This window comes from Panthera onca, chromosome B1 (genome assembly GCF_046562875.1).
Source record: "Panthera onca isolate mPanOnc1 chromosome B1, mPanOnc1 haplotype 2, whole genome shotgun sequence".
Lineage (NCBI taxonomy): Eukaryota > Metazoa > Chordata > Mammalia > Carnivora > Felidae > Panthera > Panthera onca.
Window position 1 is genome coordinate 22,143,258 of NC_138342.1, and position 72,089 is coordinate 22,215,346.

The 72,089-nt window shown below is 38.8% G+C and overlaps 1 long non-coding RNA gene across 1 annotated transcript; it reads left to right on the forward strand.

Annotated features, from left to right (window-relative positions):
* The first annotated feature begins 26,090 nt into the window (after window positions 1–26,090).
* Window positions 26,091–34,955, forward strand: LOC132693345 (uncharacterized). Its single transcript, XR_009616742.3, has 3 exons — window positions 26,091–26,300; window positions 32,336–32,401; window positions 33,829–34,955. It is a non-coding gene; the product is annotated as an uncharacterized LOC132693345 (long non-coding RNA).
* The last annotated feature ends 37,134 nt before the right edge of the window (window positions 34,956–72,089 follow it).

Genomic DNA, 72,089 nt, shown 5'->3' on the forward strand with positions numbered 1-72,089 from the left:
TTTGGGGAGGCATTAAGTTGCCTATCACGATTGGTGTTAAAATATTTCAGAGAACCAGAAAGGGGCTGAGAGGGGAACATTAGGCATCAGTAGGGTCTCCTTCCCTCTCCGGGGGTTCCCTGAGATGTCTCTAGGAAACCTGAGGACTCTGAAGGGCGTAGCTTAAGAAAAGCAATCCTGGGGCACCTGGGTGGTACAGTTGGTTGAGCGTCCGACTTCGGCTCAGGTCACGATCTCACAGTTTGGGAGTTCAAGCCCCGCGTCAGGCTTAGAGCCTGGGGCCTGCTTCGGATTCTTTTTTTTTTTTTTTTTTTTTTTTTTAATTTTTTTTTTTTTTTAATATATGAAATTTACTGTCAAATTGGTTTCCATACAACACCCAGTGCTCATCCCAAAAGGTGCCCTCCTCAATACCCATCACCCACCCTGCCCTCCCTCCCACCCCCCATCAACCCTCAGTTTGTTCTCAGTTTTTAACAGTCTCTTATGCTTTGGCTCTCTCCCACTCTAACCTCTTTTTTTTTTTTTTTTTTCCTTCCCCTCCCCCATGGGTTTCTGTTACGTTTCTCAGGATCCACATAAGAGTGAAACCATATGGTATCTGTCTTTCTCTGTATGGCTTATTTCACTTAGCATCACACTCTCCAGTTCCATCCATGTTGCTACAAAAGGCCATATTTCATTTTTTCTCATTGCCACGTAGTATTCCATTGTGTATATAAACCACAATTTCTTTATCCATTCATCAGTTGATGGACATTTAGGCTCTTTCCATAATTTGGCTATTGTTGAGAGTGCTGCTATAAACATTGGGGTACAAGTGCCCCTATGCATCAGTACTCCTGTATCCCTTGGGTAAATTCCTAGCAGTGCTATTGCTAGGTCATAGGGTAGGTCTATTTTTAATTTTCTGAGGAACCTCCACACTGCTTTCCAGAGCGGCTGCACCAGTTTGCATTCCCACCAACAGTGCAAGAGGGTTCCCGTTTCTCCACATCCTCTCCAGCATCTATAGTCTCCTGATTTCTTCATTTTGGCCACTCTGACTGGCGTGAGGTGGTATCTGAGTGTGGTTTTGATTTGTATTTCCCTGATAAGGAGCGACGTTGAACATCTTTTCATGTGCCTGTTGGCCATCCGGATGTCTTCTTTAGAGAAGTGTCTATTCATGTTTTCTGCCCATTTCTTCACTGGGTTATTTGTTTTTCGGGTGTGGAGTTTGATGAGCTCTTTATAGATTTTGGATACTAGCCCTTTGTCCGATGTGTCATTTGCAAAGATCTTTTCCCATTCCGTTGGTTGCCTTTTAGTTTTGTTGGTTGTTTTCCTTTACTGTGCAGAAGCTTTTTATCTTCATAAGGTCCCAGTAATTCACTTTTGCTTTTAATTCCCTTGCCTTTGGGGATGTGCCGAGTAAGAGATTGCTACGGCTGAGGTCAGAGAGGTCCTGCTTCGGATTCTGTGTCTCCTTCTCTCTCTGCGCCTCCCCTGTCCATGCTCTGTCTCTCTCTATCTCTCAAAAATAAATAAATGTCAAAAAAAATTTTTTTAAAAAGAAAAGCTATCCTAATATATATGCTTAGTAAGGCCTCTACATGGAGAAATCTACTTCATTTAATATATCTTCATCGTCTTTCCAAGAGTTAATTTGCAATAATTACGTGGCCTTCCCATTCTCAAGTTTCTAACAACCCCATTCACACTTACTGCAGAAAAGAAATAAAACATGTCCTTGCTTTATTAGTGATAAAATCCCTGCTTTAATTGATTTTAAGAGAAAATGTTTGCCAGAAAGGGTAGGGGGCTTCCAATTAACTTTAGGTGCCTCAGTATTTTCCAAAATTATTCTATTAAAAAGAAAACAAGCAGGTAATTAGTGGAATTTTTTAAGGTATCTTTTTCTTCTCTGGATCTGTACAGCTCTGTCTCTTGTTGTTACGTGCCTCTCCCCTTACCCAGCATACACATTGGTCCTTGGACTAACCTTGGCATTCTTTGTGAGCGTTTCATTCTTTTTGCATTAATTTTCCTTTGAGATACTATTTGGGCTTTGACAGAACTTTGTAGGTGTTTCTGAATTAATTTAAGAAAAAAATGGCCCTGGGTTATATATTTTAACTAATATATGATAGCAGTAAAAAGTTATCTAATGGGAAATTAACCAAATGTGGAGAATTCATTTCTTCTTTCTTAAAAGGGATCTTTGTACGTCACTGTATCAGGACACCCTAGGTCACCTGCCCCATAATAATACTTAGGAAGAGATAGATTTAATAATTGTTCTCAATGGTTGTATTAGTCAGCTTGGGCTGTCGTAACAAAATACCACAGACTGGGTGGCTCAAATGACAGAAATTCATTTCTCATAATTCTAGAGGCAGAAAAGTTCAAAATCAGAGTTCCCAAAAGAATTATGAGAAATGAACTTCTTGGCTTGTAGATGGCTACCTTCTTGCTGTGTGCTCATATTGTGGAGGCACAGCCAGAGCCCTGGTGACTTTGCCTCTCCTTGCAAGGGTACTAGGACTATAGGATGAGGTCCCTACTCTTATGACCTTATTTACTTCCTTACATCACTTCCTCAATCACTTCCTTAAAGGCCCTGTTTCCAATATAGTCACGTGGAGGGCTAGTCCTTAAACAAATGAATTTTGGGAGGGCACAATTCAGTGCATCGTCTGCCTCCCGAGCATCACGGGTGTTTCTTGAGTCCTGCAAGACTTTGGCCATTTCATTATTTTAAAAGTGGTTTGCATAATTATGACAAAGGGAAGAAGCAGAAGCACGGATTTTTAAAAACTCGTGTCTTGTTCTTTGTTTAAAGGAATTAGTCACCCTTGCTCCTTTGCAGTATGCGTATTAGACAACAGGAAAGTCCTGCCTTCAAGATCCCCCAAATTAAAATAAAAAAGCCATAACTGAATGTAATCAATGTGCATCATCCAGATACCTCCATCTCAGGAAGCAGTACTCATATCACATCCACCAGGCTTGGCTATAGACGATTTTCTCCGTCCTCTTCTTCCCTAAGATGGGCAGGGTAGGGATGGTGTTCATTGCTGCTCAGGCTTATGAAATTAAAAAATAATTTACCAAGAGAGCTCCTAGAAACCAGTGAGGATGATATTGATCATCATTAATTTTACTTCTGTGTAAAAGCTCCTTTGATTGACACTTATCTTCGAGGGTTCTGAAAACGTGAGGCAGGCGAGCAGGAGACGCTCAACCACAGCCAGGCGTGACTCTTGTAAAAGGAAAGAGGGAAGGAGGGATGGTTAGGAAGGAGTCTCAGATCGCCGTGCCATTCTGCGAGTTTTGGCCAGGGTGCTGAGAATCTCCTGGCAGACTGCCCATCAGGGAAGCTGCATTGGGTGCAAATTGTCCCGCGCTAGTCCCCCCAGAGGTACTCTCAGTAATAGAGAGAAGCCCCTGGGAGAAGAACATGGTCTAGGTATAAAATTCTGTGGCATGTCTGCAGCTGTCGTAACTGGAGGCTGTCAGCTCCTCATGCTTCTCGTAGCAGGTGTACCTGAAAGGAAATCTGGGAAGCTCACCTTCACGGGCTTCTTTCATGATCTACGTTCTAAAAAGAACCAACTGATCGATTACTTGGAACATGGGAAAGAGAAAGACATATACCTGGATCTTTGGCCAGAAATCCCTGAAACAATTATATCTACGTCTGTCAATCTATCTATCTATCATCTATCTATCATCTATCTATCTATCTATCTATCTATCTATCTATCTATCTATCATCTATCTATCTAAGCTTTCTTATTTGTAAGTAGTTCTCTCTTCTCTATGGCAAGGAGGGGACTGAATGCTACGTTTGAAAGAGAAGAAAGTGGCTTTATGTCAGTCAAAAAATCTGTTTCCCAGCCTGAATTTTGCCAGTCTCCAAGGAAACTCTTATCACTACAAGGAAGTAATGGGATTCATCTGACAACTATCAAATTAAACTATTTGTATATCACTTGCATTGAGGGAATAAAAGAATTGTTTTTCGAGAAGGGTAAAATTCCTAGTCAAACTTTTGTATTTTAAAGTATCCCCTTTCTCTATTTATATGGGCCTCTAAGCTTGTCCCCAGCACTACTAAAAAACATAGCACATAAAGAGAATGGAACCAAATCTTCTTGGTGACATGATTCTCCTACTCTAAGCAAAGAAACAAACACACAAGCATCTCTGTTTTCATCCTTGCTTTTAGTTATTAGGAATAAATTGCTAAAAATTAAATTATATATATATATATATGTATGCCTATATCTATCTATCTATCTATCTATATCTATCTATCTATCTAAATGCTATATAAATAACTGAATAACAAATAAATATAATAATTAATATATAAATATAATAAATAACAAATGAATGGATAGATAAAGTTTGAGACTATGGTTTTAGTATGGGTGAAAGAAAAGAGTTGGGTAGGGAAATAATTACATTATAAATTTAAAAAATGGCACAACTCCACAATTGGAGAAATCATGGATTGACTTCGGGGGGTAATATGATTGAACAATAATCTGCACATCTCAGCCTAATACTCTGAGAAAGAGCCTAAAGAACCAGTCCCCAAAGGTGCCATGTGCCTAGTGGCTGGATGTTATAAGAAATGTAGACATCTTTCTATGTTGTGGAAAGAGCACTTACCACCAAGTCAGAAGATAAGGATTGGAGTCTGGCTCTGCCACTAATCAGCCTTATCCCTGAGCAACTCACCTCACTTCCTTAGACTCGGTTTTCTCATTCTCTTGGTGAGATTAAATGTCCCTAAATCCCCCAGCAGTCTGGAAACTCCAAGAAACTCAACTGATGAGAGTAGGCTTTTGTTGCAATGGGCTGTGGGAGAGCCCTGGAGACTACAGCTGGGACATACTATAAAGAAAGAAGCCAACTAAGGATGATGTGGACAAAGGAGAAAATTGACCTACTTGGGGAAATATTGCAAAAAGCTGCCCAGAGAATCTCAAAATGATTTTCAAATAACACCAAAGTATTCCCAGGGAGGCTTAGGGCAAGACAATGCTCTGCTATTTCAGAAAAGAAAATATATACTCTGTTCTGTGAATTTGAATACAGTCAAGGACATACATCATAAACCGGTCTTGTCAGGATAAGGTACCTTCTGAGAACCGTTCTTTTCTGGAACAAAGCTCTGTGAAGCATATGGGAGCACGTAGTACTTTGAATATTATCTCTGCTCTAATTTAAGGGTGTTTTTTTTTTTGTAGGAGTTTTAACAGAATTAAGTTCAGATACTATGAATATTACACATGGTAATGGGAGTCTTTGAAAGTCTTGTGATAAATTGTGTTTTGGATATGATGACTTTACCAGTTGATCACAAGCTTCATGTATTCGCCAGTGCAGTCAGGAAAGAAATCTTCCTGACCTACTATGTTGCTATTAGGTTCCACGACTACAAAGATGAGTAACACAGGTTCCCACAAGTATATTTGTGAAGAATGTAGGTTGAAAGAAACTGCATTTAATGAAAAAAGTAACTGGTAATTCAACGGTTTGTATCCATTCAGGAGAAGTGGAATGATAACTAGAGTTTTTGAACTCCTTGGTAGCCACATGTCCTGTCATGACAATCCCATGGAATAAAGAAAATCACTACCCTTTATATCCTTGCAAATAGTATTTTAAGTGCTTTGGAAATAACAAGCTTAACTTGATAGGGCACATGTTCGTGAAACATGATGTCAGAAGGAAGACAGAAACCATATTTCACGCCTTTACTTGTTCTATGGACATTTCCTTTCTTTTATCAAAATTTTTTAATGTTTTCATTCATTTTTGAGTGACAGAGAGAGATAGAGTGCAAGCGGGGAGGGGCAAGAGAGAGAAGGAGACACCGAATCTGAAGCAGGCTCTGAATCCTCAGCACAGAGCCTGACATGGGATTCAGCTTGAACTCACCAACCACGAGATCATGACCCGAGCTGAAGTCGGTTGCTTCACCGGCTGAGCCAACCAGGGGCCCCTGGGCATTTCCTTTCTTGATTTAAATTAGGGTCAAACCCTGTCTTGCAAATGAGTGACTTATTTATAGGATGTCAGCCTACTGGGCACAGGCTCCAGGGGTGGGGACGGGGGGGTGGGGTGGGGGGGGGTGGGGGGGGTGTTGAAGGACAGCATTGTTTTCACCTTCTGATTTAATCCTTTAAAGATTCTGCTCACAGATTTGAAGATTGGTTTTTGCAAAGGCTTCCAGGCTACTATTACTTGACCTCTTGCCGTCATCAATTTGGATCACCCCTTCTTGGAGTTCTTTTCTTCCTTGGTTCTATGACTTCTCCTGACTCCTCTTTACCTCTCTGTTTTCAATCTCTCTGGAAGATCCTTTTCCTTTGCCTCCCTCTTCCCATATGGGCATTCTTCTTTTTGTCTTCAAATCTGTATTTGTTTTCTATTGTTGCCATAACAAGTTACCACAAACTGAGTTTTGAGTATGTTGTGTTCCTTCAACGACATACATGTATTATTTTGTAGTTCTTTAGGTTAGAAGTTTGACATTGACCTCCCCAGGTGAAAATCAAGGTGCCAGCACGACTGTTTCTTTCTGAAGGCTCTAGAAAAGGATCTGTTTCCTTATTCATTCATTTTTTTGACAAGAACTTAATTTCTTGTGGTTATGTGATTGAAATCCTGCTTACTTGCTGGCTATCAGCTGGGGCACATTCCCATCTTTTAGAAGCTGCTCATATTCCATGGCTCATAGCCCCCTTTCTCTATCTTCAAAGCCAGAAATGGAAGGTTGAAACCCTCTCACACTTTGAATCACCTCTCCTTTCATTTCATCTCTCTCTGACCTTAGGAAGGAAGCTTGGAAAGTTTCTATGTTTTTTAAGGACTCATGCAATTAGATTGTGCCCACCTAGATGATCCAGAATACTCTCCCCATTTTAAGTTCCATGACCTTATTAACGCCTGCAAAGTCCCTCTTGTCATGTAAGGTGATGTATTCATAAGTTATAGAGATAAAGGCATAGACATCTTTGCAGAGCCATTATTTTGTTTACCACAAAGTCCAAAATCAAATTTGTTATCAGATTCTGTACACTATACTTTCTTCTTGCTTCCATATCAAACCTGTACTGCATATATCAAAGTCTGTTACTAATCGACAACTTCAGGCATCATCTAGATGTCTTTGCTTTGTCACATCTCCCCAAAATTTGACCAAGTCTTTTCTCTGCTAGATAACTTTCAATGGTTTCCACTATCCACAGGATGAAGTTCAAAATCTTTATTGTTTGCCTAAAGATTCTGATCTGTTTTTTTCCTGTCCATTCCTGTGACTCTCCCCCACTCCACCTCTTCCTGTTCCTGTGACTCTCCCCCACTCCACCTCTTTCTTTTCCCACATTTTCATCTATGTCATGCCAGATTTTAGTACCCTGATTTACACTTTTTCTTTCCATATGGAACATATCTCACCTTCAGCTGTTCAGTGACTGTCTTCCAGCTTAAAATGCTCTTGGAACCGACTTCTCTCTTGTCTTTGACTACGAGCTTCATGCTAATGCCCCCCCCCCCCCTCCATTGAACAGAGATTTCTGCCATAACATCTTTTCCATTCTATTGTCCTAACTTTGTGTGTATGTATATGTCTCTTGCTGTTTATCTGTAATGTCACAGAGCAGAAGGACCTGGAATTATTCAGTTTTGTATTATAATTGTCTGGGAGAGTGCCTGGGAAATATGTGATGCCCAATATATATTTTTGGAATAAATGAATAAATCAGTGGATGAATAAAAATAATTTGTCCCTTGAGGAACTACCTATTTTTCATAAAAATCAATTAAAGAGTACTTGCTTACAGTTTAGCATTTATTAAGCACTTATATCTATTTATTAGGTAAGTGGTTTACGTATGGCAAGTGGGTTATCATTTTTGTGAACTATTGGTGAGTCAACATATTTAGCTGTATTTTATTTCAAATGCCTAACACTGAGTTTTATACTCAGTATACCTTTTGGAGGCAAGGAGCTCAATAAATGGTTGTCCAATTGAATTTTTGCCCTGCTTCTCTTACAGGAAACATCGGTTGGTGTGGCTGAAATTGTGGAACACTGCAGCTCCTGTATCCTCATCATCCCGAGAATCTAGTTGCCTGGGTTTATAAGGTCCGATTCTTGGAACATGAAAACCATGGATTTTCATGGATTTAATTCCTATATTTCAGTTCTGCCTCAGGCAACAGTTGGTTATGCAGATAACTTTAGAGATTACATGTCATTGTTCTGAAACTATTTTACTGTTTGTAAAACAATGCTTTCAAGTATCTGATTTTTAAACCCTGTCACATTTTCTGCCCGCTAATAAGACTTTCTTGACCGTTACTGCGTGACTGGCATTGGGCTAGGGTCTGAGAGTCATTCGAACAAGTAACAGTCATGGTCCTTGACCTCAAGGAATAATGTAGCTCAGGGGGTTAGAACGGTTTGTTAGAAAGAGAGGTAGTTTGGTAAATAAGTTTGATGCACAGCTTAAAGCATAAAAAGAATACTTACGTTCATTCGTGGCTTTTATTCTCCTCCTACTTTCCACCTACCTGAGAAGGCAAGCTACTTGGCTTCTAGTTCTCTCTTCGTACACAGGTGTGCAATTGCTTTGTATACAATTGTTCAATCTTGAATTAGGAGGGTGGAAACGCAAATTTGCAGCAGGGGGTGAGAGATGTCAGCTGTGAGTACATGAATGAGTGTGCAGCTGAGTGGCCTGGGCTTCCAACGGAGACACTAGCTGGGATGGTAGTGAATCAGTGGTGAATCAGAGCTCTGGAGATCACCCTGGAGAACAAGAATGAGTCAAGCCTCCTCTTGCCTTTCACTACATTTGAAAGAGTTGTGGCCAAAGTGTGTTTCAGAAGCTAAAAAACAAAACAAAATGAAACCAAAGAAAAGCTTTCTTACCAGCAGCAAGGAAACCCACCCCCCCCAAACACACATACACACACACACACACACACACCCCAGAATATTCACTGTGGTTTAGAATGCAAAGGCAAAACCTGAAGCTCTGTTCTCATTGAATTGCTAAGACAAATCGAGATCTTTTTCAGCTCCGTTTTCTTAATATCGATTTTGTTGTTTATCGTGCTTGATGGAATGACTGGTCTGATTCAGTCTAGCTTGGAAGGAGTATGCTGACATCAATGGTTGGGTGGCTGACCCTGACAGGTATCCATTATACATCTTCCCCCTGAAATCAAGTTCTCAATTAAAAGAGCACTTTTTTGAACGGATGATACCCAGGTGATCTAAAAAGGATCTTAAGGAAAAAGAGTGAGATAGAGCAAAGGAAAATAAAAAAAAGACCATTAGTAGGCAGCTCAAGAGACCATCCAAGTGGAGAGGAGGAAAAAATTGCAATTTTTCTTATAATTTTTAATTCGGCAAAGGAAGCTTTATCGATGACTCTCTTCTCTTGGTGGTGTCAGAATTGGAACAGGAAAAGAGAAGGACTCAACGTGATGATGATACTGCCTCTCAGAGGGAAGGCAAACCAAGGCTTTGATCCGGGTATGTGCCTTTTCTGTTTTAAATGATCGGTGCTAGGGTTCTCTTATTGGAGCAGATAATTGAGACCTCAACTGGATTTGTGAGCTCTCTGATGGGAAACTTCATCAATTCTACAGCAGTGTCTTCGACTGGGAAAAGAGTAAAAGATTCCTCATGAACATAGTGACTTAATTATGCTTTTGGAGTGGGTGCCACATTTTCCCTGGTCATCCTTTCTTTTTGATACAGATACTTCTCGCCCCTGCAGACACATAAAGTCCTCATAACGTCCTCCCTATCTAACAGTTTGGGCGTATTGGGAAGTATTAATGGGGAGTCCCTGTTCTTCACAAAGCCAAAGCAATCATCCAGTTTTAGAGATAAGAATAGTTTCTCCCATTCAATGGCTTCTTTACCCCCATACTTTGTGCTCTGTAAGCAGGCATTGGGCCCCATCTGCCACCTGAAAAAGGTATTACTCTTCCTAACCCAAAGTACTAAGGTTACTTATGTTTCCAACACCAGTTAAAAGCTTCCAGAAAGGCAGAGAACGATGATTATTGCATTTTTCTCTGCTTGGGTTGGAGATAATGAGCCGCTCCTGCTGCCCTTTTACATGCATAATGCCTATTGATGTCAATGAGAGCCTCATGGTGTGCAAAAGCTGTTAGATCCCATGTATCATCTTGAAAATAATAAGGACAAAGGGATGCCTTTTTTTTTTAACTTGGCAAAGAGAGTATCTATGGTTCCAAGCCTCTCTAGATGGTCCCAATTAAGAAGAAATAATTTTCCTAGAGAGGTGTGGCTGCCACTGTTTCAAGGTGAGTTTTTCAGGAGGAAGGGATAGAACAGTTTCTGAGACTGTTTTAGGCTTCCAAGGTCGCTTTTCCTCAGAGACATGATTAGGAAGCATTAGCAGACGTCTCAGAGATTGATCAAAAACATATAACTTTATATATTGGAAGGGAAATGAGGAAAGTGAAAAAAAAGAGCAAAAAGCAAATTTCTTTTTCACTGGTGGGAAGCGAATGGCTTCTTTGGGAAATTACTTAACTCCTTTGAGCTTTTTGTTCCCTCTTTTGTAATGAGGGTTTGAGTCTGGATCTGTGTTTCCCAACCTTAGTTCACTGTTGGTATAGCTTGGGGAATTTGTTTTTCAGAAAAAAAGACAAGGAATAGCTTTATAGGTTCCTCTCTGGGAAATTCTGATTCAGTAGATCAGGGATAAGTCCTGGAATCTGAATTTTAACAAGTTATTTTGATAATTATGTAAATTTGGAAAACCCTTGTAGATGGTTTGAATTCTTCTTCTTCTTTTTTTTTTTTAATAGTCTTTATGTGTTAGATTATGGACTGGACTTGTCTAGTTAATGATTGGACATATTGGGGAGCTCATACTCTGAAATTATGTCTAGCTACTGATTACACTGGGCACTAACAGGGCAATTTCAGAGGTTGAGGAAAAGTCTAATCTGGCAGATGGGACATTATACTAGATGTTACAGTGGAAGGTAGCAGACACTGATTCTAGTGAGGTAATGGAGGAATCCAAAGAATTAGGCAGAGGGGGAAACGCTGGTGTATCAGCAGATATTTGATTTCACAGAGATTTCCCAATGCCTCATACGACACCAGTCACTGTCCCTACGTTATTGCTTCAAACAAGAGCCAGGAGCTACTCTTGATTCCTCTTATACTTTTGCATCTACGCGTGACCAATCCTTCACAAGTGGGACATAGCTACCCTACTTCCGACATAGAACCTGAACTCGACTGCTTCTCACCCTCTTTAGAACTGTGATCCCAATTGAAGGCCCCACGTTTCTTACGTGAACTTCTGTGGTAGCTTTCTAACTGGACTCCTTGTTTCAAATCTTGCTTTTTCACCTCTTCAACTCCTTGCTTTTTTTTGCCACACGATACAAAGGGAGCAGTATAATCTTTAAAAAAAAATAAAAACAAATTAGGCTATATCACTTCCCTATTTAAACGGTGATCAGATATTTTTCTAAATTCCTCTTCAATTCAGGTTATAGGTGGAGGGTCTATCTTCTCAGTGGATAAACTATTTGAGAAAGCTTTAGGGGAGCATCAAAGGTCGCTCAGTGACTAAATGAAACCAAGGAATAGCCCTTATTTTATTTTCTGGGTTTTAATTTTTTTTTAATTTATTTCTGAGAGAGAGAGAAAGAGAGAGAATGGGTGGGGAAGGGGTAGAGAGAGAAGACACAGAGGATCTGAAGCATGCTCCATGCCAACAGCAGTGAGTCAGGTGAGGGGGCTCAAAGTCACGAACCATGAGATCACGACCTGAGCCGAAGTCGAACGTTCAACTGACTGAGCCACCCCGGCTCCCCATATCCCTTAATTTATAAAAATAACGGTTTTATGAATTCCCTTCTGCTGTATTGTCTTTGCTGACTCATAATTAACTGAAACCTCTGCACGTAAGAAATCTTCATCTTTCTTAATCATATCAAGCGAACTCAGGAATCTAATTATGCTCACAGCTTTTCATAAATGCAGTGGGTGTTCTGCAGTTTGTTGTTAGGAAAACTTTCTCAATCAATTATGTATAGTGACTTTTCTTTTGTTGCTTTTCTAAAGTCTCTTTTCTTCATTAAACAGTGGATTAAGTGATCAATGGGAAAAGCCAGTCAGGCGGAGTGCAGGGGAAAGGCATATGGGAAGAGGAATAATAGGTGTGAGGGCAGGGACATGTGAGAAACAGTAAGACAAATTCAGGGCAGTGCAAGCCATATGGCGTCCTCTGAGTGAGCAAAGAGGACGCTACTGGAGGAACTGAGGGAAGGGAGATTGGGGATATGGACAGGTGCCAGGTCAGGAAAGGTCTTATGAGCTACCTCAAGGAGTTTCTTTTATGATATTTATGGAGAGCCGTGGGAGGTAATTTAAAGAAGTATGATGATAGCATCTGAGTGTGGAAAGCCCTTCCTGGCATCAGCGTAGTGGGAGGGACGGTGGGTGAGAGTGTGAGGCATGACAAAACGGAAAAGGTAGATTGACAAGACGTAGGGAAGATTTAGTACCAGGCAATCTTACGGACTCTACCTTCAACTTAGAAACAGAATGCGACCAATTCTTACCATGTACTGTTACCATCTTATGATAAGACATTGTCATCGCCCTCTTGGGTTACTAGGATAGGCTTCTAAGAGGTGTCCTTGCTTATGTACGTGCCTTTGCTCCTTCCATAGTTTATTGCCAACAGAGTAGCCCGAATGATGCTTTTAGAACATAAATTATATTACGTGGCTTCATTCCTCAAAATTGTCCAAGGGCTTCTCATCGTACTCAGAGTGAACATTGGTCATTGTAGCAGCTGCAAGGCCCTACCCCCAAATAATGCCGAGTGATCACAGTGACCCCCTCCGGTGAGGTCTGCACTAAACTCCCGCTGTTCTTTCAAGACGCTAGGCATGTGCCTTCCTTACGACCTTTGCAATAGCTGTTTCCTCTACCTGGAATGCTCTTCCCATAGATATCCACACACAGCTAATTCACTGATCTCTCTCTCTTTTAAAGTATTTATTTACTTATTTTGAGAGAGAGAGCAAGTGGGGGAAGGGTAGAGACAGAGAGGGAGGGAGACTATCCCAAGAAGGATCTGTGCTGTCAGGGCAGAGCCTCACTCCGGGCTCAAATCCACAAATCATGAGATCATAACCTGAGCTGAAACCAAGAGTCTGTCACTTAACTCACTGAGATATCCAGGTGCCCCTTCCCTGATCTCCTTTAACTTGACTCAGATATCACCTTTCTAAAAGGTTATACCCAACCCTGATCCCTCTTTTAAAATTGAGATTTGCTGCGACTTCTACCCTGAGCACTCTAGATCCCCCCTTACCTTGCTCTATTATTTCCCCCTAACACCACTCCAAATATACCATAATATTTACTGACCTATTATTTTGTTATCCATGTATTTCTATATTTCATTCTGTAATACGAGCTCCATGGACAGGGATCGTTTCCAGTTTTATTCACTGATACATACCGTAAGAGCCTTTGTGAGGATGGCTGACTTGAAAACAAAAAACAAAAAACAAAACTGTAGAAATGGAAATGGTGAGACTTCGTAAATTTTTTTTTTTAAGAATTCAAAGAGAAGCATTAAAGAGACAGCTATTGTTTGTAATTTCTCTCTTAGGACTTCCGACTTTTGGGAAATCCGACTGCAGTGTCAGCTGGTTGCTCTCGTAAGCAATCGGAACCCCAAGTGCTCTAGCTCCAGGCTCTTGGATTTCCTCTCTGGCTTTATCCATTTCTTTCCCACTCATCCAAACAGCGTGGCTATACCAAGAGTGATTCCCATCTAACCGTGTGATGTAGATCGGAGGGGGAAATCGTGTCTACAAGCAATAGTTATTGAACGATCATTATGTCTTGAACAAATAATCCTCACAACAATCCCATGAGATAAGTGTTAATTATTATTTTTCCCTTTATATATGGGGAGACTGAGGCACAGAGACTAAGGCACTTGTGTGGGGAATAAGCTTAGAAATCCCCCGGGCTAACACCAGTGGGTTAACAAAGCATAAAGAAGTACAAAGCCATAGGATGCTCACACCCGAGTTTGGGTAAACAAGACAAGGCAACCAAGAATGGGGGGGGGGGGTGCAAAGGCACCCAATACATAGGTCTATGAAATAACCAAGATTAGATATTCAGAGTGGAAACACCCCCCAATTTAGTACTGTAGCAGAAAGCTGCTTTCACAGGAAGGAAGGACCAAGTTAGGTAAACAGGTAAATTGGGCTATAGACACCTGCACTACAGGTAAAGCAGCCCAGAGGTGAGATGATTAACAGGACAAAAGGTGCCTTGTTAACCCTGAGGTCACGTGTCCTACCTGTCTCATCCCCCAGGCTAGCTAAGATAAACAGAGGTGGTGCCTCTTATCTGCTGTATACAACCTTCCTCCCCACTGCCCGGCATCAGGATTTTGCTTTGTATTAACCCAAACCCCCAACCCCAAATATCTTCAAGACCCCCTTTCCCTCATATCCGCAAGTGAATGTTCACAGATTCATTGTCTCTTTGTGCACGTCCATCACCATGTTCGTAAGCCTTCTGATCCTAATAAAAACGGGGCGAGGACCCTTCCTCGGGGCTCTTGTCTTTTCCCGGACATGAGCCATCTTTAGCTTTTCATCGTGTGTCCTGTTCTTTTGCTAGACAAGAGAGAACTCTTTTGGAACAGTGGTTTGGATAGTTGTTCATGAGGTAAAACTCTTAAGCATCATGAGAAAAATACTATAACTATGGACATATTTAATTTTTTATATAAATTAAGCAACTTAGTCGCAAGCAACAGAAACCAAGTCTGGTTCTTTGAAACAGAAAAGGAACTTATAAGATACAAAATATCTTCCTAAATCTTTGGGACAGGTGGAGAATCGAGCAGGGAACTTCCACAGTGAGGTTCCTCCGTGAAGTATGGCATGGAACGAGAGGACTGGCTGGGCTTTGTCACTGAACACTACTCCTAAGTGTAGGTATCCAAGCTAACATCATGAGTTCTCATGCTGAACATTAATCATTACAACGAGAACCATTATTACCCCTGCTTCCTCTGCAAGATGGATCTGTGCAAGATGGTCTCTCTTTGGGCACTCTTTTTTGCACAGACCTTGCTAAGTTGTGATCCTAACTTGAGTTTCAAAGTCAGGGCAGGTGCATCTGATGGGTGAAGTGTAGGCAATATGCTAAACGCTAGGTTCCAAAGAGACTGGGAAAGTGAGAATTTGGCATTTTCAGCTTCTACTGGTGCACATTAGTCATTCTTATATCTTCTTAGTAAGAGATCCCTTTTCTTTGTCTTTGTCTTGTGAAAGTAGGGTTTCGGAAGACAAAAGGGGAGAGTTAAAAAGTGATGAATAGCCATTAAAACCTGTGTATTAGCTTTAAAAAAATGCCTACATTTTATATATGCAATGGAAAATTACAACCTTCCATAAACATGGGTGCAGATACCTACAGCTGTTAAACTATACACGATCAGGTATTTTGTCAGTAGTAAAAGGCATTGACTAGTTTGTGGAAGAAAATCTTCAGATTTAGATTCTCCTATCCACAGACTTATTTTCTTCTATGAGTTAGGTAGTGATAATTAAGATTTCATTTCGTGAGCTGATCACCTGGGCTCAGCTCTTCAAATTCTATTTGAACTTAGTCATTGTTGTGTGTGTGTGGGAGAGGGCAGAAGGAAAAAACCTGGGGGAACAAGGGGAGGTAGCAGTGAGATGGGAGAGGAGGTGGGGAAGTCCATCTTTCTAAAGGGAAAACCATTCATTCAAATGGTTGTCCTGTGGATTCAAAGGTCATAATCGATAATGGCTGAGAACTGAATTGAATTTGAATTCACAGATTTGTTTTGTTTGGCTTTTATAAATCAACCTCCTTAAAAAAAACGGAGATTTCTCATAAAAATCTGGACTTCCGGTTTCTCAGGGAAAATCAGAACTAGATTTCTAGCTTCTCTTGAAAAAACTTACCTGGATTGTCTGCATTCAGGACTTCCCTTGAGTGCTTGTCTGGCACTAATTGGTTGGAGCTGCTTGGCTTCATCCCCATTTGGACAGGGGCCACAGTCCACTGTCCTCATTATACCTACTCTGCCCATAACTGAAGTCATTGGCCAGCCACTGCGTATCATTATGCTTTCACTGTCATTTGCCTTTTTGCAGAAACATAGTTTTCTACCTATGTCTCTATCAAAGGTTGGAAAATGTGTGCTACACTGAGTGTTTTAATAAAAATGGAAGAAAACATTTCTTTACGAAGTTAAGTGTGTTTCTACATTTTCAATAAATAAACCGTGTCTCATGCAAAAAAAAAATCAATGCAAGATGCCTATGTAAAACAAACCCTAATGAGAATTATGAAAATTACATGGCAAATGCATATGGAAATGATGCATGATAAAAAGTTTAATGATTTATACAAGGAGGTGAGGGCTAAAATTTCAGTAAAATCACTTTTTAAAGTGAATGAAATAAGTAAATTAACCAGTCCATTTCACTCACCAGCGTGACCTTTTTAGCCCCTGTGGGCACATGGATTTATTACTGGTCTTTGAAGTTGGAAACTTATTAATTCCTAGAATGTTTAACCAGATGGTTTGTTCCCAGAGTAAAAAGGCAGAGAAGGGACCTTACTTTTTTCCTCAAACTTACCCACTGATCAATTTGTGCGTTGAATTTTGTCCCCCCCGCCAAAGGATATGTTAAGGTGGTACCTGTGAATGTGACCTTATTTGAAAATATAAGTTGAACTAATCAAGTTAAGATGAGGTCATACTCCGGGCGCCTGGGTGGCTCAGTTGGTTAAACGTCAGACTTCAGCTCAAGTCATGATCTCACACTCCGTGAGTTTGAGCCCCGCCTCGGGCTCTGTGCTGACAGCTCAGAGCCTGGAGCCTGCTTCAGATTCTGTTGTCTCCCTCTCTCTCTGCCCCTCCCCTGCTCATGCTCTGTCTCTCTCTGTCTCAAAAATAAATAAAACCATTAAGGAAAAAAAAAAGACGAGGTCCTACTCAATTAGGGTGTACTATAGTCCAATATGCTAATCCAATATAATTGGTGTCTCATAAGAAGAGGAGGGACACAGAGACAGATTGGTAAGGAGGATGCTATGTGACGAAACCCAGGAGAGATCTCCATGTGCCAGTGGAGGCAGGGACTGGAATAATGGTTGTGTCAAGGATTGCCAGCCATGATCAGAAGTTGGGAGAGAAGCATGGGACAGGTCCTTAGGGTCTCTAGTAGGAATCAATCGTGCTGACATGTTGATTTCATACTTAGAGATTCCAGGACTGTGAGGCAATAACTTTCTGTTGTTTTAAGCCACTAAGTTTGTGGCAATTTGTTATGGCAGCAGTAGGAAACGGATACAATCACTTTGGGGGTATATGTGGATGGATGGTCTTAAATCATACTATTTACTCTTCTGAGTCTTCATTGTTGATGACATCAATTTATAGCCATAGACATCACGCTTCCATATCAGACTGCGATTCTTCTTTTCCTCACAGAAACTTGAAAGGTACTTTTCCTATCCATATAGAGTGTGTAGATGAGAGACATTAATTTGTGTCTTACGCCCAGGATGAACCTCTGAGTGTTCCCCACCTGTACATGCTTACATGTTACGTGCTATTTGCTAATCTGAAAGGCGGTTTTAAACTTACCTTTTACCAGCATACCGTGATAAAGAGAGGCTTTAAATTGCTTGCTGACCCTTCTGAGCAGGTTTACTTCACTCCTGAAATAGTCGCCCTGTTTCCATATATAAATGCTGCTTAGGTTCCCATGGCGTTAGCATTTCACTCCCTTGGAGAAGATAACACAGTAGGTGGCATCATGTGAAGTAAAGGAGTAGGATTATTTTCCCAGTGACAGCTTTCTTGTCACTCGGTAACACATTCTCAGATGCTGATGAACTTGATGAAATAAACAGCGATGTTTCCTTTATCTAAAAGAAAAAGGGAATACGTCTTGAAAAATGCGACTTGACTTTTTTGTTTCATGTCAGGTATCTATTCAGGAGCCAACCCATTTACCCAAGAAGAGAATTTTGCTGAGGTCTTAGCTTCAATTCTCCTTTATTTAACTTTTGAAAATGCAGACTTTCTGATAGAGAGCTAAGAAAGGATAGAGACATCAGAATTCATTAGCTAGGCTTCATTTACCCCCATGGTGTCATGTAATCATTTCTTAGATTATTTTATTATGCTTTGCAACCTGAAAAATGATTTCAGATGCCTTAAAATTTTCATGCTTTGCTTTACTTTTTGTGTATATATTATTTAAATTGTCATAAGCTGGGATCCTTTGAAGTGCGTGTGGCAGCTGAGGGGGCTGCTGCGCCCAGGGAGAAAAACTTTTCTGGCAAAATTCCTTAGAAATTGAAATAGCTTTTGAACAGATCTAGATCACGATTAATGTTTTGTGATTGTTATTTGCTATGCTGTTCTAATTCTGGCTGTTCATGTGGTCTCATAAAGGAGAGTTTCTGCTGAGTATTTGGGACCAAGCACAATTTTCTTATTTTTTTCTTTCTTGATTCTCTGATACACTCTTTAGTCAGTATGCCCCACATTTATTTATATGCAGTAAAACCTTGGTTTGCGAGCAAAATTTATTCTGGAAACATGCTTGTAGTCCAAAGCACTCGTATATTTCAAGAACCATTTCCAGAACCGTTGGCTCTTATGATTAGGATCATGTGACATTTGGGAATCACGGACTACTCGTACTGCAAGACGTCGCTCGTTTATCAAGTTACAATTTATTAGAAATGTTTGCTCATCTTGTGGAACACTCACAGAACCAGTTTCTTGCAATCCAAGGTTTTACTGTATTTAGTTCCTTATTTTTAACGATGTAATAAGTATGTGTGCACCTGCCATGCAAAACAGAAGCTAAGACCTTGAGAATGATCTATATCCAAGTGCATGGGCTACTTCTTTCCTTTTATCCTCTTGTCAACCCCTTGTTCTGACTCTTGAATTCATGCCTTGCTTTCATTTTTATTGCCCCTATAGTCATTCCTAAAACCGTTTGTCTGTTTTCATTCTTTTTAGCTTTTAAGATAAGGTATACAATGCTTCATGTAGTCACTTGAGACTTAGAATTTCACTTAATATATGACTGAGGTTCATTTAGTTTTCTGCATGCCATTGTAGTTAATACATTTCCGCTGCAATATAAGATTCTATCATTTGATTATAGCCCATTTTACTTATACAGTCTCCAATGGACAACTGGGATACTTCTAGGTTTTTGGTATCATGGGCAGTACTGCTATGGATATTCTGGAATGTATCTTCTATTGTAGCTGTGTAACAGATGCTCTTGTGTATACAATAGGAGTTTAATCGCTGAACCGCGGGCTTATGGGTATTCAATATCAGACTACGAAGTCTAACCTCTTCTAAAGTGGTTGTGCTTACTTATGCTCCTACCATTACAAAATTCGAGATGCCGAGGATCCACTCTAACCCTTGTAGTGTTCAGACATTTTAATTTTTGTGAATTGTAGCAATGTAAAGCCGTCTCATTGTGGTCTTAATTTTCATAGTTCCGATATAATGAACAGATCTTCAAGTGTATATTGGTCGCACATTTCCTATTCTGTGAGATATTTAACATTTATTTTCCCATTTTTCTATAATTTTGTTATTAGTACTAATTTATATTGTACCATACCTTCTTGACATTGACTTTGGTCCATTTTGTACAATGTAAATCACTGTGTATGTTTGTGAACTGTATTTTCAATTTCTTAAAAAAAAAAACTCGTTTTCTTTTTCAAACAAAAATTATTAATTTTAATGTAACATAATTTATCCATTAAAAGTTTTGCAGTAAACATCGTGAGAAGTTTTTCCATATCCCAAAGATTAAACAGTTGTAACTTATATTTTTTATTTTATTTTTGATATTTAAGTTCTACTTCTAATGGAATGGGTTTTTGCGTATTGTAGGGAGGGATCCAATTTCATTCTTTTCCCAAATGAATAAATCATTTCTTTTCCTGCTTTACTTATTGGCCAATTTCTGCTTTCCTCACTGATCTTACATAATATATCTGTCATACCAAAGATCATGGTTGTTTTATGTATCCATGATACCATGGTTTCATAATCAGCCTTGATATATGGTAAGATTTGCTCCTTGCTCCCCTTCAGAAGTGTCCTGGCTAGGCTTGACCCTTTATTTTCCATACGATTTTATAAAGATCCTGCTAAAGTCCCATAAAAATCATTTTGAGGAAGCTGTTTGAAATTTTATTGATCTTATAGATCAATTTTTGGAGAATTGGCATCTTTATGGTACTGTCTTCCTATCCATAAACATGGCTTATATCTCTTTTCATTTGGGTAATTTTTAATACCTTGTCATAAAGTTTTATAGTTTTCTGGGGCATTATTTTTTGGATTTATTTTTATGTACTTGATATTTATTTGATGTAAGTGGAGTCCTGTCTTTAAATATGTTTTCTAGATTGGTGCTGCTGGAGAATAGAAATGTATTTGACTTTTGTGTTAAGATTATATCCATCTACTTCGCTAACTGCTGCTATTATTTCAACATTTTTTTTCTGTGTATTTTCTGGGATTCATAGATAAATGATAATATCTACAACTACTGACAGTTTTATGTTACCCTGTCTAATTCTCGTGACAATTTTTTTTCTTGCTTAATTGTAGTAGCTAGAACAGTCAATTTATTGTTGATTAGAATTTGTGGTGAATGTGCTTCCTTGCCTTGTTCTTGATTTTAAAGCAAATGCTTTAGAATAAGGTATGTTTTTTTATAGAGACTTTTTATCAGATCAGGTGTTCCTTTCTATTCCTAATTTACTAAGAGCTTGTTGCCATGAATGGGTTTTGCATTGTATCAAGTTTCTTTATCTATTGAGACCATTATGTAATATTCTCTTTTAATCTGTTGCAATGGAAAATTACACTAATGGATTTTATAATGTAAATTATTTCTGCCCACCTGTAATAAAACCAGTTTGGTAATAGTGTATTGCTTCTCAATGCCCGATTGGATTTCTTTTTCTTTTCTTTTTGTTTTGTTTTGTGTTTCAGAAATTTTGGTTCTGTATTTATGAGTGAAATAGGCCGATAATGATTTGCTGTTTATGTATCTGCATTATATGGGGCTTATAGTTTGATTTGAGGGATTACTCGTCAATTCAAATCCAATTCTGCCTAGGAATATAGGTACAGAAATTAGTCTAGGAACATAGGTCCAGAAATTTATTGAAAGTTTGGTAGAACTTGTCCTTTAAAACCAATGGGGTTGGCTTTAAGTTTAAAGAAAGATTTTTTTTTAACATTTTTTCAATCTTTATTTCTATGTTTGAGAGAGAAAGAGACAGAAGATGAGTGGGGAAGTGGCAGAAAGATGGAAACATAGCATCTGAAGCAGGCTCCAGGCTCAAAGCTGTCAGCACAGAACCCGATGAGGGGCTCGAACTTACGGACCACGAGAGCATGACCTGAGCCAAAGTTGGCCTCTTCACCAACTGAGCCACCCAGGCGCTCCAAGAAAGCTTTTTGACCACTGTTTTGGTTTCATTATTATACAGCTAGTTACGATTTTAATTTCTTCTTGATGAATAACGTCCCCTTCCCTGCCGGAATAGCAGAGTTGACAACACTATTCTTTCATTTTTTTATTCTTTGCATTATATGTGATTATATCCCCTTCTCATTCATTACATTGCTTCTACTTCTTTCAAACAATTAATAGGGGTTAATTTCTTTTATATAATTGTGAAAAGAACCAACTTTTTAAAAAATATAAATTTCTTTTTTGTAATGTTTATTTATTTATTTATTTTGAGAGAGAGAGAAAGAAAGAAAACACAAGCGTGTGGGCAGGTGAGGAGCAGAGAGAGAGAGGGAGAGAGAGAATCCCAAGGAGCTCCATGTTATTAGAGCAGAGTCCAGTTTGGGGCTGGATCTCACGAACTGCAGTCAAGAGTTAGATGCTTAACCGACTGAGCCCCCCAGGCGCCTCTCAAAATATAAATTTCTGTTTTTCATATTTGTTATCTCTTTCCTTGTATTCTGTGGTTTAGGGTAGACCACGTAACTTCTCAGTGTGAATGCTTAACTCGTTAATTTTGAAGCTTTTGAAATTTCTCATGCAAGTATTTAAGGCTCTAGATGCCTTCAAGCAACTATATAGTTGCAACCCACATATTTTATTTAAAAAAATTTTTTTTAATGTTTATTTATTTTTGAGACAGAGAGAGACAGAGCATGAACGGGGGAGGGTCAGAGAGAGAAGGAGACACAGAATCTGAAGCAGGCTCCAGGCTCTGAGCTGTCAGCACAGAGACGGACGCGGGGCTCGAACTCACGAACTGCGAGATCATGACCTGAGCGAAGTCGGACGCTTAACTGACTGAGCCACCCAGGCGCCCCAACATCCCACATATTTTAATATGTCATGTTTGCTGTTAAACATGTCCATTTTATTTAAATGGACCATTAGTATTTAAAATGTCCATTAGTATTTCTTTTTTTTTAACCTATGAAATCGTTTAGCAGGATGTTCTTTTAAGTTTCTGCTGGAAACACCAGGAGTGCTTCTGTTTGTTTTCTGTGATGAACCTTGACAGAGACACGCTCTAAACTCCATTTCTTGATCAGTAGAAGTCGGATCTTAATATTGCACACCTTGTAGGTTTGTTTTGGGGATTCACTGAGTGAAGGCATGGGAATGAAACAGTGCTTGGCACATAATCATCTATCCAAAATATTAATTAGGATGATCGTTTCACCATGTATTTGTGAATCATCATTTTTGTCCAAAATTGGAGAATTTAGGGCTTTGTGGAGACACTTGCAGCATGTTTCATGACTACGTGCTGGGTGAATTTTATATGAGGAAGTATCGTTATTTATTTATTTAATTTATTTAACGTTATTTATCGTTATTTATTTATTTATTTAATTCTGTATGAGGAAGTATCGTTATTTGTTTATTTAGTTAGTTAATGGAAAATAAGAACTTGGAAAATTCTCTTACATGGACGTGCTATTATGTTTTTCTGTAGCTTAATACGCCTCTCGTCTAGTAAAAAAAAAACTTTTCCTCTCAGTAACACAAGGGGTAATCCAAATTTAATAGCTATATCCAAAAGAAAATGAAAGTCACACTACACCATGCCTTAAATGAGAAATAAACTATTTCTGAACAGTATGCATTTACACATTTATCTTAATTGTGTAGCTACAATCCACAATCGGTGAGCAGAAAATCAGAGAACACAATGCTGGTAGGAATTTAACATAAATGTACTTGTGGAGGTTTAAATTGCAGAGTTTCTATAATAAAACGCAAAGTCTACCCTTTCATTTTTGCAGATAGTTAATTAGTATCCTCCCTCCAGTCTGAAAATGCTCTTGGTATAAACAAGATCATATTGTGAACCAAGTGTAAATACCTTTGCACAAAAACAATGCACTTGCTTTAATGAGCTTTGTTTTCTCTATTAGGGCACAAACGATAACTTTTAAAAAATGTAAGTTATATTTTTGTGGCGACTTAGGATTTTCAAGGCATATTTCTCTCGACGATCTCATCTGGGCCTCACAACTTTTGGTGAGATAAATCTGGCGATACTATGATACCCATTTTACAGATGAAGAAACTGAGGCCCAGAGCAGCAAAGTGAGTTACTCAGGACTGGGGAGTCTATAAGCGGCAGAACTACGTCAAAACCCAGATTTCCTGGTCTCCTACTCGGTGTCCTTTTTCCCATTCCCATTCCCAATTGAACTGTCCACTCCTTCGCCAAAGGAATTTTAATCTTAATCAAAGCATCTAATTTGCTTTAGACATGCCCAGGAATTGTGTTCTTCGAGGACAGGGGCCTTTTGGTGGACAAATATATCTATTTATCTTCAGCAAGAGCACCACTGTATCTTTATCATTTGCCAATAAATGCTTTAAACTATTGAAAATTGTAATGTCTTGTTTAGAGAGATGTTTTATTTAACTCCTAGATAATAACACTTTTATGAAGACTCTAACTCAGTGGTATTAAGTGACTTGTCACACAGTCTCTGACTATTAGAGCCACGAGTTTGATTTCAAAACCAATTCCTAGGCAGTTTGATTTCAAAATCATGCTTTAGTCACTGTATTACATGATAACGAAGGAATAAAATAAGCTAAATGAACTCAGTAATTATGGTATACACATGCACTCCACAGGGCAAAATAAAATAATTTGACCTCAAAGCATTTTTTTTTAAGAATAGAACTAATTATTTCCTAAGCACTTACTTATTGCTTAATATGTTACATATATTGTTTCTAATTTCCACACCACTACTATAGAAGATGTATTATTATTATTATGATTCACATTTTATAGATGGAATAAGCATTAAGGATGGGAATAACATGCAAACATTCATAATGGCATAACATGCAAAAGGGTAACTTGTAAGTTGTTGAAATGACGTCTATTTGCTCTGAAAGCCCACATGTTTATGTTTTTTCATATGACTCAATTTATTATGAAAAGAAAAAAATAGTTACAGAATTTTTAAAAACAATGCCATTAAACTAGAAATTAGTGGTATGATCAGTCAACGTATTTACTATAGCGCTGGATGTTTTGGAGGAGGAGAAGAATAGGAATTCTTTTTTTTTTCTTTTTTAATTTTTTTATTTTTTTTAGTGTTTATTTATTTATTTATTTATTTTTTATTATATGAAATTTATTGTCAAATTGGTTTCCATACAACACCCAGTGCTCATCCCAAAAGATGCCCTCTTCAATGCCCATCACCTACCCTCCCCTCCCTCCCACCCCCCATCAACCCTCAGTTTGTTCTCAGTTTTTAAGAGTCTGTTATGCTTTGGCTCTCTCTCCCACTCTAACCCTTTTTTAATTCTTTTAAGCTTATTCATTTTTGAGAGAGAGAGAGACAGAGTATGAGCAGGGGAGGGGCAGAGAGAGAGAGGGAGACACAGAATCCATAAAAACCATTTTGAGGAAGTTGTTTGAAGTCTTATTGATTTTACAGATCAATTTTTGTAGAATTGGCATCTTTATGATACTGTCAGCACAGTATCTTTATGAGCTGTCAGCACAGAGCCCGACATGGGGCTCGAACTCACAAGCCACGAGATCATGACCTGAGCCAAAGTTGGCCGCTCAACCGACTGCGCCACCCAGGCGCCCCACAGATAAGGAATTCTACTTTCTATTCTCACCACCCAGAATTCTACCATGGATAAATCACTTCAGCTTGCTTCTTTTATTTTTCTCACCTACAAAGCAGGCATTGATTCCTGGCTTAATTAACTACTGATCATTATAGATTAACTGGGTACATTTTCAAACTGGTCATGAACAGATTAAAAAAAAAATGTATTCCCCATATCAGAAATATCAAATTATATGAATATTAGTAAGAGAAATGACTTGTGGCATAAGGAATTTAAGAAACCATGTGGCAGTTTTAAAACATGACCCCAATTTTTTGCCTTGCCCAGACTACTGACTGGTGATCTATATTTTTGTTTTCTTGAGTTTGAGTGGGCTCATGAATGCTTTGACCAATGAATTAGGGTAAGAATAATGTTATGTGACTGATGAGGTGGGATCATAAAAGACCATGAACTTCCATCTGGTTCTTCTAGAACATTCTCTCTCTGGAAGGTGCCTCTTGGGTGCTCCCTTTTGGATCCTGGTCACCACGCCATGGGAAGCCCAAGCCATAGGGAGATGGTTTTCGTGCAAGCACTCTAGGTGACAAGACAGTCTGAGCTCAGCTAAGCCTTCTAATAACCCCAGTTCCGGGACCAGATATCAACAATTAAGGCACCATGGAGATGGATCCTTTAGTCACAGTTATTAGAACTCTCAGCTGTTTGAGTCTTCCGTCCCCGGAAGACTCAATTGGAGAAGACTCCATCTCCAATGGAGACCCCAGATCCCTTGGAATGTAAGTCATCCCCACTGTGCTGTTTGAATGACCCACCCACAGAATCGGTGAGCATAATGAAATTGTTATTTTCTTCCATTACAGTTGGAGAGGGTTTTGAATGCAGAAGTAGCAAAGGGGACACGATTTGATATCAGAAGCATCATGCTGCCATAAGAAAAACTGAAGACATGTGGCTTCGAGATTCATGGTAGCGGAACCTGGAAGGTCTTGAGTTTGGTAGTGGATGACTGACAGGCCTCAAGAAGGCCATTGGTGAGGGCTTAATGAAGACCGAGCAAAATGTTATTGGAACCTGGGGGCAAGGAGACCCTTGTTACATAGCAACTTAAAAACCTCAAATATTGTCACCTATAGGAATGTAAAAAGTAGATAATATTGTCATTGAACTTCTGGATTTGCTGAGTATAGTCCCAGAAGAATGTCAAATGGGTTAGCTGGTTTCCTTTATCTGAGTGTTATAAGATAGGATATAGAGAACTGATCTAAAAAAGAAAAAAAATAATAATAAAAATGAATTATTCAATTTTCAAACAGTATCTAGAAAAATTACCAAAGATCTAAAAATTCCAGAGTATCTACCAGATATTCTGTAAGAAATAGGGGCTGCTGTAAACATAATTGATATCTCCCATAAGTTTCGCACAAACACCACCACCTTTAGAAAACAGTGTGTGTAGATATTGTGTAAGTTGTGTTTGTATTGGAGAGAGATATGTATACCTCCACAGTGTATATACATCTAAAAAAAAAAAAAAAAGTCTACTAGGATCACCATAAAAGCTATCACAGACTGGTGGCTTAAACAATAGGAATTCATTTTTTTTTTTTTTTTTGCAATTCTGGAAGCTAGAAGTTCAAGATCAAAGTGTCAGCTAAGCTAGTTTCTTCTCTTTTTCTCTCCTAGGCTTGCAGATAGCTCTTTCCTTGCTGTGTCTTCATATGGTGCCTGGTCTTTCCTCTGTGTGTGTGTCCTAATCTCCTCTTCTTCTTACAAGAATACTAGTCATATTGGGTTAGGGTGTACCCTAGGGACCTTATTTAACCTTAATTACCTCTTTAAAAATCTTATGTCCAAAAACAGTTACATTCTGAGTACTTGGGGTTAGGACTCCAATGTATGAATTTTGAGGGGAAACAATTCAGCACATAACTGAGTGTCTCTCTCTCTCTTTCTCCCTCTCCATATATTTTATATTCTATATATAATCTTATATATATATATATAATCATATATAATCTATATGTATATCATATATATAATCTTGTAACACAATAATCATATAATCATATATAATGTATATTCATATATAATAATGATTATATATTCATATATATAATATGATTGTATATAATATTATATAATCTCCAACCAGGATAGGACTAAGCAATTTAACAGGCTGACATTAGCTCCATAGACACGTTTTCCAAAATCTCTTCTTGCATTCTCTGAGACACTTGGTTTTCATTCTCAAAGAGTGATTTGAAGTCTTTGCTGAGAGTATCATTTCTAAAAGAAGAGTATCTATTTAATGATACTTCTTCAAAGTTCTACCCTTGAAGAAAGAAATGGGGAGTGGAAGGGAAATCTAGCATTCTTTCTATCTGTTATAGCTGGATATTGGACACCAAGATGCCATCTTCCCAAGCAGGTTTTGTAAAAGTTCTGTTGCGTTTTGATCCCAGGGGCATGAGATCTAGTCAACAGAGATCCTAGTTTATATATCTCAACATCCTGAAAAGCATTAAGTTCAGGGTATCTTTGGCGAAAAGAATCCAGAGTCTTCATGGAAAATATTTGTGTTGTTTTCTATTTAATTCTGAGAGAAGAAGCAGAGAAAATTCACAGAAAAAACCTGAAAAAGTTTAAAAAATATTCCTTAGAAGTGTTTATTTTTCTACTTTATGCCTAATCAAAGAGAAAGGAAAATTTGGTGTTTTCTCTACAGGAGGAAAATGTCTATACGATGTAAATATGAACTGTTTAGATGATAATGCAGTGTGCCAGCTATCAAAGCTCTTTTTATATTAGCTGAGCATGTTGCAGAATCTCTTGAAGAAGTAGAATTATCTTGTGGAGCAAACCAAGACTTTGTCAGTCTGAAGAATATGTCATACTCTTGCATGGAACACATTAAGGACAATGAACCACATCAGTGGCAAAGGTTAAAATAATCAAATCCATGTCCAAGTCCAAGGGCAAATCCAAGCCCACAAGGGCAAACATTCTCTCTGGATCTCTGGACATTTTCTCTCAGGCTATGGGCTGGGTCTCCACGGCCCGCTGGAAATGAATTCTATTTTATCTATTAATATTGAGGGACAAGCAAGCTTAGAGGGTTCTTGGCGACATTGGCATATCTGGTTCTCTTGTTGAGAACCACGGGCAGGTTATCTTGGGGTTTCACTTGCAGTAGTTTCGGAATCTGCTCGTAGGTTCTAGTCTTCTTTCCTCTACTTCCGAAGGCAGAAACATAAGCAAAGTAATAGACCTAACTCATGTCAGTTTGCTCTCTCACCTGTCTCTGTGAGCACTTTGCACACGAGGTGGCCTGCATGGTTTGTAAAGCTGGCTTAGTTTTTCTCTAGATGCTCTATACTTCCTTGAAGAGACCTTTTCTGATCATCTACCGTTAACCTGAAAGTTCATCTGGCCCTTTCTTCTCTGTGTAAGCATTTTCTCTCCCCTTGCCTTATTATAATATGCAGTTACTTTTTTTTCCCCCAGTCTGTGATTTTACCTATTTACCCAACTGCACTAGAAGCTCCATGAATGTTTAGGACCATGGCTTTTTTGTTGAGCTTTATAGTCCCAGAGAAATATTAAATGTTCAATAGATATGTGCTGAAGAATGAAGGATTACGAGAAAACAGTTGCCATGTAGGTTTCTTTTGTGGTTGTATTATTCTCATGAACCACATTTAGTCCTTACCAAAGATTCTTGGAATGCAGAAGTCATCATATTCACCTCTCGATGTCAGGGGGAGCTTACTAGATAAATCTCAAGTTCTCTAATCAAAAACAACTTTGCCTTCTCTTGTGTTAACATGATTTTACTTTTGTAGTTTTCTTAGACACTAGCAAGTTAATTTAGGTAGATTTTCTAAGGTTTGTCTTATTACAGTTAAGGAGGAACCTTTAGGGGGCTGTTTGATTATAAATAAAGCATAAAGTAAATGAGATGCATATTTCTTGACCATGTTGAAGAAAGTATATGGATTTGGGGCTTACACAGTACTTTTTCTAAAAACAAATGTTGTAAAACAAAACAAAACTTTGAGCTAATGTAGACAACTGCATTAAAGAACTCCAAAAGGAACTTTTAAGAAGGAGCAGGGTTTAAGCTTGGTAAATTAGATGTCTCAGCGTATCTGAATCATAAATTTAGGTTATTGGCTTCATTTTCATGAATTTATTTGTTGGGTTTGTTCTGAATTGCATGCACAAATTGTGATTGCAGAATTCTAAAACTTGGCTTCCTCTAATCATAGAAGCTATTGATTATGGTAACACAAAGAGGTTTACAGTCGAATTCACAATTAATTCAAGAAGAAATTGTTCGTTTGCATTGCGAACATAAGCAAGAAAGTTTTGGTGATACTGAGTCTATTCCACATCATTCGCAAATATCAATTTAATGTGACTCACAGACCAATCACTGAAAAGTAAAATAATAAAGCTATTGGAAGAAGACATATCTTCCTAATCCTGGGAATCGTGAAAATTACTAAAAACAAAAGAGCATTAATAATGAAAGTTTAAAGATGAGAAAGTGGTCTTCTGTTTATCAAAATATATCATTAAGGAAGGTAAAAGACAAGTTTCAGACTGGGAGGAAATATTTTCAAAATATTTATCTGACAAAGGACTGATATCTGGAATACATAAAGATATTCTACTAATTAAATAAGAAAAATACAGAGAATTCAACATGAAACGTGGCAAAGATCTTGAAGAGGTACCTATAATCATATGTAAAAGTGTTCAATATTATTGCCCATCAGGGAAATGGAAGTGAAAACCATGATTGGGAACCACTGCACAACCAACAGGATGGTAAAATTAAGAAGACTGTCAATTACAAATGTTGTCAAGGATGCAGAGAAATGGAAATTCGCATATAATGTTGATTGGATGGTTAATTATTTTAACTTTTGGAAAACGTTTTGGTGGTATGCACTAAAACTAGAGACAATACCAGTCCCATGATTCATCATTTCTACTCCTAGGTATGCACAAGAGAAATGAGTACACGTGTCCGTGAAAGACATGTACAGGAATCTTCATGGCAACTCAATTATTACAGAGTAAATAGACACATTTCATTATATTCATATTAAGAAGACTCCACAATACTAAAAAGTAACAAACTTGGTAAGTGCAACCGTATGGATAAACCCCAGAAAGAGAATTTGAATGAAAGAAAACAGACATAAAAAGGTTCATAATGTACAATTCTGTTTCTATGAGGTTCAAGATCAGGGAATTCTAATCGAAGTCACAATATCGCCTTCCTTGCTGGGAGAGGCAGGTATTAAGCGGAAGGAGACTCAACAGAATCTTTTGGAGCAATGGCAATGTTTTAACATTGATCTGGGGGGTGATTACATGAGTGTATCCAAATATAAACAATGTATTATGCTGTATGCTTAAGCTTAGTGAATTTTACCATATGCAAATTGTAATTCAATATAATGTGTTAACTATACGTTTTTATTACCTATATTCTTGATGATCTGACATCTGAGCCCTCACTGACTTGGAGAGGCTGCCTCAATTCTTGGGGATGGCAAATGAATGCCCCAGCATTACTTTCATATGCAGACCAACCAAGAGTCTATATTCTGAACGACCTCTTCCAGATGGCTTTTGCTCTGCAGGAGGCAATATTTCTCTGCCCTCATTATCCCAAGGCCAGGCAGCAGACAACTAGAGATAGCTGCTGTGCACCAGAAGAGCTATACCCAGAAATGATTCAAACGAACTGATCCCACGCCTGCTTCCCTGCTGTGCGAAAACTTTCCCGTGGGACCGCAATAAGGGCTTCCACAGATACTTTCCCTTCATTCCTTCTGTCTCCTGTTCTTCTTCTTGTGGCCCTGTGTGGCATGGCCTGCTCCCTTCTCTGGGGCACTGTGACTAACAAGCTGTGTTTTCAATGGTAAGTTTCTCTTGATATGTTGGCCTCACCGTGCCTGAAAATAATAAAACCCACATGTTAAAACGCGACAAAGCAAGTAGACTTTTAACGCCGAGATGCTTTTATGGACCATTCTTTTGAACAGCTGCAAGTAAGACACAGTTAATTCCATAGTTTGAATCGGGTAGGAAGACTTAAATGAATAATCGATCAATTTGTTAGTCATGAATAAGAACTCTTAGACTCAGAACATGCGACTACCAGGAGAGTAGGAGAGTAATAGTGGATGGTGAGATCAAATGACACAAAAATGAGCAGAAAAAAATTTAAAATGCCTCTGTAAATGTATTATTTACTTATTTTACAATTTTTATTTATTTTGAGGTGGGGGGGCAGGGTCAGAGAGAGGGAGACAGAATCTTAAACAGGCTCTGTGCTGTCGGCGCAGAGTCTGATGTGGGGCTAGAACCCATGAACCATGAGATCATGACGCGAGTAGAAATCAACAGTCAGACGCTTAACCTACTGAGACACCCAGGTACCCCTCCTTATTTATTTTTTAAGTAGGCTCCATATTGGGTGTGGAGCCCAACATGGGGCTTGAACTCACAACCCTGAGATCAATAACTGAGCTGAGATCAAGAGCTGGATGCTTGACCAACTGAGCCCCCTGGGTGTCTCTCAGTGTATCATTTATAATGCTGTATATTTGACACAACATCTCCAGGTAATCATAGATATAGAATCACACCGCATCATTAGAACTATTTATATACTGCAACCAACGGAAGAGGCAATTCAAGTAGAAAGAAAGAAAGAAAGAAAGAGAAAGAAAGAAAGATGAAGGAAGGAAGGAAGATGAAGGAAGGAAGGAAGAGAAAGGCAAGGCAAGGCAGAAAAGGAAAGAACAGAGGAAGGAAGGAAATTTTCTTGCTGACACAACGGAGCCAACATCAGGGATTCAAAGTCCTGAAATAACATGGGCAGCATTGCGGAATACTAGAATGTCAATTAAATCATTTACCAAGAGAAGAAGGAAGAGGCTTGAGAGGGTGGGATTAAGGGTTGAAGAACTCATTTGAAATAACATAATGTACATTACAAAGTTGTGCTTGGGCTATCTCTTTCTCTTTTTTTCTATCTCTTCAGATGTTATTACTTCTTATTGAAGAATCTGGAATGTGAATCAGAAAATCTCACAATAGTCTTTTAAAGGTATTTAATGATTCATGATTAATGATTATATTAGTATATATAGTATAGTATAGTATATATAGTATAGTATAGTATAGTATAGTATAGTATACTATTAGTATATGTAGTATTATCATAGTAAATACATATATCAACAAACTCCCTTTGGACCATAGATAAAATTGTGGTCTTATTTGTTTTTGACGAGCTATCTTAAAATGCTTGAGGGTTCTGTAAGTTTCTCATACATATTTCTCCAGACATGTATCCTTCTGTATTCTTTCCATGATTACTGGGGTTTATCCATTTAGTTTTTTTTTTTTTTTTTAACGTTTATTTATTTTTGAGACAGAGAGAGACAGAGCATGAACAGGGAGGGGCAGAGAGAGAGGGAGACACAGAATCTGAAACAGGCTCCAGGCTCTGAGCTGTCAGCACAGAGCCCGACGCGGGGCTCGAACTCACAGACCGCGAGATCATGACCTGAGCCGAAGTTGGCCGCTTAACCGACTGAGCCACCCAGGCGCCCCTGGGGTTTATCCATTTAAAGATCAGGAGACACTGCAGCTGACAGTTGGATATAGATGCGGATTGACTATCAATTCCGCAAAAGACCACCGGCAAACCTTGTTCTTCAAACAAAGCTAGGCCGATTAAACCTACTATGAGATAGAGCATGACTTCGGTAGTCTTGGTAGCGTCTCGGGAAGGAGAGGCCAGGCGTAGACTTTGGTAGGAGTTTGGTAGGAGTACTTCAAGGCAGGTCTTTCAAAGCACATATCTTACTGGGATTGGGTCAAGTTCTTGATATAGTATGTTCGCTTTGGTGGGCACAGCGAAGCAAGCATCTTGCAGGGAGTTTTGATAAATAAACAGATGTTTGATAAGTGAGCTGTTTGGCTAAACGAACAACCCATTGTTCCCACAGCAGGGCTGCTTGTTTAGATGAGCAAACTATTCATTCAAATGTTTTGGCTTTTAGAAAAGTCCTGGCACCAATGGTAATGTTATTTATTGGTTTACAGTCTTATCTTCCTGGCCAGGAATCTCCTGGAACAAAGAGGAATGCCATGTTGACACAAGTGGCTTCAGATCTCCATCCCAACAGTTAAAGCTGTGTGGATGAAGGTGGTCTCAGCTCTCAAAATTGAGTGTAGGGGACGAACAATGCCATTTTGTTTTAAGGAGCCTGAAAATATTGGGATGGTATGTGGTTTTAAGAGGGAACGACCAGAAAGGAAATCCATTTTGAAGATGTTTCAGGTATATGTGAAGATTTAAAACTAATCTAGAACTTCTTCCATTATGAGATGTGGTTTTCATCCAAGTGTATATATTGTAACTGTGCTTTATTTTGTGAAATCCAGGACCTCCATTGTCTCAGGATATTAGGAATGAAAGCCTTTCATATCCCCATTTATTTTTTATTTTTAACTTTTCTTTTTCAGAGAACAAGGGAGTGAGTGAGTCGGGAGGAGCAGAGAGAGGGAGACAGAGGATCTCTAGCAGGCTCTACACCCAGCACAGAGCCCTACTCAGGACTTGATCTCACGACTGCGAGATCATGACCTAAGCCCAAATCAAGATCTGACCACTTAACTGAGCCACCCAGGTGCCCCTCCACCATTTCAATGTATGACCCTGTGGGGAGTCATTGTTTGTCACTTGTATTCTGGCTTCTTAGGTCAATCATTTACATGGCTCTGTTTTTTTTTGTTTGTTTGCTTGCTGTTTATTTGCTCTGGCTCTATCTTCACTCCACATGTATAATAGTTGATAAGCATAGCCCATCCTGCCTTTAAAACAATAGGCTTTATGATCCTAGGATGTCATCATGGGCTGACAGGGCCCTCAATAGTCGTTCCTCCTTCCAGCATTCATAGCAGTTCAGTGACCATTGGCCTTCATTCCTGTGTTAACTACTAGACATAAGAGAAAATTCTGGAGATTGGACAGAAGAGAATAAATGGTCTCTACCTTCCATAACAACGTGTTCATAACATATGCCCCTCGGTATAAAAGAATCGAGCTGAGTTGTGTGTCAGGAATAAAGGGTGAACAGTTTTCGAGTCACCGAAGGGTGACTGTTGCAGATAGGGACAGACACCTTCCATTCATGAAGGTTTAAAACGTTTAAAGGTGATAGGTGGGTAAACCTGGAGGCTGCATGAAAGGAAATACTGGGCCAATCTTGGCCATCCCTAGATTCTCTGGGTTGTCTTGGCGATTTCCCACCCTGATACATGATACTTGCAGTAAAGGAAATTTTCAACTTTTAATGTCTGTGGGCTCTTCTCCTGGGCTCCCAGGGAAGCTATACTCTTATCAAGATCAGAATGACTTCACCAAACTTCAAAGCATGGGCTCTATTTCTTCACCGAGCACCCACTATACATCTGCCTTGTTAGCAAATAACCTAAAGGAAACATTTCAAATAAAGAGAATATTCTGAAGCCTGCAACCTTACAGATGCAAAAAGCAGAAGATAAAGTTTGTAATTGTATGAAATGTCCTTGGCCAGATGATTTTGAATGCTTGATGTAACAAAAAAACGTGGATAATCCTGTATTAAGCATTCCTTCTCTGGAGCACTCTTTGTGAAGATTGTATTTGGGGAGCTGTCCCCACTTAAATAAAACTCTCCCTCTATCTTTCTTTCTTTTTTTCTTTCTCTTTATTTCTCTCTCTCTCTCTTTTAGAAATTTAAAAATGTTTGCTCGCTTTGTGTTCACACTTAGGTGACATCATTTATATTGCTGGCTAGGACCTAACTTTTCTTGGGCGGGGCTGGTTAGAGACTCACTACAGGAAGTTAGGAATTATTCAAGCGAATGTTTTGAATGATGTGTTTTGAATGAGGTGTGACCAGAGGAATAATCATGATATTTTCCAGCTAGACAGTGAACCCCTCGTCTAGGAAGTCTGCTCACAGAAGAAAGTGTGCAGAAAGAGTTACAACTTGTATTGACAGCTCTTTCTAGATTGATGACAATAAGTATTCCATGCCTTGGAGAAGAAACTGGAATTTCAAGCTGTACTTTGGAAGACATCTTCTTCAGCTGGGTCCAAGTTTCATTCCACTCTGATCTGCTCCCTCACTCAAAGGTATTATGGCTAGTTTCAACTTTGATCTTTCCTGCTTGAAATAGAACATGCTACTTTTCTTATGTCCTTTACAGGAATATTCCACAATATATCTGACTTCTATCATGGTTTTATGTTGCCTCTCCCCATCTTATGCAATATTAATTTCCCTCAAGCCTGCAGAGTTGATGCATTCATACAATTTTTAGTATGTGCTAACTATATAACAGTTCTGCGACAGTTACTAGGGAAACAAAAAGGAAGATATCATGCCTGTCCTCAAATAGCCTATTTGATAAATCTACATTTTACCTCTCACGTCCTTCATATCTTGTCATAGGCTATACACATTCCGCAAATATATCTGGTCTTTAGAACTAGATGGGCGTTTATTGTTTAAGAATGAGGACTTTAAAGTTATTGAACCTGAGTTTAGATCAGTTCCCCCAAGTGAGTTTAGGGACTACTCAAAGTTCGGCATCCGTCTCCAACATTTTTACAAATGTAAGTGAAGTAAAGCATATGAAGTTTTTAGCATAGAGGAGGTGCTCCACCAATGTGAAGTTTTATTAGTCATTATTATCAAGTTCAAGGATTTGTAAACTTATGCAAATATTCTTTCCTTTATATACATTTTTTAAAAATGTGTGTTTACTTTTGAGAGAGAGAGAACTTGTGTGTGAGCCAGGGAGGGGCACAGAGTGAGGGAGAGAGATCATCCAAAGCAGGCTCTGCAAAGTCCGCCCAAAGCCCAACTCGGGGCTTGAACTCACGAACCATGAGATCATGACCTGGGCTGAAGTCAGATGCTCAACTGACTGAATTGCCCAGGCACCCCTACTCCTGCAAATATTCTTAGCTTTGCAGCCATATAGTCTCATGGCAACTATTCAACTTTGACGTTGTGGAACGAAAGCAGCCATAAACAATATGTTAACAAATGGAACAAAAGCAGCCATAACCAATATGTTAACAAATGGATGTGGCTGTGGTCCAATAAAACTTTATATACAAGTATACAAATGCAGGTGGCAAGCTGGATTTGGGGCATGAGCCAAGGTTTTCTGATCTAGTCCAACATTGCAAATTTATAGAAAAGAAAATTAAAACTCTGGCAGAAAAAAGAAGTATTCTGCATGCCATGCACATGTCTTTCTTGTTAAAAGCATTACATTTCCTCCATCTTCCCTGTCAGTTGGGATGCTGAAGGTAAGTTCATATAAATCAAGCTGGAGTTCCTGCCAGTTCCCTTGATATGATTCCTAATTCTTCATTTTACCGTAAAAACTGGGTCTAAAGTCGGAGGTAATAACAATAACACCATTATTTGCCTCTCAGATGAAATGGAATTTAATTTCAAAACTTAAAAGACTAAGACAACTAGATTGTGCCAACCAGAAAGGAATAAAATTCAGTTTTCATTGACCACTGTCTTCAATGTAGAAGAGTGCATGATCTTCCACGTTTTTCTTTTCAGGTTAAATATTGCTTTGATTCATTTTATATTCTTTTTCAAATAGTCCAGGTTTTCTTCTCTTGATGTAAACGTAGTTTTGTATCCTTTCTGCTTTGGCTGCAAACAATTGTGTTATAACTAATAAAAGGGTCCTTATGGGAATTCTAAAAAATAAACAGGTAGTGAATAACTTCACGTTTAGTGGGAAGGTCTCCGCGCTATTTGTCGTTTTCATATCCAACCTCGTACCCAAGACTGAATGGTCACAGCTGTATTGGCTATAGCATTTTGCTGTTGCTGAAAACTCCTAAAGTATACAAGTAGTTTGCAGTCAAAATTTAAAAACTGACATACTTTGATATTTCTAGTTTTTTTTTTAAAGAGAATCATTCTAGCATGGCAATTTGTTTCTCAATTACTTGGATATAAAAGGAATGGTCTCAATATTGACATGCTTTGTCTAGATAATTTTTTTCCTGAGGATATAAAGCGATCTCAAGTTCTATTCAGTGAAAAAGCAAAATATAGAACAATGTGTATATCATGCTTGCTTTTGTAAAAGAGAGAGAGAGACAGAGATAGAGACAGAGACAGAGACAGAGAGAGAGTTCAGAAGGACTAAGACATTTTTATGAGTGGTTGCTTCTGAGAAGACAAGCAAAGGAACAGGATATGAGAAAACCTTTCATTTGATTGTTCTTTTGTGGTTTTTAAATTTCATGTTGGATGTGTAGCCGATGTATTCAAAAATTATTTTAAAATCATACATACAATCCTATGCTTCGTGCAATCCTACTGATCACAGTCTTTGGGGGCTGGACCCAGACGTTTGAAATTGAGACTACCCCAATGATTTTGATGACCAGTCATGTTTAGAAACACTCATCTGTTCCATTCACTGGATTCTTGTTTTCTTGTGTCAAGGTGTACATGTGAGAATATAACTTTTTCCTTCTAACTGGAGAAACACATGAAAGATATCTTAAAGTATTTCATTTTGACTATGGTTCCCAGCCCTTCTGGGAATCCAGTAAATATTTGTTGATGGCATAGTGCAGAAGAATATTTCCCATCCTCGACTGCATTGTATTCCAGTATGGAGTAATTTGTAGAAATACATCAAATATGATAATATGAGAATTAAAAATGACCAAATACGAAGGACCAAACATCAAAAAATTCCAATAATAAGGAACTTTTACCAAAGTCTATGGGTATGGCCAGTCTATAAAGGGCGAGTGGTGAAGTTCAAAGCTAAGATTATAGAATTTAGGGATGAGTCAGACTCCATATTCTACATGAATGAGTAGAAGCAGCACTTAAAGAAATAAGCGTGCAGATAACAGATTCCAAAGATGCTTTTTATTCCAGAGATCATATAAAGCCCTATTCTCATACAGCAAAGTACTGTCTTCTTATTTAGGGTGATATATGTGGCATCCCCATAGTTCTCAACTTTCTCTTCTACTGTGAATCCTACATTAGTGTTTGTAGAGACAGTTGATGGGATCATTAAGGCCGTGTGGTTAACGGGGTGCCTAGGTGGCTCAGCTGGTGAAGCGTCTGACTCTTGGTTTCAGCTCAGGCCATGATTTCACAATTCGTGAGCTTGAGCCCCGCGTCAGAGCTATGTGCTGGCAGTGTGGACCCTGCTTGGGATTCTCTCTCTCTCTTGCTCTCTCTCTCTCTCAAAATAAATAAATTAATTAATTTAAAAAGAGGCTGTGTGGTTGTATATATCATAATATATACAGAGAAAAGTAATAGATATATAAGTAATATATATTACTTTTCTCTTATATATCTCTTTTCTCTGTATATATTATTATATATATATAATCTCATAGATATAAAAGATTAATGTATCATGATGAAAACGGATTTGTTGCAGAAAGATAAGTTTAATTTAACATTACAAAAGCAATTATTAGAAAGCAATTAGGTGAAAGGACAAAAATCTTATTCAATCAATAAGTAAATATATTTGGTAAAATTAAACATTTATTTATGTTTAAAAATTTTAGACAACTAAAGAAAGGAAATTGTTTAAACTGAGGAAAGATGTATTCAAAAAACCTGAAACATACATAATAAATAATGCTAATGTTGTGAAATTTTCCCTTTGAGGATAAATATTTAACATTGACCTAGAGATCCTGGCCATTAGAGTGAGGGAGGAAAACAAATAGAAAGTAAAATAATAAAAAAATGGAGAAACAAATTTCTCATTATTTTCAAGTTACATATTGTTAATATAGAAAATACAAAAGAATCGATAACTTCTCATAGAGCTTAGCAGTAGCCACAGGTACAAAATCAATTAGGTGCATCTTTTTCCAATTTTTGCAATAGGTACAACAATGTATTGAATTTCAATACAACAGCAAAATGTTAGGTAGAAATAAAAGTGAAAACCATTTTCTTAACAGTTGCAACAAAAATAGTGACTATCTAGGAATAAGTCCAATAATATGCAAAACCTCTACAGAGAACATAACAGAACTTTATTAAAGATCTATAGAATCACTAAATAAGTAACACACCACATTCATGCATTTGAAGACTCAATCAATTAAATTCTACTCAGGTTAACTGATAGGTATAATGTAATCCCAGCAAAATCAGTGTCGTCAATATTTTTGGGGGAAGGACCTTATTAGATGATAGTAAAATTTATATGAAAATGAGAAAGGCTAATTTTTTGGACCATTGTTCCAGAAGAACAAGAAGGTGAAAGAACTTTCTCCACTAAATACGAAGACTTATTTTTGCAAGATTTTTTAAAACATATGATATTAGTCAAGGGATTGATAGGTCAATGCAATACAATTGACATCTAGAATCACACCCATACATGTATATTAACACGTAATAAAAGGTGATGGATATTTGAACGCCAAGGTTCCTAGCAGCATTGTTCCCAGTGACCAAAAGGTAGAAACAACCCAAATGCCCAGTGGCAGAAGAATGGATAAAAAAAAAAAACAAAAAACAAAACTGTAGTATAAAAATACAATGGCATGTTATTCAGCCTTAACGAGGAAGAAAATTTTGATACATTCTACAGCGTGAACGCTAAGCGAAAGAAGCCAGACACAAAAGGACAAGCATTATATGGTTCTGCTCCAATGGAATACTTAGAGCAATCAAATCCATATGGACAGGAAGCAAAATGGTGATTGCCAAGGGCCGGTGGGAGGAAAATATGGGAAGTTAGGGTCCACTGGTACTTTTTCAGTTTGGGAAGATGCAGAAGTTCTGGAGATGGGCAGTGGTGACGGTTGCACAACAATGTAAATGCACTTAATGCCCCTGAACCGAACCCTGAAGAATGATTAAAATGGTAAATTTTATGTCATATGTATTTTACCCCCGTAAAAAGATAATTATAGCACTATAAAAAATTATGCTGCGAAAATTGGGTATCTGCACATCCCACGCATAAAACTCAGGGCCGAGGAGATTAAAGACCCATATATGAAAAACAAAACAATGAAGTATCAGGAATGTAATATAAGACTTTCACGGAGGAGAAATACAACCAGACAGTAAATTAAATTACAATGACTTGAAACCCAGAAAAAATGATGGCCAAGTGGGAAAAAAAAGGATGTTCATTTTCCTAACTTACATGAGCTAAATATTTAAGATCTACATACTGTGATGTGTAAAATTTTACCTTAATAACATTTGAATTAATGATTGGGCAGTAGAGGAAAAGATGGAGTTTTTGAGTGGAGTTTCTTGAATCAGTAAGCTGCAATTTATAAAGGCACAAATATTGAGGATGACATTGGTGATGGTAACTGAAGGCTGAATTGGGATGGAGGCAAAGATAACTGTAAATGTGAAAATGAAGAAAAAAAGCAATCAGTCAGGGATGGATGATCCAAGAGTATCTCAAGTGTCTTTAGGGAAGTGATGAGATAAGGGGTGGAGACAGAGATGATGAGCATCTTAACATCTTAAAAGTAATGAGAGGAATGTCAGGAGGTGAGGAAATGACAATTTTTTTTAACGTTTATTTATTTTTGAGACAGAGAGACAGAGCATGAATGGGGGAGGGTCAGAGAGAGAGGGAGACACAGAATCTGAAACAGGCTCCAGGCTCTAGGCTCCGAGCTGTCAGCACAGAACCTGATGCGGGGCTCGAACCCACGAACCGTGAGATCATGACCTGAGCCGAAGTCGGATGCTTAACCGACTGAGCCACCCAGGCACCCCAAACATTTTTTTAAAAGGAAGGACAGTGATTGTTACAACCTGAAAATCTAAGAGCTAAGATTTTTTTATGGGAAAAAGATGATAGATGGCTTGGAAATGAAACGGGAAATGACTTTGAGATATTTGGGGGGTGAGAAAAATCATTCTCCACTTGAGAAGGTCTCAAGGCAAGCGATATCTTCATGGGATGGCCCACATTCAGTCCAGTAAAAAAAGAAAAAAGAAAAAAATAAAGAAAGTTAATAGAAACTTCAAAGAAGTTAAGATTGAGGTTTTTAATTTCAGTTTTTTAAACGACGGTTGGTAGCTATCCGAGGGGACAGTGGAAGGGTATGAGAGGTGGGGGAGATCAGGTCCATTGGTGGAACGCATGGTCAAGTGTGGAGATTGGGGTAAGGGTGAAGATAAGAAACAGAAGGAGTGAGTGTCTGAGCTTCCTGCAATCATAGAAGTAAACAGAGTTGGTAGCTTTAATGTCAGGGTGGTAACTTCTCTTTTTGCAGCTGAGAGAAGTAACAGCCTCTGCCTGGGAGTCCTTCTATGAGTGCTCTGTTCTTTCCAAAATGAGACAAAACCAAAGTGCCTGAGACATAATGACTAATAAAAGTGCTCAATATTCTATCTCATAAAGATGTTTTAGGATCCTAAGAATTTTATCAGAATTTTTGATATGTTACACCAGCTGAGAGACATAAAGTATGCTGTTGGTTCTGGGAAATAAATAGCATTAACTTACATTTTAAATCATTTTTATTATTTAGAGCTCAGAGTTGGGGTTGGGTGTAAGGCAGAGAAGTAAATTCGGCAAGTGGCAGTGTTGGTCATATCGTTAAGCAGAGAAGGGTTAAGTATGTTTTATCTGTTTTTATGAATAATATATCAAGGCATCCGTCTTTTGAGAAAAAGGGTTGTAATTTAGGAGATAGAAAAACTGAGAACAAACTGAGGGTTGATGGGGGGTGGGAGGGAGGGGAGGGTGGGTGATGGGTATTGAGGAGGGCGCCTTTTGGGATGAGCACTGGGTGTTGTATGGAAACCAATTTGACAGTAAACTTCATATATTGAAAAAAAAAGGAGATAGAGGAAATAAGTGAAATTTGTAAATTTGATGATTTTTACTATTTTATAACTCTCTTCTTAATGATATTCCTGAAGGACAACCCTGTGTTCAGCAGAATACAGACCATATGAGTAGGTACTGATATTTTGATGAAAGTACAACAGAAGTACATTTTGCTTTCCTTAATCACAGATGAAAGTTGGTAAAGTAAAAATGACCCAGTGACCATGCTGGTCACTGAAGAATATAGAAGATGGCCCACAATCTTTCTCCCTTTACTGTTTGGCTATTTTGCTTGATACGCCTATATATCCCTATTGAATCTGGTTGGGGAAACAAGCATTTTGGCCAGTCTGTTGTCCTTACATCATACAATGGCCTCTTGAAAGTAAAGGATGTCGCTGACATTTCATGGAAGCTTTCTGTGTTATTACTAGCAATTGTCACAATCTTCTAAGGAGGTATTACTATCCCTAACCTTATGGTCAAAAAAATTGAGGCTCAGAAAATGTAAAGTGGATTGCTCAACAAGGGACAACTCATAATGTTGGGGTTGGAACTCGCACACAAAAAAAGGGAAATATTTTGTCCCTATATTTTTGAAGCCCAATAATAATTTCGAGTACATAAGATCTAGGTTCGCAGGGCAGAGACACTAGTAAACAAAATCTGTAAGTAGGAAGTGTCCCCAATGTTTTATCTAGGCTGCATGGATTCTTAATTCCTTTACGCAGTTGATAGATCGATACGCAAATAATTTGTTTCGTGAACTGTCCAAGGGAGACTGCAAATGTTCTACATGCTTTATAAGATTGCTATGAGGATCAAGGTATACATAAGTTATATTAATATGGGATAGGGCCACACAGATGTGGGTACCCTTGGTCGCAGTGCCTTTCCTTTCTGGCTTTTTCAGAGAAGAGTTGAGCGAGCAAGGCATTGCATAATCTTGTATGAATTTGGTATTTTTATGAAAAGTCAAAGATACTGACTTGAGATTTCATCGAGTTCCGGATGCATCTATATGTGAGAAAGTTCTAGAAGAGAAATCTACACCTTGTTAGTCATCAGCTGCCCGTCTCAGAGCTTTAGGTCAGCAGGCACCATGGCCAAACTCGCTTGCTACTCCCAGAGGCATTCCAGCCCCAGGAGTGAGGAAGAGTTATGAAGACTAATTGTTTTTGGATATTTAATTGGACATGTCTCAAGAAAAGTCTAAAAAGAGTTATTCTGAATTTCAAGTAGCAAGAACAAGACTAGAAAATATCTATTAAGTTCTTAATATGTGACAGTATGCTAAGGGATTTTTATGCACTTCTCTATCACCCAAAACAACTCTATGTGGTAGGCACTATAATCATTACCCTTTTGCAGAAAGAGAGGTGAGTGCCAAGGACTAAGTGCTTACATCCCCCCAAGTCCATATGTTGAAATCCTAACCCCCAGTTTGATGATATTATTAGGAAGTTGGGCCTTTGGGAGGTGATTAGGTCGTGAGGGCAGACATCTCATGAATGGGATTAGTGTCTTCATATAAGAGACCCCAGAGCATTCCCCTCCTCCTTCTGTCATGTGAGGACACCAAAAATCGGGTTGTCATCAGACATTTAATTAATTAATTAATTAATTAATTTCTTTTTCTTTTTTTTTCTTTTTTTAATGTTTATTTATTTTTGAGACAATGCGAGAGACAGAGTGCAAGCAGCGGAGGGGCAGACAGAGGGAGACACAGAATCCGAAGCGGGCTCCAGGCTCTGAGCTGTCAGCCCAGAGACCGATGCGGGGCTTGAACTCACGAACCGTGAGACCATGAAAGCCGAAGTCGGAGGTTCAACCGACTGAGCCACCCAGGCGCGCCATCGGACATTTAATTTAATTAGGCAAACCCATACTGAGGGTTTACTATGTGGCAGGTGTTCTCCTATTAAAGAGAGTTTACCTATTAGGCATCCAAAAAGTAATTACACTAGGAAGAATTATAATTTGAGAGTACTAATGCCTAATGTCTTTCACAGAGAAGTCCCAGCTCTGGGCTGCTAAGGCCTTTTAATTAGTTGAAACAGGCCTACCCAGATTATCTAGAATATCTTTCTTACTTAAGGTCAATTGATTACGACTTTAATCACATCTACAAAATACCTTCATGGCGACACTTTAGAAGAGTGTTTGATCAAATAACTGAGGACTATAGCCAAGCCAAATTGATGCATAAAACTGACCATCAAAGCACCTAACTTGGAGCAGAAGAGAAAGAGTAAGGCATCAAGACAAGTTTGTGGAGTTGGTTCCTAAGATGATTTTTAAAGGGTAAGCAGGAAATAGTGACTCAGAGCAGAGTACAGGAAGGCACATGCTTTTGAGAGGACCGGACTGTAAAGTCCAGGAGAGAAGCAATGACCTGTGCTTTTTTTCTTTACTCCGTTCCACTTTCCTTCACTCTGCTTAACTGACACCAGATAGAGAGCGGGAAACAAGATGGTATTATCTTTGAGAAAAAATTAGTGGGGTTAAAAAAAGCTGTCATTCATCCAAGAGGCTTCAAGGAATAGACAGCGTGGAGCAGGGCTTGAAGAAAAGAATTTGAAAGCGCAGAGAAGTTCACGTGGCATTTCAGAGATGGCACCCAGTGACGACTCTGGGGTGTGGCTCCATGTTTACCGCTGGTGTGAAATTGGCTGCCCCTTCACTCCCAGCCCCTCTAGCTTCCTGCTTGTGTGACTGTACTTCTGGTTACTATCACTAGCAACTGTGACTGTGTTAACTGTTTCTGTCACTGTTCTCGTTAAAACGATGCCTGCCCTGTTTTAGGTCCTTACGTAGAGTTTACAAAGACTAGGTGCTTACATAGACCTTCACAATGAATGTGTGTGTGTGTGTGTGTGTGTGTGTGTGTGTGTGTGTGTTTGAGAGAGAGAGAGAGAGAGAGAGAGAGAGAGAGACAGAGAGAGAGAGAATCTCAAGAAGGCTCCATGTACAGTACAAAAGAACCCAGTGTGGGGCTGGATCCCATGACCTTGGGCTCATGATCTGAGCCAAAATCAAGAGTTAGATGGTCAATTAGACTGAGCCACCCAGGTAGAGTGTGGGGTTTTTGTAAAGGTATTACCTTCATTTTCCAAGTGTGAAATGTGAGGCTCAGCATGGTTAAAGGATGTGTCCAAGATTGTGTGTGTATGTGTGTGTGTGTGTGTGTGTGTGTGTGTGTGTGTGTAAGTGTGTGTGTGTGTGTGTGTGTATTTTACTGTGTCATCAGAAATCATAAAAATTTCACATTTCTCTTGCCATTAGAACCTCCACCAGTAAGCCTGAGTTCATTAAAATAAGTCATCTAGTTGAGTGAACTTTGTCTGGTTTAACTATTTCTGTCTTAGGCATCAACCAGCACACCTGGCTTAGAGCTTCCTGGTCTACCTATCAAATAATAAGAGTTGTGGTTTTAGGCCTATGACTTAACGTTTCCGCATTTCACTTCTTCTGTTACAGGGGAGTAGTAATTCCATCTTTGTCTATCAAACTGGCCAATGAGATGGGATGGTGTCACATGACAATTGCTATACGACCACCACTATTGATGCTGATTTTCCATGACTGACAGCAACCGAATAAAATTCTCTGGTCTTGATATGAGCCAGGTACTGTGTAAGGTACTTTATACCACACACTGGCCATTGAGGTAAACTGACTATCCCCATTTTGTACGTAATGAAACCAAAGCAGAGAGAAATTGATTATTTAAGAGCACACATGTTTTAAGTCTTAAGTCGGGATTCCGATGATCTCAGTCTGACTTCCTGCCTCTTCCTCAACCCATGGAAGCTTCCCTCAGAAGAAATAATTTTCCCTGAAAGTGAGTATCATCTACTAATAAACCAATGATACTTTCCCTACGCTTTTGCATCCTGTTTTTAAGGAAAAAAAATCAGCTGTGTGTCTTCTGAAGAAAGACATAGCCATTGTGCACAGTTTGGATGCCTGCATTTTAGCTTTAACAAGTAGACAAAATGTCTGCTTAATTTTACTGGTAACAACTTTATCGGTGATTCAGAGGGAACATCGTAACATTTTTCAAGAAGACGAAAATTGGAACTTGCAAAATTTATCAAGAATATACTTCAAAGACTCTGGGCTCCTTTTTTGTTATGTGTTTTTCATAGTGGCTGGCAAAGCAGGGGCAGCTTATCTCTAATGCTCTCATTTCGAGAAGTATACTCTGATTCGCAAGATAGCAGATGTGACTGTTCAGTCTTTTCATCCAAGTATATAACAGTGACACCCGCGAATGCCAAAGAAACAGGTGAAAAAAAATATATATATAGGTATTAGAACAAAATCAAAGTTTTCTGAAAATGGAAATGGATTTATTTTAAGATTCTGTAGCAAAGGCAGCCACCTTATCAAGATGCAGAGAAGAGAGCTGGAGTTGAAAAAGTGGAAGGTAAAACTTTCTAAAGATTTCACCAAGTTTGACTAAGGTCCTTATTCTCCAATGGTAGTCATTATTAACTCAAAATTTATGCAGCTCTAATGAGGCACTTTTTTTCCAATTGGTTTCTTCAGTTTAAACTGTAGGAAGGATCACTTGGTAAAGTCTCTCTGATTATTAAAAATGCACACATATGCTTTGATCTGGTTCCTTCTAGGATTTAACCCTATGGATATACATACATGTATGTCCGAGAATTTAGGTGTATGACTGTTCAGTGTAGCATGATTGGCAATAGTAAGTATTTAGAAATAACCCAATTTTTTTCAGTAGAGATCTCACAATATAGCTTCAAAACATGTCAAGCAAAAACTGACAGAATTTCAATGAGAAATTGACTAATCAACAAGTATGGTTTTTAAAATTTTAACACACTTCTCTCCAAAAAATTGAGCAGTCAAATTATGCAGACCATAGATGATTTCAGTAACACAGAACAAGCCTGCTCTAACAAACATGCATAGAATATTGCACTCAATGTTCGTGAGCATACAATCCTTTCAAGACCATTGTAAAAATTGTCTATGTAAGAGAGCACAAAACAGAACTACCAAAAAAAATTGAGAACCAGAGTTGATTGATCAAATATCTTCTCTCACTCCTGTATAATAAAATTAGTAATCAATAAAAAAAATAGAAACTGGAAATCCAACAAAATATTCATATCTGAAATATATAAAAATTCATAAAAATAACAAAAATAGCTTAATTCACAAATGGACAAACAATATGAGCATGAAATTCTCAGAGAAGGTACTGGAAGTCTCAATAATTAGATTAAAGGAATGCTTGGTCATATCAACAATAAGGGGAATTAAAGTTAAAATAGCAGGGGACCTGGGTGGCTCAATCGGTTAAGCATCCAACTTTTGATTTCGGCTCAGGTCATGATCTGGGGATTTCTTGAGTTTGAGTCGTGCCTCGGGCTCTGAGCTGGCATCATGGAGCCTGCTTGGGGAGTTTCTCTCTCTCTCTCTCTGCCCCTACCCCACTCACACTGTCTCTGTCTCTCTCAAAATAATTAAGTATATAAAGTTAAAAAAATAAAGAAATAAAATTAAAATAGCAATAAGATACTATTCACAGATTTACAAACTTTAGTACACCCAATAAAGCCAAGTGATTGCAAAGATGTGGGGAGAAAAGAATATTGTTGGTGGGTGCTGGCTGGTACAATAATAAAGGCATGGTCTTTTTAGCCAGAACTAGTACATGAGGTTCTACCCTAGAGAATGGCTTATCTTTTCATAAATTCCATGTAGAAGGATGCATACTATGGCAGTCTTAATAGTGACAATGTGGAAACAATGTAACTGTCCCACAGAAGGGGACTACTATACTCATGCAAAGGAGGACATTTAAAAATACATTTAAAAATAATTCAGGGGGTACTTGGGTGGCTCAGTCGGTTAAGTCTCCGACTCTTGATTTTGGCTCGGGTCATGATCTTCTGGTGTGGGACATCAAGCCCAGAGTCGAGCTCTCTGCTTACAGTGCAGAGCCTACTTGGGATTCTCTCTCCCTCTCTCTCTAACCCCCCTCAAAATAAATAAAAATAAACTTAAAAAAATAATTCAAATATTTACATGCATTGAAAAAAATATGAAAACATAATATTGTGTAAAAAAGAGAAGTCACCAAAGGATAGGTAGAGAATGATACGATTTATAAGGCAAGAAGCTAGTCTTATCCATGAATATAGTTATAAAAATACAGAGAAATAATACATTCAAAGAGGGGACAGCGGTGACATCTGAAGAGGAAACGAAGAAAAATGATACATTTTTTTTGTACGTGGAAAGTTTCCTATTCTTTTATTCTTCTTTCTTTCCTTCCTTCCATCCTTCCTTTCTTCCATCTTCCTTCCTACCTTCCTTCCTTCCTTCCTTCCTTCCTTCCTTCCATCTTCCTTCCTTCCTTCCTTCCTTCTCTTCTTTCCTTTCCATAAGAATCCTTGAGCAAATGTGACACAATTTTGATATTTAAATTTCTTTTGTTGGTAGATACACAGATTTTGGTTATATTCTTTTTCATATTTTTCTATGTGTTTAATTATTTCATAATTAAAAACAAAGCATTAAAAAAAATCACTCGACCCTAAGGTCCTTTTCTTTTCACATTTTTCCAGCCCTGAGCCAGACCCTATTACCATATGTCCTGTCACTGCTAGGGTACCATATCAAGACCCCTGGCCTCCCATGCAATTTAACTGGCCTTTTGCTTCCAGGATATTCCTAAAAAAATACTGTGAAGTAGATAAAGCAAGCATCAGCATATTATTGATTTTTATAGATGAAGAAAGAGAGCCCTTTTGTCCAAGGCTCTATAGGCAGAAATAGAGGACTTAAACCACTGGTCTCTCTGTCTAGTGCTCATATTGTTACCGTGCATTGGCTTAAATTATTTCATGTCAATTTTGATCTGAAAGATAGTTCAATGCCATTGTATATCATATGCAAACATGATGAAAAACAGCGTCAGGGCAAACATATTTTACCTCTGTGTCAAACCAGATTAATTTGTAATTATTATCTACATTATGAGTTTCTGGCATTCACTGGGGATAAGCAGAGATTGGGTCCTGACTGCATCTCAAGAGTTGGAGACCTGTCGCTCATGCTTCTGATTTGACATCCAGACTGTATGAGCCACATGAAAGGTGCTTATTTGGTGGTGATTCTTAACTACTTAAATGTACAATACATTTGTGTTTCTTTTCCCACACATGCTTACACGGAAACACCATGACAAGCATGACTGTCCCCTCTTGTCTGACTTGCTTTAAACTTTGGACTGAGACATTTACCCTGGTGACTCACCCCATGTCATACACTTCGGTGGAATATTTTATTGATTCTATTGCAAGGTCTTCAAGTTGAAGGGTGCCATTTTCTCCCTGAAAAGTGCTTACAGGATCCAAATCAGGCTGTAAGTCCATAGGTGACTCATAGTGTTTCTCAGTGGTTTGAACTCTTACTCTATGAAGCAGAGGGCAGAGGTTTGAGAAATTAAGCAAGAAGCAAGCCATTTCACTTGCGTTCTTCAGCCAGTTGCAATTTATTTTCTCATGTTCCAATAGGATTAACCTAACATAGTTAGTGAGAACACTGAGATTGTGTTTCTTGTAACGTGGTATATGGAGAGGCTCTTGGACTCTCTTCAGCCAGTCTATGAGTGCTAACCCTTTGTCAGAGAGAATTCCTGACCCCATTGCCCGTTAATCTCTAAGGGACGAAGCGGAGGCAAGAGGTGCCTCTTGAAGTCCTCCGCTCTGAGTCAAGAGATCCTTTTCTTGCTAACTCGTCAGCATAAAATCTGGGGTGTGAAGTCTCACCCTGTTGTCGTATCCATCAAATCGCTCACCATCTATTTCCATTAGCACTGCTGTGCACAGCTGGACTTAATGGTCTCTTGCAGCAAAATGAATAGGAAGGGACGGCCATACAAAGTGAGTCAGAAAGGGTTAGGATGTCTTTCTCCCTATGGTAAACACCTCATGAGGGAGGAAAAGTGGCAATGTCTTTTTCATTCTTATGGTGAAAGTCACACAATAAATCACAGGTCCTGGATTCTCCAGAAAAAGGAAAATTTATAGTAATTCCTTATATTTAGAATTTTCCCTCTTTCAAAGTAGCTCAAAACTTTTTTTTTTTCCAAAATTTTTTTTAATGTTTATTTTTAAGAGAGAGAGACACACATGCAGAGTATGAGCAGGGAAGGGACAGAGAGAGGAGACACAGAGGCCGAAGAGGGTTCCAGCCTCTGAGCTGTCAGCACAGAGCCTGATGCGGGGCTTGAACTCACAAATGGTGAGATCATGACCTGAGCTGAAGTCAGACGCTTAACTGACTGAGCCACCCAGGCACCCCAGTAGCTCAAAGCTTTTAATAGGCTTTTCCTCAACCTCCAACCCCTCATGCCTTAATGAAGACTTCTTGAACCATGTATTAAGGGATGGTTATTTCCATTATTCTATTGGTTCCATCTTCTATTGGTTCTTTCCTTATTCTCAGACCCCTGAAATTTATGGCCTGCAGACACTAAATCTTTCACAGTGGAAACATTTTTGTTCCTATTTATTCATGAGTATTGATCTTTCTACTCCTATGTCCTTTAGGATTCTTCCCCTATGGTTTATTTTTAATGTTCTTCTCTAAGAACATTACCGATGTCCTCTAAGAATATCACACTGGCGCTTGTGTTGGAAGGCAGGATCAGAGAAACGAAGAGGAATGACCTTGATATTTACAGTGAAAAAACCTAGGCGTGAGTCTCAGTTTTGACACACATTATGTGTCCTTACCTGGAAATTAATTTCTCTTCCTCACCTGTAAAATAAAGTGGTTAGTTCCTTTGTAGCTATGGCACGTATGACATGATATCCCAAAGTCCAATGAACCCCATCTGTGTCTACCCCCACCCTTCTCTCACCAATTTCTATCCCTTTGTTCCCATGGGAGCTACTCTTTCCTGTCCATCAACTCGACTCCCATATTTGTCTTCTCTCTGGAGTCAGTTGTCCTAAGAAGTCTTTTTGTGTCGTTATTTTCTTTCCCTTTTATTAATTGGGTAAAATTGCACTTTTTCTCAGTGAATTGAATGAAACTGATTTAATTTGAATACTTGATTGTGTTGCTGCTGAGTAGCATTTAAGTTTCTTAACTCCCTTTGGGACGAGGGATAATCTAGCATTGCCATATGGTGCTCACACCATTTCATCAGTGATTATTCCTGCAGAGATGCAGTGGAGCTTGGTGTTCTGCCTCTATGTCCGGAGATATGTCTACAAACTCAAGTTAGGATTAAAGACTGCCTTATTGTCCTTAGGGTGTAACTCGAGCAAAAACAGCTAAACCAAAGAATAAGGGTTAAGAAAAATATTTTTTTTAAATTTGTTTTGTTTCTGTGGGGTATATTTCCTCTATAAATCTCTTCCTCATACTTTTCTGGAAGGCTGTTGCCTTTGTCTTGTTCCATAAACCATGTTCACATTGGGTTTTGAAGCACATGCAGGGCACCTGTCTTTGCATAAGGGAATCTGGGTGGCTTTTTATTTATTTATTTTTCCTGTCTCTCTTACTTCACCCTGACATGGAGGTTGGAGTTTGGGGGAAAGGAGAATAACGGTGTCCAGGTGTTTTTGCTGATATGGCAATCTGTTGAAATGGCTTTGTGTAGTTTGGGCCTGTCAGATATTGGGCAGTGACTCTCTGGGGGTGCTTTCCTTAACTGGTTAGCGGTTTCCCTCCTGGACCTTTGGATGTGGACAATATGTTTTCCTCTAGAGGCTGACTGCCTTTTGAAGTCCACTCCACACAGACCCCTCCCTGTCGGAGTTGTCTTGCCCTCCGAGCAGTCCTCTTGAAGATAAGACAATGAGCCTGGACCCTGACTGGCTCTCTTTCTCTTGCATGACCCATGGGGAATGCTCACATGTCTTCTACCTTGAAAACTGAGGGGGGTGCAGGACTACCCTTCTGAGTCACTTCTCCCTCACTAATCAGCTGCCAGATCATCTCTTTTGCCTTCTGAATTTCACACAAGTGGATCAGACACATGTCCGCTTTCTAAACTTGGTAACAAATATTAAATTTTATGAGAGAGCCCATTGAAGGCCTTCAGCTTTAAGCCTGAGAGGAAGAAGGTTGAGTCTCCCCCACCAGTGCCTCCCTCAGGTGCTGGTGTGTGTGTGTGTGTGTGTATGTGTGCATGTGTGCGTGTGTGTGTGTGAGAGAGAGAGACGGAGAGAGAGAGAGAGAGAGAATAAGAGAGAGAGAGAGCAGTTCTCAGCATGAAACTAAGTACTCCATTGGTTCTCTGCTAAGGAACCCTTCTCACAGTTTCCTTTTGTGCCTTTTTAATACGCTCAATCTGAGAGGACAGCTCCAAGAGACCTGCAGCTAGTTCTCAAGTAGTGACTTCAAAGATTTCTCTGGGAGGATAAATCTGTCTTACACTCAGAGATATCTGCTATCTGCTGTATTTTAGCCTCTCAGTAGAAACTTTGAATTTAATGTCATATTACAAATATATCCATCACGGTGACAAGAAATCATATTTTAAAATTCTCTTTTCCACTCAGATTCAATCTTTTAAGACTAAACATCTTCCAGTCACTTACACTTGTTGCAGACTTGGTCCTAAATAATAAATAAAACGGGAAATTCTTTCATTTTCTAATGTTTTAATTATAATACACCAGAGTTCATTCCATAAATCTCTCTTGAGCGCCTACTCTATGACTCTTTGTTCTCCTATGGGGATGCGAAGTTGAACAAGACAGAGGCTTCCTTCTCAGAGAGTTTATAAACGAATAGGGGAAACAGGTCATTAGAAGGCACTGAATAAGGTACTATATTAGCAAGCACTTACACAATATCACAATCACAAGAGCACTTAGGAGAAGCACCCAGCCCCATCTGTGAGATATCATGGAAGGCATTCTGCAAGAAACGGTACAAAGAATGAGCCTGAAGTTTGAGTGAGATAGAGCTAAGGGAACAGAAGGCAGGAGAGTTCCTGGCACAGAGCAGAACATGTGGAAAGACCCCAATTTATTAGAACAATAATTCATGAACTCAAAAGGGCACCATTACTACAACTAGACGATATGATAAGAAAGTGGCAGGAGACATAAGCAAGGGCTAGATTGTCATGACATTTTATTTTATATTGTATTTATTCCTTTAGTGTTCATTTATTTTTGAGAGAGAGAGTGTGGTGGGGGAGGGACAGAGAGAGAGAGGGAGAGAGAGAATCCCAAGAGGCTCCCTGCTGTCAGGGAGGGGGCTTGATGTGGGGCTTGAGTTCATTAACTGTGAAAGGCATGACCTGAGCCAAAATCAAGAATTGGATGCTTAACCAACTGAGCCACCCAGGCACCCTGATAATTTTATCTTTTAGCCAATGATTGTTTACACATAAACACGAACAGACTTACAATTCTGAGAAAAATTTCAACAAGTTAGGTAAATCTATTCTCAACTAATGCATTTTATGTCCCTCCTTTCCAGCTTATACAGATACTTACAAGTTTATGCTATACCTACACTAAAATATCTCCCCACAAGGAAGTCCATGAAGTTTCCTAGGTTCCCCTAGTTCTATACTCACTGGTTGGCTTCTAACTTAATCCATACCCACTCTTTAATCTGGGGAGCAACGAAGCCTACTTGATAGATAGGTGTTAGATGCTAGAGAGATAGATGCTAGAGAGATAGATAGCTAGACTTAAGGACAATTCAATAAAGTACCACTTCAGGATCAATAAACCCAGTTTCCCTGTTTTAAATAATCTTTGTTGTATTCTTCAGGAAGGAAAAACAAAAAAATGAAATGAAAGGCTAATGCCATCTAAAAGGGCATGTAAAACCCAGAGGTTGAGAGAGAATGAATTCAAGATGAAGACATCTATTAAGTTTTCTAAGTAAAGAGAAAAACAATGACTTCGGATTTTATCCTGAGGGGGTGGTGTCTTTCTACCATGTATTAACATTTATCTTCTCATAATCTTATCAGGTTCTCCCTGGAAAGCAAGGACTCAATTTCCTTTTTCTGTCGCAGGGATTTACACGTCCCAAACTGGCTATTTCCCTCTTCACTCGGGAGTCACAGCAGGGCGATGTTAAATAGCAAAAGCCACACCAGAGGGCAACATGCATGGTTAGTCTGAGGTAGACCCAGAATCATTAAAGAATAGAACTCCATGGTGTCCCATTTGCTATTACTCGAAGTTCATGATCTAATCATTTACTTTTGGTGGGGGGGAGGGGGGCACAAAAAAGGAGAGTCTATTGGAAGAACAGACGCGTCTGGTTCATGGGTAACTAGAAATAGTCTTGAAGGATCAGGGACCTTCCTTCTTCATCACTCAGATCTGTTCCCTACAGATTCATGAGCGTTAAGGGGTTGAGTAGCACGAGAGTGATCCTTGTACAAGAGTGATCCTTGTACAAGAGTGATCCTTGTACTTGTACTGACTGGAATTTGTTTGTAGATATTAATGCTATGCAATGTTTTACATTTTTTTAAAACATGAAGACTTCGTGTTTTAAGAGCAATTTTAGGTAAGCAGCAAAATTGAAGGGAAGGTACACAGATTTACCATATGGCCCAGGCCCCGACACATGCACAGCCTTTCCCATCATCCGCAAACCCCACCACAGTGCTACATTTAATACAATTGGTGAACCTATGAGGACACATCGTAATCACTCAAAATTCATAACCTACATTATGCTTCACTCCTGGTGCTGTCATTGCATGGGTTAGGACAAATGTGTAATGATACGCATATTCATCGGTATAGTAGCATACAGAGTATTTTCACTGCCCTAAAAATTCTCTGTGTTCCATCTCTCTGGTTACTTTCTGTCTTTATTTTTTCTAAGTTTGTTTATTTATTTATTTATTTATTTATTTATTTATAGAGAGAGTCCATGAGCATTTGAGCAAGCAGGGGAGAGGCAGAGAGAGGGGAGAGAGAGAACTCAAGTAGGTTCCATGCTGTCAGCCTGGAGCCTGATGAGGGACTTGATCCCATGAACTGTGAGATCATGACCTGAGCCGAAATCAAGAGGTGGAGACAAAGGACTGAGCCACCCAGGCACCCTGTCTGATGACTTTTAACTTGAAGTGAAGGACTTGATAGGAACATGAGGATTCCGGCTTGACAGCCCCGAATCTTCAAGTCTACACCTTTGCGTTCTCTCCTTTAGTTTGAAAAGTATCAGGAAAAGTCCATGGTGGTCCCTTTTGACTTATTTGCCTCTTCATAGACCCATAATCTTCATCCAGAGATCCAGAGTCGAGTAAGAACATGAATGCTTCCATTGGAAGCCTGCCGGGTGTGTGGGAAAAGCACCTTACGGAAGACACGGGGAGGGATTCTCAGCAGGCAAAGCAATGGCGCCCACCAGACTTCCTGCATTCTTAGGAAGTAGTAGCCTGGCATCTGCTTAAATGCTTCAGTGAAGGGACAAAAAGCACCGCCAGGTATAAATGCTCGGCAATATTATTCCTGAAAATTTCATTAACTGAAACATATAAACCTAGAATCCTTTGTTATCTCAAGATCTTCAAAATGGCCAGTCAAACTCTCAGAGCGGCAGGACTGAGGAATTTGGAGAACTCTTGTGGTGCATTTGTTGCCAGAGGAACCGAAAATGAAAAGACCAACCGTGTTATATTTCCCAGCACTTGAACTCCAAAGAGTTTTGTCTGTGAGAATTTTGGCTTATCATTTATTTTTTCTGAATAAAGGCTCAAGGTCGACAATTGAGCTAGGTGGGTTTAAACAAATAGAAGTAAATAGGTTTGACTTGATCCTTCGGGAATGTTAGGTAGCACATTAGAAATGCAGCGAAGGGCTATGAGCACCCTTCTTCCAAGCAAAGTGGCATTGTTTCCCAGTCTCTGTGTGGGGCAGAGAGTTCGGGAAGAATGTGTGTGTGGTCAACAGCCACCAGTGAGCAATGAGGAGAGATTCAGGTGTTGGGGAGTGATGCCTTGGATTTACCCTTTTACACATGTCTGTGGTTTTGATTCCCTGCTATTTCGTCAAAGGCAGGATACTTCTCTGTTTTTTGTGTTTTTTTTTTTTTTTTTTTTAAGTTTATTTACTATGAGATAGAGAGTGCATGAGCAGGGGAGGGGCAGAAAGAGAGAAAGAGAGAGAGGGAATCCCAAGTAATCTCTGCATGGTCAGCACAGAGCCCGATGTGGAGCTCAAACCCGCAAACCTCAAGATCATGACCAGAGCTGAAACCAAGAGCTGGACACTCAGTTGACTATGTCCCTACTCTGTGTTTTTATAGAGGGTTGGAAAAAAAAGGAAAAATGACGAAGTGAGATTTTTTTATTTGTAGTCTCAGAAAGCATCAGACCAAGGATTGGAAGGCTTGGATTTAAACCTGGTTTTGATAATTTACGAGGTAACTGTCTTTCTCTTTATTTAGTAATTGCAATATGCTATACTAAATATGATTATATAATTAGTTACATAGAGGAACAGAAGTCACCCATCTAGTTAGTGATGGAACCAGTATTCAAACTCCATTACTGTGACTCTAGACAGCGACACTTAGCTCTATACTGTCTTTCAATAGCTCTTTTTTTTTTTTTTTTTTTTTTTGAGAGGAAGAGAGAGAGAGAGACAGACAGACCCTGTGTGTGAGGATGGGGGAGAGGCAGAGTTGGGGAGAAAGAGAGAATCTTTTTTTTTTTTAATTTATTTTACTTTTGAGAGAGAGAGACAGAGCGTGAGCAGGGGAGGAGCAGAGAGAGTGGGAGACACAGAATCTGAAGCAGGTTCCAGGCTCTGAGCTGTTAGCCCAGTGCCCGATGCGGGGCTTGAACTCACGAACCGTGAGATCATGATCTGAGCCAGAGTAGGACGCTTAACCTACCGAAGCACCCAGAGGCCCCTAGAAAGAGAGAATCTTAAGCAGGCTCCATGCTCAGCACGGGGCCCAGAACGGGGCTCAATCTCACAAGCTGTAACAGCATGACCTCAGCTGAAATCAAGAATTGGGCGCTTTACCAACTGAGCCACCCAGGTGCACCGATAATTCATTTTTATGAAGCACTTACTACATAAAATATATTGTTTTGTCACTTTGCACGTTATTTAATTTTTACCATAATCGTAGTTAAATCATGGCTTAAAATGTGAGGGTTTTAATGGGGTAAAAAAGAAGTGAGTGAAAGGCATTATTATAATCATTAATTATTTTCCAATTTTAAAGAAATCTTAGAGTAACATTTCTTTTTTTATTAAAACTTTTTTTACACTTATTTATTTTTGATAGAGACAGAGCACAAGTGGGGGAGGGTCAGAGAGAGAAGGAGACACAGAATCTGAAGCTCGCTCCAGGCTCTGAGCTGTTAGCATAGAGCCCGACGCGGGGCTCGAACTCATGAACGGCGAGATCATGACCTGAGCCGAAGTCGGACGCTTAACCGACTGAGCCACTCAGGCGCCCTTAGAGTAGTACCATTTCTATACCTAATTTAGACAGCTATTTTTGTGATTGTAATTTTGTAAACATTTTGTAATTTTATATCTTGTATTATAGAATATAGAACTGTGTTAAATGTTTTGAAATATTATATATAAAATACAAAATTATATAATTATAGTTACTAGAACTGTGTTCACTGTTTTCTATCTAGTATTCATATGGTCCTTAAAACTACCTGGGAGACAGTACTATTATTTTTCCTAATTTGTGAATGAAGAAAGGGTCAGAGATGGGACAACTGTGATCCCGCAAGCGAAGAATTTCATTGCTCTAAGATTCCGGTTCTTACAGCCCTAATTTTCTACCAAGTCTCCGTTTCCTCTTTCCCTATCAAAATTGTATTTTTTTACCCATAAGCGACAGTGCGTTAATTCACGCTGCATAGCACATGTGAAGTCCCTACTTTCTCACTGACTTGTATTTTCAGAGAGGCAGGGATGGATGAGGAAAAGCAGAGATAAAAAGCAGGCAAAGTATCCTTGTTCAGACTTTAAAATTTCTCAGTGTGGATGTGAAAGCATGCGTGTGACACATGTAACAGAATTTCCTCTTAATGAGCATTTCTTTTTCTCCTCACCATTTCTCTGCCAGGATGCTACCCTGTCACCCGCAGGAAAACCTGAGCCGATACAAATCGCTTCAGCATCTGGAAAACCAATGAGAAGTTCCCTCCAGATAAAAGAAAATGATTCGGGTGGATAAAATTCTGAATTTTATGGTAAGGAGGGCTTGTTCTTCATTGTTTGTAAACCAGCTTATTACTGGGAATGGAAATACTAGTCAGATCCCTAAATGCGCCTTTTTTCCTAATAAACACTGAGGTGCAGAGCTGGGAACAGGGATCACGAGGGTAAAGGCAGTGGCTTCTGTACATATAGGTGAGGCCTGATGGACCCCATGTTTTCAGAGACACCTTTGCACTCCTCTCTGCTTCACTCCACAAAACATAACTTAAATAGTACAAGAGTGTGCATGTGAGGGACCCCATCTATTGTTGTTAGATGCCCTAGAGCATAAAGTTCCAAAGGGCTAGAGAATGCTGGGATGCGGATTTTGCTAGAACCTCACAAGGAATGAACTGGGGCAACAGAAGTAACTTTCTATGTATGAGTTGCCTATCTTTAAAATGGGAAGAATAATGACAGTGCATAACGCCTACAGTGGTTGATGAGCTCCAATGAGAACTCTATCAAAAAATAATTAACAAAGTGCCTGGCACATTGCCCTAAAATATTATTCATATTATCATTATGATCTTCATTTATAATCTCCCTGGTATGAAGGACTCAGGACCATAGCCTCTTGTTTTTTAATGAAAACAAAAATATACACCCTGCATGCAAGACCAAAATAGGAATGAGAATAGGGTGGGAGACAATGTACAGAATTACTTTTGGACAGATCCGCTCTCCTGCCATCACTGTCTTGCCCAAGGGAAGTGGGAGATGAGCTCATGTCTCTTTCCAGAATCAGTTCACCATAGGCATTCTCCGATAATGGATTTTGTTACCCAAGTCAATGGTCTTTTGGAATGACAATTACTCCAATATACGGATTGCTGAACAAATCTGCCAAGACTTGTAATTTGTGTCTCACAGAATTTGAAAGCTACAAGGGACCACGTTAGCCCTTTTGCATATGAAAAATTGATGCACAGAGAATAATCTTTTGAAAATGTCGATTTAATTGTATCATCCTTCTGAATGAAGCCACTCAGTACTCTTACTTAGCATAAAACACTGTTTAGCATGAGTTACATGACAGTAAATAGTTTGTTTTGGTTCATTCTTATAGACTCTTGTTTCTGTGTTCCCCACCTTTTAGTGTATTTAACTCGTATTGTCTCTGATCCTGCTAAAATACTTTTTCGATTGCCAAGAATGTATTGCTTTCTTCTCTCCTCTACTCCCCTGATCCCTTCACCTAGCTAAATTCTTAATATGTCGGTTTAAATATCACACTGTCTGAGAGTCTTTCCTCGGTCTCTTAGGCTAGATGGGGTCCCCACTGATATATGCTCCATTATCTAGCAAAAAACTAACATTTTTTTTTCTCAGCATTATTGTCTTTTTGACCACACATCCTGTGTAAGATCAGAGACCGTGAAAAAACGTCTTATGTGGTTAACATTGTATTTCAATTGCTTAACATAGTGCTGACTGCATCATAGGCATTTAGTAAAGAGTATAGCTGAATCAACCTGTAAATAATAGCACAATTATGATTTTGCTAATGGCCCAAATCACATTACCGATCAGTGAGGTAACAGTAATGTTAGAGCTAATTTCTAAACCACCATTACCAAAGAAATAACCTATAGGAACTAAATACATATTGTAAAAGCATCTCTGAGGAAATGTATCTGTGGGAGGTCCTTGAAGATCCAATTGTAACTTCTTGTTTTGAGGCCACTGGTCACAGGAATTTATAGGGATGTAAATTTTGGATTGAATTCATACTGATAGCAACAAAAATAAGGGTACAGGCAAGCCTTGACAAAGTTATGTGTGGGTGTTGTGTGTGTGTAAGCTTGCTAGAGTATTTCTTTACATTTTTAAGCATATAACACTACACCAAGCACTGGAAAGGAATTTATTAATCGGCCTTCTTTATAACGTTGTGCTACTAAAGAGTGGGTAACTATACTTAGAATTAGGTACTGACATTAGTAGGGTAAAGGCCCTTTTCTTTTTTTAACAAAAGCAAAAGTCCCCTTCAGTTAGCAAAAACCAGGTACTAATGTAGGGCTTTAAAAAATGGCAACATGCGAAAGAATGCAACTAGAACACCTTCTTACACCATGCACAACAATAAATTCAAAATGGATGAAAAACCTAAATGTGATACAGGAAACCATCAAAATCCTAGAGAACACAGGCAGCAAACTCTTTGACCTTGGCCATAGCAGCTTCTTACTAGACATGTTACCTAAGGCAAAAGAGTCGAAAGCAAACATCAACTATTGGGACTTCATCAAGATACAAAACTTCTGCACAGTAAAGGAAACAATCAAAACAGCCGACAGAATAGGAGAGGATATTTGCAAGATGACGTATCAGATAAAGGTTTAGTATCCAAAATCTATTAAATTATTTAACAACTCAACACCCCCAAAACAAATAATCTAGTGAAGAAATGGGCAGAAGACATGAATAGGCACATGAAAAGATCTTCAACATCACTTAACATCAAGGAAATACAAATCCAATCCATGATGAAATATCACCTCACACCCATCAGAATGGCTAAAATTAACAACACAAGAAACAACAGGTGTTGGCAAGGATGCAGAGTGGGGAAAATTTTTGCGCTGTTGGTGGGAATGCAAATTGGTGCAGCTTACTCTGCAGAACAGTATGGAGGTTCCTCAAAAATCTAAAAATAGGACTATCTTATGATCCCCGAGATCTATCTCTCTCTCTATATATATATCTACATTCGATTTCTTAGCCATCAAAAATAATGTAATTTGCCATTTGCAATGATGTGCATAAAGCTACAATGTATTATGCTAAGCAGAATAAGTCAATCAGAGAGATAAATATTATATGACTTCACTCGTATGTGGAATTGAAGAAATGAAACAAAACAGATGAGCGCATGGGGAGGGGAAGAAAAAAAAGAGAAAGGAGAGGAACAAACATTAAGAGTCTCTTAATGGTAGAGAACAAAATGAGGGTTGATGGAGGGAAGTGGGGGATGGGCTAGATGGGGGATGGGCATTAAGGAGGGTACTTGTTGTGATGAGCACTGGGTGTTGTATGTAAGTGATGAATCCCTGAATTCTACTCCTGAAACCAATATTGTGCTGAATGTTAACTAAAATTTAAGTTAAAAAAAAAAGTAAGGGGGTGTAAAGCAGGGAATACTCTTCACTTTATGCCATTTTGGCATGAGAAAGTTTTCATAGGAATGCTCTATTTTCAGATAGCAGGGGAAGCTATATTAGAATTCTATTTTTTATTAAGGTATTATGTGTCTAAAAACCTCCAAAGTAATATTGATAATACAAAGGAGTGACAAAGATAGTAGCTGGAGAACTGATAATTGGCATAACCATAGAACACAATTTTTCTCAGTTTTGACACATTTTATCTCTGTATCTTTCACATATCTCATTAGAATGGTCTTGGAATACACAGTAAAAAAGAAAACAAGTTTAGGAAATTGATTTCATTATCATTAAGATGTCAAACATAGTAAGATTCATAGAAGAATGGGCCATTAATATATTAAAAAACATGCATTTTGAGAGATTTAACGGCTTTACTTTTTGAAAGTTAAGTTTTAGCAAGATCTGTTTTATGTGAGTAATTTAGAAACTTGTGGTCTTAAAATAACCACAATTAGAGTAATTTATCAGAAGCTGATAAATGTTTTAACTTATTAATATAATGTTAAAAAAAAAGAAGTTTGCTCCTCTAAAAATCAGAGCTTTTATTTTCTCCTTCTTTATTCATTCCTGAAAATATGAATTTTCATTTTGTGGTTTCACAGCCAGGGTGGAGAAAAGCATGTCTAAGTTCACATATTTCTTAGTATTTCCTTCATCAATTGGTATTCATTTGTTTCAGTATTTGCATCCAATAGACAAATGAAAATTTTAGTCTGCCTTTTTTGGTTTCTGCCAGCATTCCTTTCTAGTGTTAGATAATAAAATATATCAACCTAGCCCCCAAACTCTCTATCCTCTGTCTTTGGTTCCCAGTCGTGTTTCCATCTATTGTATAAGCCACCCGAGGTTCAAAAACTGAGTATGTTTCATGTGCCTCCACTTGGAGAAGATTTGACTTCCTCCACCAATAAATAATAAACAAACAAACAAACAAACAAACAAACAAATAAAAACTCAGCCATCAGTCAAGTCCCTGGCTATAAGGATAGACCTTGTTAACAGCTCATTGTCTCCGTTACAACCGCGATATTTTCTTCGTGACATGGGTTGCCATTTTGGATGGACATAGAAAAAGCAAATTGCAGAATTTTAGACATAAAAGCAGTTCATCCAGTCTAACTAGCTTCCCACTTACATTCAAGAGCATCACGACATTCCTTGACATCCAGTTTTGTTTTATTGATTCCCCGCTGGACTTCAAAAGGAAACAAAGTGGACTGATACCATTAACAAAATCTTATCTTCTTTGTTGAGAAGCAAGGTAGGGTGAAGATGAGAAATATAAGTTGAATTTGCATTTAGGGTTGACATGTATGGCCCTGTGACAGATGAGACTGCATTATGTTAGCATTGGTGCTGGTGGTTACAGGTCAGGGTTGGGCAGAGCTAAGAATGGACACAGCAAAAAAAAAAAAAAAAAAAAAAAGAAAAACCCACCATCTACCATCAGGGCTTTCATTTATAAATAACACTTGGCTTAACACATGTCATGTGCTGAGAACCCTGGGTAGATTTAAGATTTAAAAAGCAAAGCAAGGCTCCTAATATCAAGAAAATTACAGTCTTTGTAAAAAGACAATTCCCCCTTAGATAATAACTGAATAAGTGCTTAATTATTTGGTATAGATAGGCATGTTAATTGGAAGCATTTGCACGAGTTAGATATAGTTAAGAAGTTTATACAAATAAACAATACCTACAAGCAGTAAATATCTGGTAGAAAAATTAGGCATATAGTCATCCATTTATGCCTAGATATTTAAATACTTTATTATTGTGGCAAAACCAAAAACGATAGGAAGGACACTGAATTGTGTTGTTTTAGTTGTTGCCTTAGGATTTACAATGCACATCTCTAATCAGAGTCTATGTTCAAATGGTTTATATGCTTCACATGTAGTGTGAACCATTAGAACAGTGTGTTCCAAATTCTTTCTTTCGTTGTGCTATTATTGCACGTTTTATGTTTATAAATGCTATAAATACACAATGCATCGCTACCATTTTTTTCTTTAAATGGTCCGTTATCTTTTAAGACAGTTTGAGTAAAAAAAAAAATTATTTTACTTTGTCTGCTCCATTTCCTGTCGTTTCTTTGTTTGTTTATACCCAGATTTCTGTCTCCTGTCATAGTTCTTAAAAAAAACTCCCTTTAACAGTACTTGTAATGCAGATCTCCTGGCAACTAATTTTCTTCGTTATGTCTACATGGGAAAGTCTCGATTTCTCTTTTATTTTTGAAAGATATTTTCATTAATTTATTTATTTCTTCTAGCACTTTGACGATATCTCTTCGTTGTCTTCTGTCTTGTTTAGTTTTTGACAAGAAGTGTTGTGTATTTCCCATCTTTATTCTCCTATGGACGGCGTGTCTTTTTTCTATGGCTGTCTTTAAGAATTTGTCTTTGGATTTAGCAGTCTGAATGATATATCCACATAAGGCTTATTATTATTATTATTGTCTATTTGTTTTTTCTTTCTTTCCCCCTCTGGTACTTTTCTTGTTTGGTGTCCTCTAAGATTCTTATATCTGGGGTGTGGTGTTTGCCATTAATTTTGGAAAATTTGTGGTTGTTTCTTCAAACTATAACTGAAACATCAGCTCTTCTTGGGTCTTGAGGTTGTAAATTTTTGTGCTTGAAACTACAGCATTAGTTCTCCGGTTTGCTGACTCACCCTGCAAATATTGGGACTTGTCAGCCTCCATCATTGCATCAGCTAATTCCTTATAAGCAATCTCTATCTATCATCTATCTGTATCTATCTATCTATCTATCTATCTATCTATCTATATCTATCTATCTACCTATCCACACACACACACACACACACACGCACAGACGCTCACCCTATTGGTTCTGTTTCTCTGGAGAACCCGGGAAAATACAGCCAAGAATCTTATGCAGGGTACTAGACGCGGAGGTAAATAGATTTTATGCCTGGAAATGAGCATGACTCTCCTTCTAGTCCTTTACGTGTGGAGTATGGGGCAACTTAGCCAGGAGTTAATCAGCATTTGGGATATTTGGTTGTTCTGGTTAATCTCAGCATATTACAGCCATCAAATTCGCTGGTTCTCCCTTGTTTTCCTAGGGGCAGTGGCCCTTTCACGGGGTTTCCTTCCATGTCAGTTCTACCCTCAGCTTTAAGAACCCCCGTTTCTGATTCACTTTTGCTTCTGGTCTTGCACCATGGCTGGTGGGTGGTGTTCCTCTCTTTCTTGCTGGATGCTGGTTAGACTCACGTGCAGGCTGGCGGGACCTCTCTTCTCTTCTCCTAGTGAAGCCTCAGTCCTGAGCAGGCACCCCTGGATCTTGGGGATGTAATCAGATCGGTGCTTTTATCCCTTTCCTGGCTGTAGTTCTGGACAACTTATCCCTTTTCCGGGTACTGAGGGTTTTTTTTTCTGTTCCTGCCCCTGTTGGAATGAGTTTTCACTAGTATCCTCAAGAGACAGAAATATTTGCCTCTTTCCCATCAGTTTAAGGCTTTTGTTCCATGCGGGCACAGGGGAGAAGCCACTGAGTGGGGTTCTGTTCCTTTCTCATGGTGGCTGTTTTCCTACAACCAGACTGTGACATGGGAGACACTTTCTCAGGTCTCTTGTTCCACATGTTTGTGTTGACCTATGGAGAAGGGTCCAGAAGTAGCTGGGAATTCCATTTGTATTCGCACCTCCCTCCAACAGTTCTATATTCTCTCAGTAGCCAACATTTTGTCTTTACCAGTTTATTGATGGTTACAGCTGAATTATGTTTATTAGTGTCTCTGGTAAGCAACTGTCTTGCCTCTCCCTGCTGGGATTTGTCTATTTTGAGATTTCCCTGCTAGCTGGTTGCCCTGTGCACTCAGCTCTCAAGGAGGGTCAAGAAAATTTTGAATTCATATATCCAGGCTGCTTTCTTTTTGTAAGAGTGGGAAAGATGTGCTTGCAACTTGTTGCATCTCGAGCAGAATCTAGAACACCCTGCAGAAATGTTTTAGCCTTGACACTACTTCTGATGATCGCATGAGGTTCGGTGTTTGGGTTTAGTGCAGTGAAAGAAACAGACCATCGTGCACAGCGTCCCCAGCTGGTACTTGTGTCTCAGTGCCAAGCCTGAGAGTAACTTCCAGCGTGCTCTCAAACAAATCATGTATTCTCTTTGGATATCAGCCTGCCCGATTTAGGCTGGATATCTCTAGAGTCCTTTCTAGCTTGACAACAGTAATGATTTTTTTTTTTTTTTTTTTGACTAGCATACAAGTCAATGCAGAAACAAATCATTAGCAGACTGGCTCTTATCTAGTTCCTAATTTAGGATCCTTCTAAGAAAATTCTCCGTTTTTCAAAAGTTCTCTCCTAGACTATCATAAACTTCGCGATTTCTAGTATTAAATTTTAATTTACTTCCTTTACTAGTTAAAAAGTTCTGATTATGGATGATACTAAAATACACAATTTAACAGTAGGACGAGGTTAGCGATAAGGATAATAATGATTAGTAGACAATATGCAACATACTTCGTGCATTTGCTATGCCCTAGGTACCTTTTAAAGTATGTTCTATGTATTAGTTCAATTAAGTCTCAAGATAAATTGTATGTGATAGGCACTGCCATCATGCGTCCCATTGCACAGGAGGAAAAAAAAAAAACAAGTTTTTCAAAGTGGAGTGCTTAGAGGTATGGATTCTCTGACATCCGGATACGATATTATTATTTGCAGCTTCGAAACCATGCACGTGGATGCAAGTTTCTAAACAAAGCAGAGAAAAAGGGAAGTAAAGTAATGGATTTAAAATAAAGCTCTTTTAAGACGCTAGTCTTACCAGATACAAAGAACGACTGTATTGATTATCTATTGGTGCATAACAAATCATCCGCAAACATAGGGACGTAAAACAGCAATTTTAATTTACTCACCGTTCTGTGGGCTGACATTTTGAGCTGTGCTCAGACAAGATGGGTCTTTTTTGCTTCCTGTGATGCTGAGGCTACTCCTGTGCCTGGAGCATCAGCTCGGGTGTATAGGATATTTGGGGTAGATAGACTTCTGTCTTCACACAGAGTCTCTTATTCTCAAGACAATCAAGCGTGTTCACAAGATGACATCATTGCAAGAGAAGCCTGTTCTATGTGACACACGTTGAGACCTATGCTCAGATTTGTTCAGTTTTATTTCTGCCATATTCTCAGAGTCCAAACAAACCATGGGGTCAGCAGGTATTCCAGGGACAGAGGGTCAGACTTTTGTCTTGATGGGAGGAGGGCTGGCGTCACACTGCAGAAAGGCATGCGTGCAGGACCAAGAACGATTTCTGGCCATTTGTTAGCCTACCGCCATGTGTTCTAGGGCCACAAATCATACGTATTTCTCTCCTGTGCTAAATATGTTACGTGCATCCCACGACCCAAAAATTCTCTTCTGATTTTGTCGTCAAGCCTAAAGTTCAAAGTCCTGAGCCCAAGCTCAAAGGTCTGGATGAAAGTAAGACCCTCTAGCTATTTCCTCTTGTATATAGACCTGTGCACAAAAAATTAAAAGTTATCTGCCACTCCCCTCCCCGCTCCCAGGTTCCATACGATGCATACACATAGTGATTTTAGGAATCACTCTCTTTTATGAAAGCAGGAACGGGAAAGATAGAGCAGTCATTATGTCATAGAAATCCTGCAACCTGGCAAGGTACAAGGTAACAGGTTCTGCAAGCCTGGGGACAGCAAGTATTTCTCGCACAAGTCCTATTCCGCTTCCTTGGAGTGGTTGCCTCGTCTAATAATTCTCTTAGGCTCTTGGCTCTGCTCTTTGGATTCTCGTTCTGGCTTCTGAGATGCCCTTCTTTTTACGTAGGAGATGGCCTGTGTTTGCAGCTAAGCAGCTTTTTTTTTTCCTTTACTGCTTAGCCATAGAAAGTTGGAGACTCAAACTTTCACTGTTAACTCTCTCAGTCTCTTTTAGTTCATATTGTTATAGCTCCTTTAACTACTTTATAGATTTTCTGTACATCCTACTAAAGTCAACTTCATTAGATAAAAAAAAAAAAAAACACAATTTTTTGGATACAGTCCTCTTTCTACTTTGACACCCTGATGACCTTTAAGAAGCGCTTTTTCTCCATGAGAAGATCTGCGGCTCACAACCCCGAATCTTTCTAAGGTATTAACAGAGGGCCTTACAGCTACAGTCTCCATCTGATCTTTAGCCTGAGGCTGTATTTTGCTTTTAGAAACTTTTAGCTGGATGGAGACCAGAATTTCTTAATTACTTAATTAATTTTTATTTTCCAACCGAGAACATCCAGGGACTTCTCTATTTGGTCAACAGTCAACTTAATTGGAACAGCTCCTTTGTTCATTTCCCTCTTCTTGTCACACGTCACTAAGAGGGGCTAGTTGGTACTTTTAGCATTCTTCTTGCTAATATCCTTAGCCAAATCTACACTTCAATGGGTATATATTCTTCCCTCCAAGGTACTGCAGATGAGAATTTGACAATCGTTTGCCTACCTCATAAGAAAGATCACCATTTTCCAACCTGTTTTAGAGATTTTCTTACCGATTGTTCACCTTTTCATTACCTTTGTTAGCAGTGTCCTTTCTGCTTTCCCAGCCAACTGGCTCTAAAGCCAATGCCACCTGTGTTGGAGTTTTATTACAGCAGCATCCCACTTTTGGGTATGAACTGCTACATCATCAGTTCACTTACTGCATAACAAACCATCACAAAACTTGTTGCCTTGAAACAACAATCGCTAATTCGCTCACAGTTCTGTGGGTCACTCATTCGGTCTGGGCTCAGTTGGGACAGTTGAACCCCGTTCTGCATTGCGCACCTGGTTATACCTGGGCCAGGTATAACCTGCTGGGAGGGCTGTGACATCTGTAATGTCAAAAATAACTGGGCCTTCCTACCTGGAGGCTGGCTGGAGTTTTTTCTCATGTTGGCGGTATTCCATCGGGCAAAGTGAATTACATAGAGGTCCAGGTTCAAGGGGTAGAGGGATAGACTCTCTCTACTGGTGGAGGAGTGTCAAAATCTCATGGCAAAGTGATGTACATGCAATCATGGGAACATTTGGTAGCCAAGTTCTACAGTTTACTAGAGATTGATATCTAGGAGAGAAGAGAGAAGGGTTTTAAGGGGGAGTTCTTTTGTTTTTGTTTTTGTTGTTGTTGTCTATTTCTTTGAAGGGATTGAAGTATAATTAACATAGTATTGTATTAGTTTCAGGCGTACAACATAGTAATTCAGAAATTCTATACATTACTCAGTGCTCATCAAGATAAGGGTACTCTTTTTTTTTTGCTTTTTAAAAAATTATTACTATTATTTATTTAAGTTTTATTTAGTTACCATACAGTGCAATGTTGGTTTCAGGAGTAGAATTCAGTGATTCATCACTTACATGCAATACCCAGTGCTCATCACAATAAATGCCCTCCTTAATGCCCATCACCCATCTAGCCCAACTCCCACCCACCCCCTCTCCATCATCCCTGTTTGTTCTCTATAGTTAAGAGCCTCTTGTGGTTTGTTTCCCTCTCTCTTCTCCTTCCCCTTCCCATATGTGCATCTATTTTGTCTCTTAAACTCCACATATGAGTGAAATCATATGGTATTTATCTTTCTCTGATTGACTGATTTCTCTTGGCATAATACCTTCTAGCTCTACCCACATCGTTGCAAATGGCAAGATATTGATCATTTTGGTGGCTGACAGATTCAAAGGGGCAAATGCACCTCACTGGTTATAGCAGCATTATCAACAATAGCCAAACTATGAAGACAGCTGAAATGTCCTTCAAATGTTGAATGTATAAAGAATATGTGGTATATATATATCTGGTGGAATATTGCTCAGCTATCAGAAAGATAAGGGTATTATTAATCCCCTTTATTTTACCTACCCCCACCCTGCTCTGACAGCTACTAATTTATCCTCTGTACTTAAGAGTCTTTGTTTGTTTGTCTCTTTTTTTATTGTGTTTCTTAAATGCTACAAATGATTGAAATCATATAGTATTTGTCTTTCTCTGAGTTATTTCACTTAGCATTATACCCTATAGGTCCATCCATGCTGTTGCAAGTGGTGATCTCATCCTTTTTTATGGCTGAGTAACATTCCCCTGTATATGCGTACAACATCTTTTTATACACTTATCTATCGATGGATACTTGGGTTGCTTCCATATCTTGGCTATTATAAACTATGGTGTAATAAATATAGGGTTGCATATATCTTTTCAAATTAGTGTTTTCATTTTCTTTGGATAAATATCCAGTATTGGAATTACTGGATCATATGGCAATTTTCTTTAAAACAAAATTGTTTTAATGTTTATTTGAGAGAGAGAGAGAGAGAGAGAGAGAGAGACAGAGAGAGGACAAACGGGGGAGGGGCAGAGAGAGGTGGGGCTAGAGGATCCAAAGAGGGCTCTACGCCAACAGCAAAGAGGGCTCAAAATCACAAACTGTGAGATCATGACCTGAGGCAAAGTCAGACGCTTAACCGACTGAGCCACCCAGGTGCCCCATGGCCATTTTATTTTTAACGTTTTGAGGAAACTTCACATCGTTTTCCACAGTGGCTGCACCAATTTGTATTCCCGCCAACAGTGAACAAAATTCCTTTTTCTCCCCATCCTTGCCTACACTTGTTATTTCTTATATTTTTGATTTTAGCCATTCTAGGTAGGTGTAAAATCATTTCTCATTGTTGTTTTGATTTGCATTTCTTTTATGATTAGTGATGTCGAGCATCTTTTCATGTGTCTATCTGCTATCACTATCACTTTTTTGGAAAAATATTACTCAGGTCCTCTGTTGATCTTTAAGGGAGATTATTATTATTATTATTATTATTAATTTTGGAGGGGGTGTTGAGTTGTATAAATTCTTTATATATTTTGGATAGAATCCCTTTATCAGATATATCATTTGCAAATACCTTCTCCCATTCAGTAGGTTGCCTTGTCGTTTGTCAATTGTTTCCTTCACTGTTCAAAAGCTTTTATTTTTATTTGATTTTATTTTGGTTTGATTTTGCTTTTATTTCCCTTGCTTCAGGAGACTCATCTAGAAAAATGTTGCTACGTCTCATGTCAGAGAAATAACTGCTTGTGCTCTCTTCTAGGATTTTTACGATTTCAGTTGTCACAATTAGGTCTTTAATCCATTTTGAATTTTTTTGTGTGTATGATGTAAAAAAGTGGCCCGGTTTCATTCTTTTGCATGTTATTGTCCAGTTTTCCCAACATTATTAGTTGAAGAGACTGTCTTTTCCCCATTGTATATTCTTCCCTTCTTTGTTGTAGATCGACCATATAAATGTGGGGCTTATTTCTAGGCTCTCTATTTTGTCCTGAGGGGGCATTTGCCTTTCCTTTTTTTTTTTTTTTTTTTTAAGGATGGGAGAAATATGAGTATTTTTAAAGATTCACCTAAAGGGCCAAGAGTTAAGGAGAGTTAGAAGGTTTTGGCAATAGAGTAACTGGTTGGAACAAGTTTCCAGAAGTAATGGTGGAAAATGGGATCAAAGGCATAGGATTGATTATCCTGCATTAGGCAAAGAGACTACTTACTGAGTCAGGAAAGAAACAAAGATATGTGTGTATGTAACTAAATTTGGATGGGGCATTGACAATTGATTATCCCCTGAATGTCATTCACTTTCCCTTCCTTCCTTCCTTCCTTCCTTCCTTCCTTCCTTCCTTCCTTCTTTCCTTCCTTCCTTCCTTCCTTCCTTCCTTCCCTCCTTCCCTCCTTCTTTCTTTCTCTTTCTTTCTTTCTTTCTTTCTTTCTTTCTTTCTTTCTTTCTTTCTCATTTGAGAGAGAGAGAGAAAGAGAGAGAGAGCACACATGCAAATGGAGGAAAGGAGCAGAGGGAGAGAGAGAGGAAGTGAGAGAAAATATTTAGCAGACTCCATGTACAACATGGAGCCTGATGTGGACTTGATCCCATGACCCTGGGATCATGACCTGAGCCGAAATCAAGAGTTGGATGCTCAACTGACTGAGCCACTCAGGTGCCCCTCATTAGCTTTCTTGTTGAGGTAAGTGGCAATATACCTGACTGATAGTTATGGAAATCGTGACTTGATGATGATAAATATTTAGAATAACCCTGGGACAATGAGACTGGTTATTGACCATGGAAGGAATGAAGGATTATTGCTCCATGTTGAGGATCCAAGTGAAGGTGAAGACAAAGAATTTACAGGGGCAAGCAATGAGGATCTGATAAAGGAGAGTCAGGTAGGGAATAGCGTGGTTAAGTTTTCATCATTGAAGAATAGATGGTACTGACAACTTTGTGGGAAATAAGTCACAGGGAGATCGGATCAGAAGTAGGACCTCCCGTATCTGAGTTTGGATGGCTACAACAAATAACCTTAGACTGGTTGCCTTATAAACAACAGAAATTTATTTCTCACATTTATAGAGGCTGGAGGGCCAAGATCAGGATGCCAACAAGGTCAGGTTCTGGTGAGACCTCTCTTTTAG